Source organism: Protopterus annectens, chromosome 3.part1 (genome assembly GCF_019279795.1).
Source record: "Protopterus annectens isolate FY-2018-M chromosome 3.part1, PAN1.0, whole genome shotgun sequence".
NCBI lineage: Eukaryota > Metazoa > Chordata > Ceratodontiformes > Protopteridae > Protopterus > Protopterus annectens.
Window position 1 is genome coordinate 195653421 of NC_056732.1, and position 72089 is coordinate 195725509.

Consider the following 72089-nt stretch of genomic DNA (forward strand, 5'->3'; position numbering starts at 1 on the left):
AAGTTGGAGCTGAATGTATCAGCCAGGAGGTTTGCTATATCTTCTGACTCAGTATAGGTGACTCCATTTACAATGAGCTCTGCATACAATTGTGTATTGCCTTTGAGGTTGTGGACAAAGCTAAAGAATGCTTTATGGTTGTCCTTGGGCTGGGAGGCCAAACCTACCTTAAATTTGGCTTTGGTAGACTTTATTTGTCCTCTGAGTTATTTGTTTAGTATGATGAGAGTGGTTTTATCCTTCTGGGTGCTTTTGCCATGATTTTCTTCCTCCTGTTATGCAGCCTATTTATTTTGTGATTCCACCATGGTGGCTTGTTTTTTGAGTTAGTTCTGTACCTAAAATGTTGTTTTATATTCAGTCTTTAATCTTATTCCCAAATAAAATATATTTTTTAAGTAAACAAACTCTATGTTACTTAAATTTTTGTGGTTGTCTAATAAACCTAGAATTTCATTAGAATGGCATATGAAAAGCTGGGAAGAAAGGGGTATTAGTTTTCTTAATTTTGATTTGTATATAAAATCAGATCGTGTTCAAATTATAGCTCAGTGGTTAAATAATTCATGCAATTCTAAATGGAAATTAATACAAGAAAAAATATTACTAAGTAATAAATTATTAGTTGATCCACATGTGCAAATTGTATTTAATAAATGTTATTGGATTGTCAAAGATTACTGTATGAGCAGTGAAAATAATTATTTCTCTATACTACTGATTATTATATTTTATCAACATTTAGGAGATATTTAAATAATAATTATAAAATAAAAAACATTATTTTATTATTTCCCATAGCATTCACTATTGAGTGTTTAACAACTCTTAATTTTGGTAAAATGTTAGATTTTAAAGATAGTAGTTTAATATCTTGGCATCAGTTTATAAATGATAAAATATATTCAGCAGACTATTTATGAGCAAGATATAATTTTAGACAGAATGATTAGTTGAATTTGCAAAGTTATAAAGATTTTGTAAATGATAAAAGTGCCCTTAGATTCACTTGTGAAAAATGTCCCAAAATTCTTAGAATTTTTATTTAACATTAATAGTAATTTAACTAACAATATGTCCATATTTATAAAATATGTATGATGTTAAGAATGACTTGTTCCTTTGTATAAATAAAAATTTAGGATTACTCATCAAGAATCAATAATGAAGAGTTTTCTCATGTGAATAATACAGTAAACAAAACTTCATCTTCACTGTATTGGAAATTATTTACTTAGAAATATTGGCATAGAATTTTTATACTCCCTCATAATGATGCAGTAATAAAAAGTATCAAATGTTAATTGTTGGAAATGTGGTGGTAATACAGATGCAGATTGGTTACATATGGTGCTGGCGTATAAAATATTTCCATTTTTGAAGGAATTTAAAAGTTTTTCACAAGCGCTGTGGTCAGATAATTATATAATAATGACTTCATTCATTTTGTTTAGTGCTCCTTTTCCAGAAGTTATTCCAAGAACACAAGACTCTCTTTTATGGTCAATTTTAGCAATTGCAAGAAAAGTTATTACATTAAATTAGAAATGTAAAAATATCATATCATTCACATAATTTATACATTTAGCTAAAAGTGTATGCAAAAAAAGAATTGTTAACCATTAAGATGAGAACACAGAATATTACACATCAGTATATTTCCTGGAAACAATTGAGTGATTTACTTGAAAAATACTAATGACATATGCAATAATTTGTTAATTATAAAAACCTTAATATGGATAAATGTAAATAGTTTTTATTTGATGTATTTTAAAATTTGTTTGTTTCAGATTATTGTGATTGTTGAAAAATGTTGAATAAAAATGTTTAAAAAAAGGGTGGTATTTATAGTCCTGAGGTTAACATTTGGGTAGTGGTTATTTGCAAAAGGAGCTGTTATGCCTAATTTTAAGAGAAATGCTGTTGTGGCAAAAGCATAAAGTAGCTGATGTTAATCCTTAAGTATGTGTAAAGTACTACATTAATACATAAGTGCTGTTTAATCATGGAAGTTTATGGATATGAATGAGCACAACTATACGCAAGCATGTTTGAAGTCTTTAAGGCAAATGCATGCATTGCAGATTTTATTATTAACTTATAAAAAATAAAGTTTTTTTTTATATATTTTGCATAGGGACATCCTTATGTGGCACCCTGATGGTTTATTTAAAGAGAGGAAAGGGAAAATAAGAAAGACTGAAAAAGGGGAGACATAACAATAAGGGAAACACAGAAGGAAAAAAGGGTTGTGATGCAGGAGGTAGGACAGAAGCAGTACTATGTTTTTGCTGGGGTTAGACCTACAGTTTTTAAATATTATTTTATTTAAGAGGGTGGTTTGGGAAGGAAGTATATTAGAGGGTTAAGAAGAGAGGAAGGAGGAATTTGAAGAGGAATTGAGCTTGGGAGGAAAACATGGTTTATAGACCCCCAAATGTTTTCACTATCTGATGATGTTGCAGTGGAGGACCATGATGATGGGGTGGTAAGGGACTGTTGTGGAACAGCGAGTCATACCAACCAATGCAGTGAGTTCTGAACCCACTGAAGAGCATCTTGGACTGGCTGAAGGTGTATGTCTACTACCTGCTCCACCATATCCTCAACCAAGTCTGAAGGCCATGGTCTGTGTGGCTTGTCAGGCTGTCATGTACCAAGGCACCTAAATGATTGTTGCCACCACACCTGCTCTGTGAGGATGTCCCTGGCAAGCAGAGTGCAAATGCTCCATGACCTGAGAGTAAAGCAGTTTGGCTGCCCCTAATGGTTCTGGATCTGTAGAAAAATGAACAGATATTGGAGAAAAAAGAAAATTAAAAAGGACAAAGAAATGCATAATTAAAATAAGAAAAAGAGAGAGGGAGGGTAGAGAGATAAACAAGAAATGAAGGCAATACATTCACCCAGAATGTAATATATCAGTGCAATCCATATTAACAATTAATTTTTATATTGATTAAAACTTTATTCAAGTAAAAGAAAATTCTGGGAAATGGTTCTGGAAATATAAGAAACAGTAAATTTCTATCAAGTGGTAGTGGTTTCTACATTTACAGTCTACTAACACTAATAATATAGGAAAAAAACTCTTCTCACACTGTTGAAGGTTTTCTATGGATGGTCCCAGCTCATAACAACTTTTCACATTGTAAAACGCCCATATAAAAACCAATCAATATATCAAAACAACAAAACTGATTGATAGGTTAGATCATTAAACATGGTCTAACAATCAACAAATCAAACCAAGATGACACAGAAAGGGTAAAAAAGAATTAAAAGCTGCGTAAAAGGAGCCACATCAATGGTCCCAACCATGGCCACCTACCACATCACTAAAACGCCCACACTAGGACCAATCAACAGGAAGACAGACAGTTCTCACTATTTCAAAGGCAATATAATCTCCTAACCATTACAGCATATGTCAACATATCTCCATCTCTGATATCCTTCCCAAAGCATGCAATATGCATTAAGTAGCGATAACCCTTTTGCAAGTAATAGCTCACAACAAAATAAAAATAAAAATAAAACTAGCAAGAATGTTCCAATCATTATATCCTCCTGAGAGAAATACATCATTCATGGAAATGAAATAAAAACGAAATAAAAACATATATGTCTTAATATTTCTCATGTATGATGGTATTTCTTCTGTTTTTTAACACTGGTTTCAGTGGAACTATAGTGTTTAACCTAGGAGGGTGATTTGCTCTCATATTGGTTATCCAGCAAAGTTCACGAAGTTCAGTTCGATTCTGAACATCTCCTCCTCTGTTGGTCTGAGTGACAACTTTAATTACTTTAAACAGAAAACAATGAGTCATATTATTTTCTATATGCATGGCAAGTGCATTATTTGGTTCCTTTTGTCATATGTCTCTTAGATGACGTAATATACGGTCTTTAAAACACTAATCAGTCTTTCCTATATAGAAAGCATTACAGTGATGACAGGTAGCTAAATATACTAAATGCGTAGTAATGCAATTTGCATATACATCAAATTGATATTGTTAATTCATATGAGGGAGAGAAAATGTGTTGGAGCTGTCAATAAATGGACAAGCTTTGCATCTTTGGCATTTAAAAGTGCCCTTTCTATCAGAACTTATTGCTTGTGAGGTAAAGCCATCTTTATTACATAGGAGTCTTTTTATATTTTTCTTATTCTTGTATTGAAATTTTGGTTTGTCCCCTATCACCTTTTTTTTTTCATCCATTGTTAATATAGCCCAATGTTTTCTTACTACTTCGCAAATTTGTTTATTATCAGAACTATAAGTTGACAAACATTTCAGTTGGGTGAATGAATTGTTAGTAGCGGTGGCTTCCTGTGGTGGAGGAATGGTCTTTTTTGAAAAGTAGGGACGTCCTTTACCTTTTCTTATCTCCTCAATGTTTTGTTTGAGTAGAAGATTATTTTCAGGATATGATCTTTCCTTTAGATATTTCTGTATATTATGGTGTTCTTTAATGAATTCATCATCATTGGTACATAATCTTGAAGCTTTCAGAATCTGATTTTCATAGATGTTTTTGAAGATATGTCCTGGATGCATACTTTGTTTATGCAGGTAACGGTTCCTCCAGGTGTCTTTTCTATGAATTCCTATACTTATACCTTGCTTTGGATGTAGGTGTATCTTTACATCCAAGAAGTCAATCACTTCATTTGATGAATTTGCCTTAAACTCGAGGAAGTTGGTACTTTCATTAATATAGTCAATAAAGCTGTTCAGCACATCCATCTTTCCTTTCCATAAAATGAAGATGTCATCGACAAAATGACCATAGTAAAGTAGATGTGGAATCCATGTGCTATTCTCAACAAAGGTTTTGTTGTACTCCCATTCGTCTAACACCAAATTCGAGTAACTATTAGCACATGGGGTGCCCATTTGTACACCCCATGTCTGCAAATAGAAATCATTGCCATAAATAAAGACATTGTTTTCAAGAACTAATTCCAGTAGCATACATGTTGGTTCTGCTGCAATTCCATTCCTTTGTAGAAAGGATCTAATGGCAAATAAACCATATTCATTGGAAATTACGGTAAATAAACTAGTAATATCCATAGTTACTAGTAAAAGAGTTCTCAAATTCTGTCAAATGATTAATTTTCCCAAATAAATCACTTAAGAAATTGCCTGTGTCTTTCAAGACTGTCCACGCAAATGGTAATGTTTTTTTTAATTCATTCTCTACGAAAATAGAGAGAGCTTCCGTTATCCATTCTCTCCCTGAAACAATAGGTCATAGAGGTGGATTATGGAGGTCTTTGTGAATTTTAGGTACACCACTTATGTTGGGATATAGATGATTGGAGGTGTTGAAAAACTCCTATTGCTCCTGAGTAATACACCTTTCCATTAGTAATTCATATAAAAGACTACGAAAGAAATCAATTCTAGTCATGACTTCTCTTTTGTTTAGTTTTTTGTATGTTTGTTGGTCATCCAACATAGTTAGCATTTTATTCCTATACCATTCTGCTTCCATTATAACTATACAGCCTCCTTTGTCCGCTGTTTTATGACTAAATTATCCTTCTGTCTAAGCTGTCTTAGAGCTTCATTCTATTTGGCTGTCATATTATGGAAGGAACCTTTCTTCCAATTGGTGGAGTTCCTTATTTCAGAAATCTCTTCTTCACGTAGTCTTAAAAATAGCTCTACTAGTGGAGGATTAGGTGGAGTAAAAGTTCTGTGTTTCCTGAGTGGGTGTGGTCCACTGGTATTATCTTGACCAAAATACATTTTAGTGAGATATTTCTACAGAAAAGTCTGATATCTGTCATAAATTCATTGAGGTCAGAAGTCAATGATGGTATGAAACTTAAGCCTTTACTTAGTAGGGTCATTGCTTCACGACTCAATTCAGTCTGTGAGATGTTGACTACTAAGTTAGGTAAAGTCTCATTTATATCATAAATTTCTTGCGTTTCTGCTCTTGACTCTGTGTTCTCTGAGTCTTGTAGTTGTTTTGTTTCATAAAAACCGGTAGAGGCCAGTTCACTGGTGTATGCACTACTCCATCCCTTGGTCTTGTTGTTACCTTGGAGTCATTAGGATCAATAGATGGTGTATTATCAGATGGTATTTCATTAAGTGTAGAAATACTAGTATTAGCTTCTGCTGAATCATTGTTAGGAAGCATCACATCATTTCGTTCATGTAAATGATTTGATGACATTCTATCTGTGGGTAAATGAGTACCTTCATTGTAGTTTCCATTTGAATTTATATTTTATCCTTCTATAATGTCTCCATTTCTTGTCATAGGTATTTTATATCTTCCTCTGTTATTATTTTCTTCTCTAGTCCACTCAAAGATGTTACCATTTGCAAAATCTCGGTGGTCACGTGCTAATATTTTGATTTTTTGTTGTTTCAGTTTATTGTCATATATATTAAGATTGATCTGTAGTTGTTCAAGATCATTTATCTGTTCTTCTTTTAGTTCGAAACATTCAAGCTCTTCTTGTTTCTTAGAGATAATGGCTGAATTTTTATCTTCTTCAAGTTTAAAAAACTCAGTTATTAGTTTCATGTATCTCTGGCTTGTCTCGAGATTAATTGCTTGCCATTTGGTCAATAATTCAGGGTAGGTATTACCATATGAGGGCAGACATTTGATTCGCATCCCTCTGAGAACTATTTTGTGATGTAGGCAGGCTTCCAAATGAAATCGTTGCCATTGTAGGCTTTTTAGATGGAAGGCAACATTTTCAACATCTCGTAAGATGTTATAGAAGCTGGAGTCATTAGTAGGTATTGTTGTAAGAGATATAGCTTCCTTGTTTAAATTAATTCCAAGCAGAGGATTCGATGACCCACCTGACAAACCAGGCATAGTATAGGTTTTTATCTTATCTTTAACACTTAATTGAACATCAGCCGTGGACAGTGTGAGATGCAAGATCAACGATGAATCGAGAAAAAACTCTTCTCACACTGTTGAAGATTTACCAATGAGAAGTGAAGAACAACGAAGAAGAACCTCCGGTAAACCACCATGACAAAAATCCAATGCGGACAGCAAATAAGACAACAAAATTTATTGTGCTAAAACAAAAGTGAAAATAAGAAATAAGAATGTCTAAAATCCTTGCAATATAGTCCTTACAAATTGGATAAGCACTTTCGGCATCTAGCCTTCTTCAGATCGTAAATTTATGGACTAGTACTTACAGTTGTATAAAAAGCAATAGCCAGTGAAAATCATGACAGCAGAGAATAATTTGCAGCATAACCAATCTAAATTCTATATAAGTTCACTAGTTCACATTTTTCATTGGTTTTAATTTATCCATTCATCTTCTCGGAAAGGCTGTTTGTAACCTATCACATGAATTCAGAATGATTCTATGTCTGAAAAGTCTGGCACAAAAATTATGTTAAACAGCGGTTTTACTCCTTTCAAGCATTGGCTACAAGAGCCTATTGCACTTATCGAAATGCCCCTCTAATTGCCATAGCCTCCAGCTATTCAATAACCATGTGACAGGTTTTCAACAGCCTGTCAACTTCTTTAAAAAATAATAATCATAAGTATCATAGGTGTAATGCGCAAATCTCAGAATGGAGAGAATGGATAATGGAACCTCTCTCTATTTTGTAGAGAATGAATTAAAAAAAGCTTTACCATTTGCATGCACAGTCTTGAAAGACACTGGCAACTTCTTACTTAAAAAGAGAACAAAAGAGACATTTATATTTAAATAATATGAAATTAACGTGTTGACGAGCCTTAGAGAATTTGGCTCGCTTATACTATTACACTGATTAACTTGCTACAATTTTTTGTTATTTAGTTACTTTCCATTTTTGTTTATGAAAAGATGTGACAACAAATGTTAATTGAGTGTGTTTTTGCAGTTAGATCTATGCGGAACTTCCAACTATGTAAAAACAGCTATGTGATTATGTTTATGAAGCGCATGTGAGATTTGCACATTACACCTATGATGCTTATGATTATTATACTTTTTAAAGAAGTTGACAGGTTGTTGGAAACCTGTCACATGGTTATTGAATAGCTGGAGGCTATGGCAATTAGATGGGCATTTCGATAAGTGCAATAGGCTCTTGTAGCCAATGCAAGAAAGGAGTAAAACCACTGTTTAAAATAATTTTGGCGCCAGACTTTTCAGACATAGAATCATTCTGAATTCATGTGATAGGATACAAACAGCCTTTCCGAGAAGATGACTGGATAAATTAAAACCAATGAAAAATGTGAACTAGTGAACCTATATAGAATTTAGATTGGTTATGCTGCAAATTATTCTCTGCTGTCATGATTTTCATTGGCTATTGCTTTTTATAAAACTGTAAGTACTAGTCCATAAATTTTACAATCTGAAGAAAGCAAGATGCCGAAAGCGCTTATCCAATTTGTAAGGACTATATTGCAAGGATTTTAGACATTTTTATTTCTTATTTTCACTTTTGATTTAGCACAATAAATTTCATTGTCTTATATGCTGTCCGCATTGGATTTTTGTTGTGGTGGTTTATTGGAGGTTCTTCTTCGTAATACTAATAATATAGGTTAGCATAACATAAGAAATGGGAATACATTTGAAATTTCTGGCTGATATGAGCTGTGCTGCAAAAGTGTATTGAAAGCAATTGCTATCTTTGTGTATGAATTACTTCTGCATTTATATTTGCAAAATAAATTTTTTTGTGTCTTTCGGCTTTTCCCGGTTAGGGGTCGCCACAGCGGAACTCCGGTCCGCTAATGATTGGTAGTTGATTTTTACTTGCTGAGTTACCAGCCCTAACGCACAACCTTCAATGAAGGTACGCCCATTCACGCATGTCTCCACGCAGAAGACGCTCTAGCTGACTATCGAACCGGACGTCTTACTGTGAGGTTACAATGCTACCGCAGCACCACCACTGTGTAAAAAAACAGAAAAAATTATATTTGCAAAATAAATAAAAAACAGAAAAAATTAATTTATTACTTAAAATTTATTTTTTTAATCTTTTTTTTTTTTTTGCATACTCATGAATACCCTCAGTCTCCTTTAGCCTCCTGTTCTCCTGGGCTTTATTATAGGAAATGTCCTCTTCTGTTACAAAAAGAACATATAGAGATGGTTGTTTTAGCCATTTCAGATGTGTGTTTTATTTCTGACAGCAATGCACTGTAGTTATCCTTGCACATGCTTACTTCAGAACATATTTCTATTGTGTTTTGCTATATGCTGATCAGTATTTGTCTACAATAACAACTGAACTAGAAGAATGCATGACCTCCTTCCAACTGTTACATTTTTATATCTCTGTATAACTTGCTATTTGGGGGATGGGTACTTTCTGCAACCTGTTTATACAATTCCTTTGAAGTTTCTGCTTTCCACAATGTCTTACATACTCTCCTTGCAGATTTAAGTAATATATGAATTTGATCTAAGTGGCAAACTTTCACATTCCCCTCAAAGAAACATGCTGTACACAAGCTACAGACACACACATAACAATGTAACAACAGAAAGAAAGTTATGACATCCTAGTGCACCTTCTATTTACTTCATATTTACTTTTACAGACAAATGTACTTGACATATTTCATGGCAATGTGTGCTTTGATGATTTGCTGCTCAACAAATGCAACCATACATGGGGTTGAAGCAGAAATATTTACATACTTAATCAAACCAAGAATTTTTCAGTATCCTCTATGCTGCTCATTCCATTGCAACTTTAACCCCCCCTCCACCACCACTCCCAGCACTCTGAATAGGGTGTGGTAGCTAACTGAGCTCAGCCATCTTATATATGCAGTTGATATTTTGTAAGAAATTATTATCTTATACAATTATCATATTAATAAATAGCTTGTAGCCTACATAAACCAAATATTTTGTTTCTAAAAATCATCTGACTGCAATACAACTAATTACTTAGCTAATATTTATGCGGATTTATATAGCAATAGTTATTTTCCTTATATGTATAAATGCACACACACACACACACACACACACACACACACATATATATATGTATGTATATATATATATATATATATATATATATATATATATATATATATATATATGACAAAATATTTATATTTATAGTTGTATGCAACTTTACATTTGTCTTTTACAGAGAGATATATATGTATACTCACATATATTTCTTTAATAATCCATATATATTTGTATTTATACACAAAAGCATGTCAGCACATAAACATGCCATATTTCTATACAGATGCAATTCTGTTTACATATATGTTTCTGAACACTCATACCTTTGGATTATACATGTATGCACTTACATATACATTTATTCTTCAATTTACCTGCAGTTATGCAATATTTCTATACTATGTGTTTTAAGCCTATTTTTCATAACATTTAAAAAAATTACAAATTCTTACTATAGCTTTCTGCCTTTCTCATCATTACTTGGTCTACCCATTGAGCCAGCTGGTCAGACTCATGCTTCTGTAGGTCATTGTATGTGTAGGGACACAGAGGGTGAGAGCAGATGATCCTGCCAGGAATGACAGCTGCTCATACATCTCTTGCCAGATGTCAATGTTTTGCAGTCTGACCCACATACACATTTTCTTATCCTGGTATGAATACCTAAGAAAGAATGTTATAATTTTAGTCTCTTTGTCAGACAAGCTTGGGGCTCAGCCTCAAGGCTTAAAAGTGCTGCTGTCTTTTAAAGTGTTAATACCAGAAAGAAGAATGTAAGTATAAGACTGTGGTCGACATATGTAGTACCACACCCTCTGGGATGTGACAGCACCATAACCAAATCCATTTACCATGTAAGATATGGAACTGCTGTTATTGGCAAATTTGGTTTTACCAAATTGCTCTGTGACATAGATTTTTTAAAGGAATACATTCACACTTCATTTCCATTGTGAATAAAATTCGGTTATGAAATCTTTACTTTTTAAGTTGATTAGATCTGTTATTGTTCATATGCTTTATTGTTACCTTTGTTTGAACATTTTACAGTATAAAAAAAAAAAAAATTTTCTTCTCGAGTAAAGCACCTTGTGGATAACAGTTACTTCAGAAACCAAATACAGCACTTTAATTCATTAATACTGCAGAGCTAATTATGTAAATGTGTCAATTAGCTCTTCGTATATAAGATGTGATTCACATTGAATTTTATTGAGGTCTGAAGAAGCGTCTACACGACGTGAAAGCGCTTACCTTTGTTTATTGCATTTCTGAAACTAAATAAAAGATTGGATTTCTATTGGACTTGTTCACAGTTCGTGGTGCACCATTGGGATTTTGTATTTGATTTTACAGTATAGCTTTAGTATAAATCGTTTTTCATATTGATTTATTTTCTTTATAAATTATTCTTCCTGTGTGTGCCATTATGAATTTATATTAACTATTCAGTGATTTGAGATGATGAGGTGTGACAGAGTATGCAGAAAGAGAATGGATTATGCTTCATGAAGATGCAGACTCAACTGTACCTGACTCCATTTTCCTTTTTCTAATCATAAGAGCATTAGGGAATTGCTAGGGTTGTTTGCACATCCACGAAGACAGCTGAAGTCTACTGAGGTCTCTGCAACTCAGTCCAGTAAATTCATGACTACCCAAAGCCTGGTTACATGGGTTTGCTGATGCAATTCATACAGATAAGCACAACTAAGCCTAATTTGCATGCAACACACATAAATAACTGAATATATGCAAACAAGTTTAAAACTGCCATATTAACTTGTGACGAGACAAGATAGGTGACAAATGTATAGGAAAATATGAAATTAATCAGGTAACAAATAAATAGCAAAAATGTTAGAAATTATTAGAATGTAGCCCATACTGATATGAAACTAAGAAATAAAAAAAAACTTTTTGCAGAGCAAGTTATGAAGAAATAAAAATGTTAAGAAACAAAATAACTTCCAATAATACTAAAAGCAAGAAACACAAATGTATTTGTTGAGTAATCTCATCTCCAAGATGATGAGACTTTTTCAAAAGTATCTAACAATTAAACAGGAAATCAATTTATGTTCCATAATGCAATCACATATGTACAAGCAATCAAAAAGGAAATACAATTTAAAACAAAATATGATTTAAGCTTTTTAAAGTGTTAAATATTTCATATTTATAAATAACATTAACATGTTTCTGCCAAATTGTTCATTAGCAATACATAAAAAACTCCTGAACATTTCTTTTTAAAAATAATAAATTGAAAATGCTTTAAGTTTCAATGCTAGAAACAGTGATAGAGTTTCATTGATGCCTGGTTTCATGTCTGCATTTAAACAGAGCTGTCATATCGAATTCTTGTACTCCAAAAATCATTTCTAAGCACTAACTATCTTTATATACTCCATCAACAAAAAATGACACTTTTTAAAAACAGTAAAATTAACAGTGTGTTTAAACAACACATTGTCCAGGTTCTTGTTACAAATGTCATTGATGTATTCATAAATTCTGCTTTTCAACTTGTGTTCCATTTTGCCTACATAAAATGAGTCACATGAACTAATATAGCTACGTAGACTACAGCATTTGTGTTACAATTGCAATAACCTGTACAAGTGAGGGTGTGTCACTATCCCTGAAAGCTAATATTTGTAGTATCTAGGATAAATCTATATTTGAGAGCAAGAACATTGTCTAGGTTATTGTGACTGCAAAAGAAATCCAGTAGTGTACATTGCTTTATGTAGTTCTGTGACTCGTTTTATGTAGGCAAAATGGAGCACAAGTTGAAAACCAGAATTTAAGAATACAATACAATTTATGAATACATCAATGACATTTGTAACAAGCATTTGGACAATGAATTGTATAAACACACTATTAGTATATGTTTTTAAAAACTGGTAATTTTTTTTTGTTGACAGAGTTTATAACAATAGCGTTAGTGCCTGGAAATGTTTGAGTACAAGAAAATGATATGGCAGCCCCATTTAAATGCAGCCATGAAAGCAGGTATCAATGAAAATGTATCACTGTTTCCAGCACTGAAACTTACAGCATTGTTGATTCATTTGTTTTTTAAATGGGAATTTTTAAATTTTTTATGAACTTTAATGAACAGTTTAACAGAAACAGGTTAATGTTATTTATAAATAAGAAATATTTTAACACTTTAAAAGGGTTCTTATGATATTTTATCATATTTCATTTCAAACTGGATTTATTTTTTGATTTTTGATTGGTTCTACTTGTCATGTAATCATACTATGTAACATACATTAATTTCCTGGTTAACTGTTAGATAGTTTTTAAAAATTCTCATAATTTTCAAGATAAAATTACTCATCATGTAAATCTGTGTTTTTTTGTTTTTGGCATGTTCTGAACTTTATTTTTTTTTTTTTAGTGTTTTTATTTCTTCCTGACTTGGTCTGCAAAAATTTTCTATAGTTCTTAATTTTGTTTAGATTTCAGGATGAAAATATGCCTACACATGAAACACCATCATCTTGTGCTAATCAATCAACTTTGCAGAGAGATCTTACAATTTTGTTACAATTCAAGTCAGTATGTCAGCCAACCATATTCAAATTGTTATTTCCCAGAGAAATCCTCATTTGAAGAGGGTATACAAACAGTATCAGCTTCCCATAACATCAGTGGAGGAAACAAAACATCAGGTTTGGACATTTGTTCAACAGAATTGGGAGTACTCATATCATTTCATTGTATTTCTTTTGATTTATACATCAAAAAATTGTAGTCATGGTTTCAGTTTGAGAAAGTTAAGCAACCACATGGACTCACTTTTAATTATCAGTTAAAGCAATCTGAGAATAAACTTCTAAAATACAGATAATTACAGGTGGATAATTTGTTTTTTTAAAGTATAGCTGCTAAGAGAGTTCCTAAAGGGTTGTGGGTGAGTAAATTCCCAAATAGAGCAACACCAGATTCTAATCTATATAAAGAACTTGTCAAAGAGTTTGACAGGACCAGTATATAAATCATGAGAAATCTTGTTAAACATAACACTCTCATTATGGATAATTTGATGTAAATTGAAAAATTAAATAAATCAATAATCAAAGACTTATTTTTTTGGCAACAAAAATGCCTTTGATGACATCATCAAGAAAGGAGAAGGTACAAAACAACTGTGACATGATTTTGGAGAGGAAGGGTAAAAAATTGATAAGGGACACATTGGAATGGAAGGAAAAAAGTATACTTGTTACCAAATAAAAATAATAGAAGTAACAAGAACTTAAATGACATGTCTAGAGATGACGATTGTACCAATAATCAAACAGAAGAACATTATTATGAAACCAATAGATATGATGTGGATGACCTCCCCTTTTTTTAGAAACACCACTCCTGAGATGGTCCACAACAATACCCAAGCAGAAAATTTATCATCAGAACCAGAAGAATGATTAAAATCAGAGTTTCAATGTTTATCCAAGAAAAAGAGGCAACAATTACAGGAAGACTTGGTATTAAACTGCAATCCTTTAGAAACTATACAAGACAGAGACTTTTACTGTGTATAATTTCAGTCATTTTGTCATTAAACCTGAAATGATGCCTCTTAAACACCATTTCTCTTTTGTATCATTGTTTAAAGCAGACTTAGCACATATTTTATATGACTTAAAGATGTACATTTGTAAGTTAAATTTATTCTTGTGTTTTGGAGAGAAAGAAAGAACTGTAAGTATTTTTAAAATGAGTAGTCATTCCATCCTCCTTTAAATTTTATCTTGAATAATTTTGAGCACCGTTTTGAAGTTGATATTAGAAAATTATGTATTTCTAAGCATTCTATGAAGTTTTACAACTTGACCAAACAAGAAAAACAGTGTTGAAAGTAGTGGCTCAGGCCAGCGAAAGGGCGAGGATTGGTAATTATGAATGCTTTATATTATTTTATGAAGATGTGAGAGATGTTGCTGGATATTAATTTTTATGTTCCTGTTTCTTTAAATGAAATTAATATCAGTTACAAATCTATTCAGTTAATTTTGAATGATTTATTGTTGGAAGGGACTATATCATCTGTGGTCCAATATTTCTTTAGAGGTTCATTACCCAAAAATACCAGTAGTCTTTAGCATACCTAAAATTCATAAGAACACTGAAAATCCTCTTTTGAGGCCCATTGTTTCTGTCAGAGGTTCTGTTTCCAAACCTCCCACTGTGTTTGTTGATCAATTTCTTAAGAATATTCTAAATAATCAACCTCATATCTTAAAAAATCTCTTTTTACAGAAGATTTCAGTTGTTTGTTACAGTAACATTTTGTTAATTACAGCAGAAATTATAACATTTTAAACAGCTATCCCTCATAAGTTGAGAATTGAATGATTCCACAATATGGTTAAGTACATTAACTTTGACAGTAACCAAACCAGAGTCTTAGGATATTTTATGAAGTTTATTTTGAAAAAACAATTTTGTGCAGTTTGAGGAGAAACACTATAGGCAGCACACTGGAGTGGCTATGGGCGTGGTATGTGCTCTTTTTGATGTCAGTTTGGCTTTCCTATATGGGGAAGAAACTCATGTTTTACTAGGGAACATATGGAGCATATCATTTTGTACTTAAGGTACCAAAACAACTTCTTTATTTTGTGGACTAGAACTGAAGTACAATTTGAACGTTTTTCTATTTTTCAAGGATACCACTGAATTTTTATATTTTACTTATGAGTATTCAGATGAGAAAACACATTATTCAAACATTAGTATTTTTAAAGACAAGAACATACATAAATGCCATTGCACTGTTTGCAGGAAGCTGACTTTTTTAAAATATATATATGTATTTTTCTAGTTGCCACCCACTGCAACAAAAAAGGAATGCAGTTCAGGGACAGATGATTAGAGTTTCCAGACTAATATCCAGGAATGAGGACTTTGGTTTTGAACTAAAGTCAGTTGAAACAATGTCCCTTAACAGGGATCACCCTTCAGAATTATTTAAGAACATTACTTCTGAAATTGTTAGTAACAGGAACACTATGTTCAGACCTATTTTATATAACAAGTTTCAATAAACAACTACATAAAAATGTCAATAGGATGTTTATTACTTCCTTTTCTACAGAATTTTTAGCAATCCAAGGTTATCAGTAATAATAACTAGGACAGATGCAAGACTCAGGAATTGAAAAGTAGATTGGGAGACACCCCAAAATTGTATATAGCAGGGGTTGAAATGTTAAACACTGTATTGAAATAACTCAGCAATATCATATTGAGGGAATGCATAAATATGGTTCTTGTTCTCAATGTAGATTTGCTCTAGATACTACAAATATTAGTATTCAAGGATATCAGTGCATTGTTTGTCCAGGTTATTGTGATTGCAACACAAATGCAATAGTGTACATTACTTTATGTAGTTCTTTTGACTCATTTTATGTAGTCAAAATAGAATGCAAGTTGAAAAGCAGAATATATGAACACAAAGGCATTCATAAGAACATGCACAGCATTGTATAAAAACAGTGTTAGCTGCACTATTTTTTAAAAAATTGGAATGTGTTTTTTGTTGTTGGCATAGTATACAAAGATTGAATTAGTGCCTGTAAATGTTTATTGGAGTACAAGGAATCGATATGGCAGCTCCATTTAAAATGCAGCTGTAAAACCAGTCATCAAAGAAACTTTATCATTTTCCAGCATAGAAACTTAGAACATTTTTAATTCATTATTTTTTTTTTAATAGGATTTTTAGGAGGTGTTTTTTATGTATTTCTAATGAACAATTTAGCATAAATATATTAATGTTATTTATAAATATGAAATATTTTAACACTTTAGAAAAGTCTCTTATGACAGTTCATCATATTTCATTTTAAACTAAAGTTCCTGTTTGATTGTTTCAGTTTGTCATTTATTTATTTTGCATTTGTTTATGTGGAAAGTCTGACTGCACACAGGTCCTTTTTCAGTGGAGGCCCAGGGAGAAAAGCTCCAAGCGTAACAAATGCATACAATACAGAAACAAATATAGCCACATGAGAAGCAAATACATACAAAGTGACTTCAAACATAATAAGTAGAGCAACAGTAATTTACATAAAAATGGTTGTTTACATTTAGTGGATATATCCAAATGATTATGTACAGTTAAAGTGAAACTACAGTTGGTGATAGATCATGCTAGTAGGGTAAGAGTAATGATGATAGAATGAAAAGGATGAATAGGCTATCCAGGAGAGTTGCAGGTGCAGAGCCCGGTGTTAATAAGGTGCATTTTTAGAAGTTTTTAAATTGAAGTGTTGAGGAGTTAGTTACTAGTGAGTTAGGTAGATTATTCTGGTATTTGGAGATATAGTTGGAAAAAAGTGATTCACCTACTGAATTATTAGCTTTGGTGGTGTGTAGAAGTAGCATGTTACTGGAGCGAAGGGGTCATGAGGAGGAATGCTGCTGAATGATATCTTTGAGCACAGAGTTTTTTTCTGATTGACAGAGTATTTAATGGGCAAAGGTAAGTTGATTAAAGAGAAGAAGTTGATGGAGTTCAAGCCACTTGAGCTGCTTAAGTGATGAGCAGTAATGTGACTTGTATGAGGCATTAGTGGCAAACATGGAGATTTTATTGTAACAGGCTTTGAGTTTGGCTAGATCTGTCTTGTGGAGGTTGGTTAAGATTGGAGAGGTGTACAGGAGAGTTGAGAGGAGGTGGGTTCTACCAATGGTGGCTTTTGTGTTATTTGTCAGAAATCTGTTGTTTCTATATAGGAGACCTAGTTTTTGTGAACTTTCTTAATGGATTGGGCAATATAAATATCAAATTTCAGGTTATTGTCAATTTCCACTCCAAGTAATTTGGTATGGTTTGTTGGGGTGATAATAGTTTTATTTTTAGAGAGGAGGCTGAAGGTTGTGGATGGGGAGGTGTATCTGGTTATGTAGAAGAGAAGAGGTTTTATTTTGTTGGGATTTAGGATAAGTTGGAAGCTAGTGAACCAGGATTCAGCAGATAAGAAGGAATCTTGTGTAATAGTATGGAGGTCTTTGAGGGAGGAAGCTGAGCAAATCAGGGTAGTGTCATCAGCGTACTGAACCACTGAGGCCTGGGTTGTAGCCAAGTGGAGATATTAAAAAGAGAAAAAAGAATAGGAACAAGGATGGAGCCTTGGGGAACCTCTAAGGTGACAGGGTGAAGGGGTAAAAGATCTTCTTGCCAGCAGACAGCCTGTTGACATTCTGCTAGGTAACTATGGAACCAGATGATAGTGAGGTGACTGAGGCTAAGGGAGGAGAGGAAATAGATGTGTTTGGAGTGGTTGACCATGTCAAAGGCCTTGGACAGGTCCAGGAATATGGATGATACAAACTGACAATTGTTTCTATGCTGGTTAACTGTGTTAGTAAATGAGAGTAGGGCTGTGGTGGTGCTGTGAGAGGGGTGAAAACCATGTTGAGTATTAGATAAGAGCTTGTGTGTAAGGAGATTGTCCATACATTGGGTGTGTATGACCCTTTTCAGAATTTTTGAGAGAGGGGATAGAATTGCAATTGGGTAATAGTGTGTTAGTTCAGTGGAGTTACCTCCTTTGTATAAGGGTAAGATGTGGGAGATTTTCCAGATGGTGGGGACGTAAGCTTTAGATAATGACCTGTTTATAAGTATGGATACAGGGTATGTAATTGCTACTGCTGCAAATTGCAGGAAGTCAGCATGGAGATTGTTAGCAGCTAAGGTAGTGGGCTTAAGTTTATTTGGTAGGTTTTTGATGGCAGTAGAGACTGGGTTTAGTGTAAACTGGTTGTTGCTTTTGGGAGGGTGTAAACTGTTGTGGTTTGGGGTAGGAGGGGGTGGTTAGGGCTGGCCTGGGTCATTGCAAGTTGTTGAATTGATTCTGTGAAGTAAGCATTAAATTGAGTTGCTAAGTTCATGGAGTTGTTGGCTGTTGTTGGGGTGGGAGTGGTTGTTTTTCCAGGATGCAATATATTGTTAACTGCTGGCCAGACTTTTTGAGGGTTATTTTGATGTTTATTCTGTATGTTGTAATAGCAGTTGTTTTGTCTAATTTTTTTTTGCTTTTTTTTTTTTTTTTTTTTTTTTTGCTTTATTTCAGAGTTCTAGGAAGGTTTGTTTAGTTATATGGGATTTGGTTTTACGATATTGTTCTCAGGCTTTATCTCTTTTCTGAGTAGGGATCTGGAGTCTTTACTTAGTTAGGGTGTGTGTTTTGATTTCACCCTAATGGTTCTGGGGGGCATGATAATTGAGTATGTTTAGGAAGGTGGAGTTAAAGGAGAGAATAGCTTCTTCTAGAGGCAGGTACTTGAGAGGTTCCCAATTGCAGCTTTATAGGGCAGAGATAAACCTGTTGGATCAAAGCTTTTTTTGTTTCTGATTAGATGGATGGAGAGCTGGCAGTTTTGATGAATGCGGTTTCTTAGGAGAAAGGTTGAGTTGTGGTCACTAAGGCAGTCAGGGAGGCAGCCTGATGGGGATGAGAGACTGGGATTGCTAAGCAAAATCCAATCGCGAGGATGGGTTGACCCTTAGACGTTTTATCAGTCCTAGTGGGAGGTATAATGAGTTGGATAAAGCCGTAAAGGTTTATATGGGATGTAGGATTTGTAGGATTTGGAGAGAAACTAACCTATGAACCTATGAGAGAAACAAAGGAGCCAATCAATATTAAAGTCTCCCATTAGTATAGTTTCTTGTGTGAAAGATATAGAGGTCGATTGTAGTATACTTTCAAGTATGGCAATATTGTTGCCTGGTGAAATATATCCAGCTATGATATTTAGGTGTTTTTTGGGGTTAACTGTTAACTTAGCAAATATTAATTCTGAATTATCAAATTCAGGTATGGAGAGGTCCAGAAGGTCTAGTATAAGGTGATATTTGAATAGGACTACAACACCCCCTCCTTTTTTGCTTTTTCTAATTTTAGGTAGGATGCTATAACTGGGGGCAGTAATTTCATTGCTACTAATACCTAGTTTAAGCCATGTTCCTGTTAGTGTTACAATGTCGGAGGAGTAAAGGGATAGTAGGGCATGTAGGTCATCGACATTGTTTGGTATGCTTCTTACATTCATATTAAGGATAAGAAGGGAGGATTTGCATCTATGGTGGCGTATATCAAGTGTTGATGGTGAAGGGCTGGCTAGTGAACTACATTTTGGTATGGGACCAGGATTAGGGTGAATGTCTCCTGAGCACATTAAATGCATAAATATGTGTAAAAGGAGTTGGAGAGTTTCTGTTGAAGTTTTGAATATTTCAGAGCTACTGGTGATGTGGGATGATGTGGAAGGACTTGGATTGTGTGATAGTCTATATATGTGTTGTGGAACAGGGCTGAGGCTATAGTGTGGTGTTATGAACAACTTGGGTAGTGGAATGGGGTGGTTTTCCAGGGAGAGGGGAGTAGTGGATAGTAAGTGAGCGTCATAAGTGGAGATAGAGTGTAGGAGTATAAGTGTTAAGCTAGCAGTGATACGGAAGAGTGTTGTATTAAAATGCTTCATTTTGAGGTTGAGATGGTGTGTGAGGTTGCAGTAGGTAGGGAATAATAATATGAATAGTAAAAGTATTAGGGAGAGATATATGTTACATAAATGCAAGTGGGTGCTTTGGTAGGGTTTTTTGGGGAGTATTGTTTGTTGTGTACTTCTACCTGACTGGAGAGGTGGAGAGGAGAAGATGAAGTGAGGGGAGGGACTAATGTAGTGGGGTGTGGAATTGGTTCCTGTGATATTGTAGGATTGAGTGGTGGGTGGTGGGTGTGGTTATGCTTAAGTATAAATTTAGGTGAAGTAGGGGTGGGTGCAAATTGGGGGTAGGGTAAGGGAGTGGAGTGAGCTCGAGCAGTGATTATATTATGCAACATAAATTGAATTTCTGGTTAATTGTTAGATAATTTTGAACACGTCTCATCATTTTTGAGACAAAAGCACTCAGCAAATTTTTGGAGAGATTTTTTTGTTTCTTCACAGTTCATATTGATAGATAATCATGTTTACTAGGAAAATTGTGTCTATTGCTGATCTGATGGTCAGTTGCAGATGATTCATATAAATACTGATGAAATGTGTTTTATTTATGAATGTGATTTCCTGACAGCAGCACTGGAAATGTATATGGAAGCAATCATAATGATTATGTAAAAGATATACTCTGAAGTGACTGTTGTCTGATGTACTGTATTTTCAACAAAGTATTTTTGTGTCAAGATACATGCTTCTTTACTGGGGGATTTTTGTCATTCTTGAGTGAAAAATCGACAGTATGACTAAAGGAACATGTTAGTGGTAGGATACAAGTCTGTCAGCAGAGTACTTGCAACAGTAATACTAATGTGTCAGTGATGCTGTACAGATTACAACAATAACATATTATCTTGTTGGATTGGGAGTTTGCATGTGTATATGAATATGGGTGTTGTGTCACTAAACCTGGTCTTATACTCACATCTTTGATTTATTTGCAATGAAAGCAGCTTTCACTGTTCTGTTGTTTGGCTGATGAGTGGGTCAAAAGTTTCAGTATATGACTTTGGCATGTTGTTTTAGGTAAATGAATAATGGATCCAGGAAGACCAGTTTTCACCATATCAGAACTGCATCCTCAAGGAAGCTTTTAGGACATCCAGAAAATGCCATTTTTGGAAAAGTGAAACCCAAACAAGCTGAGAAGGCAAAGGCCAGGAACCTAGGGGTAATATAAATGCTGTTGGTGGAAGGAACTGTAGATTAATAAAGTAAAAGAAGAGGGCCAATAATATGGTTGTATGTGCCACAGCAAGAACAATGCAGAATGTGATTGCCTGTAGCAGTACTGGGGCACCTCAAAACATTTATGACATTAAAACCTGATCAGGAGTACCTTCTCTCTATTCATGAGAATAACTGTGACACAGATTACTATGGCACTGGCACAATCAGAGGTGGTGTGGACACTAGCTATTCCCCACATCAGCAGCATCAACATATATCTGCTCAGGAAGAATGGTTTGACAACAGTAACAAATTTATTTATTTATTAACATGTGCTTTCCTGGAAAGTCTAACTGGGCAGAGGTGCTCTTTTTCAGTGGATGCCCATGGAGAAAAGCTCAAAGGTAACAAATTTAATGCAATCAATATTTACAAGAACACGTTTTATAATGCAAGTTCAGTAAATACATATCATAGTAGTCAGTATAATAAAATTTGTATTGATACTCACAAACATTAATATACAAGCCTTGTATTGAGAATTTATAGACAGAAGAGTGTTATATACGATAGGCAGGAGTAATTTAAGAAATACATTAGTGTGATGTATCAAAAGGTATAAGTACGTTTAAGTGTTAAAAGAGAAGGAGAGATGGAATGGTAATTTTGTTGTGCTAATTAGAAGCAGGTATAGTAATTTATGTACTGCAATAAACTGAAGTATTAGAAGGGATAAGCACTTTAAGTAATTTAGATTGGTATATAGAGAACTGAATGTTGAAATGGAATAATTATGTATAGCAGATGACAATTACAGGTAAACCCTCCACTTCTGCACATAATAACATTGGACGGAGTGTGCATGGTATGTGTCCTCCACACCACCTTACACAGCATACAGTTGTATACACCAGTACCTGAGAAATAATGTAGTCAATTAATTCATTACTGAATAAGCATCAGAAACAAATAGTTCCCCTATACCAATAAATTTAGAGGACATCAGCAGCAAAATGGCTGATAATAATGATAACATAATTATATTTATAAGACAACCTGAGGAAAGTGGCACACAGTCCCCAAGTTTCATGGTAACGTCTCACAACCCACAACATGCTAGTAAATCTGCAGGAAGTGACACCACATTTGGAAGTCAAGTGCACTACAGGTTGTACAGGAAAAAACAAATGCACCTTTAATGTAAAAAAAGAGGTGGCAAGAAAATTCTTGGTGAATTTAGGTTTTTAATAATAACTGAGTCTAAGTACCTCTCCAAATCAACAGGAACACCTTTTGAATGATGACAGAAATTCAGAGGTAACAGTGCACACAGTGGCACCTTTACAAATGGGTGCATGGTGCATGCATATGTCAGCCGTACCCCAGAAAAGAAGTAAAGGATTTGCTTCCCAGCAGCAAATGTTCCATGACACTGCCATGGAAAGTCAGCTACAAATGGTCAGAGTCCTCCAGGGTGTACTTGAAGATCACTACATGGAAATAGGAGGAGGTAGGAATAATGCTATGATCACATTGATCTGTAGCATAGTGGCATATTTACATGCCAGCCTCCATTCATACACAAGCAAGGACTTAAAAAACTCAAACAAGATACAATTTTGGAAGTGACAGAGGACAGATTACTGTCTGGACACATGGATGCATATCACATCACACTATAAGTGCTTCTCAGGGAGGTAATGGAATCAAGTAGGTCATGATATTGCACAAAGTCACCATCCAGCTCGCATATCAGCCTCTCCTCTGGAGCACATGCACCTTCACCTACCCTGTCTTTATGTGACACATTTTACCTTGACCTACTGTGATTCAGGTACCTACAATTTGAGTTCTATACACGGATATCATTGTTTAACTTGAAAAGAAATGAGTTACTATAAAAAAAGAAAAAGAAAAAAGTACAGCAGAATACGTGAGTACAGAATGTAACCGAGTATTAAGACACTTTGCATCTGCATGCATTTCATTTAAATAAAGTCAGTACTTACAATTAAAGGAAATATCTGGAAAGAAAGCTATGCATCATACCATTCAAAATTCACTTATTTACACCTTTAATGGCCTATCTATTATCAAGAGTTTCAATTCAGCAATTTTAAAGCTGACAATTAGCCAGAGCAGGGCCAGCCTTGATAATTGCAGGGCCCAAATTCGAGCTATTTTGGTAGAGTCCCTCCCCTGGACACCCACCTACCACTCTTACCCTCCATCCATACCAGTTTCCTGGACAGAATTTCAGATTAGGTATCAGGAATATATGGTACTGATGTGTACTGAAAATAAAAAATAATATTTATTGACTTATGTTTGTCTTTTCCAGCTGTTTCACAAGCCTCAAGGGCAACAGTAAGGATGACATGCATGGATAATTTAGAGTGGGCACTAAACATCATATTTTGTCAGGTGGGAGGACATCAGAATGTTTTTCAGAAACCTAGGTGGACATATGAAAAACATGCAAACCCCACATTTTTTCAGCTTTCTGCAATCGACTTCACCCAAATACACCTCCACAACCCAGTTCACCTATATCTAAAGTTTCTACTTATCCCCGACCCCCCATTTTGCATGTGACTGTGAAACTGTGATATCCCTGCAGTACATTTATGAGTCAAACTGTTTCTGTTTTCAACTTTCAGTCAAGTGACTATTTTCTGTTCACTTCTACCTCCCACCATTCAGAGCACAACCTCATGTTTCATTTCTCTGGGATTACTTTGCTCTTATCTTTGACTCCAGCAATACTATTGGGTTGATAACATTCTGTCACAAGTCTTAGTGATCATGAGTTACTTCACATCACAGTATCTTTTTTTCTCTGTTATCCTTACTGGTGTTTCTTCTCATACTGTCTGAACTATTTAATGGTTATTTTTTAAAACTGTATTTATTAGCAACTACGCATAACCCCATGACAGCAAGAGAAGCAAAAGAAAACAAAGCATTTCTCTATTAGTCATCAAACTAAACCAGTACTTATTATCTTCCATGGCAGTAACTGGAGTGGTAACCATAACCAGATTGTTAATCCGACAAGTTTGGGGTTGACAACCCTGTTCAGCACTCAGCAACAGTAACTGACCAATATGGGAGTGTGGAAATCTAACACTGTGAAACGTAAAAGAAGCATAAGGTTATTAACAATAATAATAATAATAATAATAATAGACTAGCCAATAGTGCAAGATGTGGCAGGAAATGTCTGATCCACTACTAACTTAACTGCTATGGAGAAAGACTACCAAAAGGAAAATGCTATAAACATTGGTGTAGTGTTTCTCAGGCAAATCCTTGAGCTACATAAGACATAGTGACTCTCATGGCCTCGTGTGAGGCGCTACTGGGCCATATAGGTCCTATTGGCCTAAGGCCACCCCTGACTCAGAACATAAAACAAAATATAGAACACCATTAAGAGAAACACTTCTTAAAAAATTATGTGAGTATCCTGTCAAGAAAACTATCACTGTTGGGCACTTCACCCTCAGCACTGTACAAGTAATGATTTATGTCTCTGAGGACACAGGTTGTGTATTACAGACTGAAATAATCTGGTGTGCAGTATGTTAAGAGAGAGAACAGAATCATTTTGAAAATGTAATATTTAAAACTAAGGAAACACTGCATGATACATAAAGGCATATGATATAATTTTCCATTCAAGTACAAGGACTGCTCTCATGTTAAATACTGAAATAACACTTTTTGTTAAATGTATCACTTCAGGATATTTAGTATGTGCATTCCTTAAGTACACCAACTAAGCATAATTTATTCCGCAAAACAGTTAAATGTGATTATCCCTTATATGATGCCTTACAACATCACTGAGCAGATGTCATTGAGCACTCAGGCATGACTTTTACAAATAATAATATTAGTATCTGTTCTGAAAAAAATATTTGAAGATAAGAGGAACCATCTGATGAGCAGTGACAGTAGACCATGCACCACACAGCACAGCCCTCACATATCACTGCATGCATCAGTTATACTCTATGTGTTTTCTACAAGAAAGGAAACACTAACCCAAATTATATGATCCATAATTCTGGATTAGACACTATCTCTTTATATATGCAGCTGTATGCCATGCATGAGCCTGTCTCATGGGGTCATTACCACAACTGCCAGCTGGTCATCATTACTCGTAGTACTAGCAGAACTGGAAGTTGCAGTGACAGCATGGGCTTCTTCACCATCAGAATGGCATACAATCATGTTATACAACATGCAACATGCATTAAACATCATGCATGCAGTAGATGGATCATATTGAAGAGCACCCCCAGATCATCCAGGCACCGAAATCTACTCTTCAACATGCCAAAGACTTTCTCCATGACAATATAGGTCTGTGGCACAGCTGTACTAAAATTGTGTTCTGCAGCTCCACTTGGATTTCTCAGTGGTGTCATGAGCCATGGCTCCAGTGGATATCCAGCATCACCTGAAAAGAAAAAAAAGAGAAAAAGGGGGAAGACAAAACCAAGAAAAAATGCATGCATTGTACTATAAATAACTACTTATAGATAAATATATCAATATAGATATATGTGTGTGTGTGTGTGTGTGTGTGTGTGTGTGTGTGTGTGTGTGTGTGTGTGTGTGTGTGTTTATATATATATATATATATATATGTGTGTGTGTGTGTGTGTATAGATGTATGTATATATACAAAGACACACACACACACACACACATATATATATATATATATATATATATATATATATATATATATATATATATATATATATATATAAAATGTATGTATAGGTTGATAGGTTTCATAGGTAAGTACAAACCTAGCTGCCCTTGCGGCCATTTAAACCTAGCCAGTTTCACTTTTTGTGCTGGAATTAACCTATCCTGTTTGGTTAGAAATTGGCCTTCCCCATCCCATGGCCGATAATAACTGGGATCATACCATACATAATTTGAGGTGACTCATGCATGGGATAAAATTTTCAGGGGCTGCCTCTGTCCATTAGTAGTACAGGGGGCAGTCCTATAGTAAATTTTCTGTTTCCCAACCATAGATCCAAGTTGTGCTTGAATATCGACAGGGATGAACTTGGTTTTATATGGATGAAGAGTCTGTTCCAGAGCAGTGGTATCCTCTGTGAGATAAACCTGTTCCTCTAAATCATTCTGTTGATGTTGTAGAAGTGGTTTAGATTCCTAGACTGAGTATTTCTGATGCCATTTGACTTGTTGATATACAGCAAATCCATCAGTATTGGGTAGGAGGATGCACTGTATTCTAGACACAGGCCACCTCTAAACAGTCTGTAGGATATCGAGTATAGTCACATGGCTTTGAGTTGGCCCATGTAGGACATGTTGTTTAGGCCTTGTATCCTTTTAGTAAGATAAATATGTGGGTATTTCAGTTGTTGTTATGTGTCTGGACATATACATGCTATAGGGGGTATTATATTCAATGAGTAGCCTAATGAGGCCCGAGTAAAGTGGGACAGTAACATCCCTAGATCTACACAAATTCCCTTTGTTTATAAGCTGTACAAGATAGGTGGACTTTCTTACAACAACAGACACATGTTGGTCAAAAGTTTTTCACTGTCCACATAAGTTCCCAAATCCTGAACTGGGTCTACTCTTAGGGGCATGTTCTCAATGTGATATTTCCCTGGAGTAGATGACTTCCCAAAGGATCCAATAATGCATTTTTGGCATTTAGTTTCAGTTTATGATTTTGGCACCAGTTATTTATTTGGGACAAACCTTCCTGCAGGATGGTTTAGTCATTTGGGGATTCAATAACTGCTCTTAGCTTGCAGTCATCTGCACATGTAGTCAGCCAGGGGATTCAATGACTGCTCCTAGCTTGCAGTCATCTGCACATGTAGTCAGCCGGAACTCTTGAGTATTGACTTTTACTTCAAAAATATAGATGCCAGACAGGAGAGGTCCTAGCACAGAACCCTGAGAGACTCCACTGGTGACTGGTCTCTTTATGGAGGTGACTTCCCCTATTTTGATTTCCTGCATCCTATCTGTGAGCCAGATGGATATCCAGTGGGTGACAAAGGGGTTTATTTCTGGTTTATTTAGCTTTTCTACTATGCCTAAGTGGGGAATTGTGTCAAAAGATTTGGCTAGGTTGAGGTATTCTGTGTGTACTGTTTTGCCTTCATCCATTGCTTTGGTGACCTTTTCAATACAAATCCAGCAGGTTGCCTATGCATGACCTCCACTTGACAAATCCAAACTGAGATGGGTCCTGTGTTTTGAGGTTCCCTATGTCCTGATTGATTAGTTTCATGATAAGTTCATGGGTTTGCATATGAGGCCGGTCAGACTTATGGCTCTGTAACTGCCTGGATCTATTGAAGGTCCTCCATTATGGAGAGGAATGAGTGTAGCTGTTATTCATTCACCTGGTACAAAAACTGAATAAAGGCTGAGACTGAACAGTGTTGTTAGGGGTGTGGCTAAATCATGCTTTATGCTATTTAAGATACATCCAGTGATATTGTCAGAACCCATTGATGCAGTATGTTTAGCATTTGATAGCACTTTTAGGACTTGGTCTGGTGTGATAATTGGTGGCGAGTCACTTTCAGGTATATATTGAGGGGCAAACAGAGGGGAGGGAAGGGTAAAGTTCAGGGACGGCCCATGCTATTGGACTGCCAGACTGCAGCCCCCTCAACTTTAAAATAAAGAAATAAAAAGAAATAAATAGAAAAAAAAAATGTTTTAAAATCGCGGACTTCATGCATGCGCACTAGTCCGGACCAGGGGCGGCTCGTCCTATCGGACTGCATCCCTCCCACCTAGACAAAAACAAAAAAATCTGTTAAACTTAAACACAAAATTCACAAGCCATGATCCTGACTGCCTTACCAGCAGTCCGGATAAGGACAAACAGGTACCCAGCAATCATTGCTGTGAGATACCAAGATTCTGTGCGGTGACGACCGCACCACACAGAGGAGCTCCAGACTGCTTCAGCCGCAGTCAGAGCCAATGAGAGGACTGAGCTGCTCTTGCAGGACTTGTGAGACAGTGCGCGGGCTTCAGTCAGGAGCAAAGGTGTGTGTGTGCTGAAGGAGCTGATCACTGACTTGGGCTGGTGAGTACCGGGTGGCTGATCTTCTGGGCTGAAGGAGCTGATCGCAAAAGGTGTGTGTGGATTGCTTTACATCTTCTGGGCTGAAGGAGCTGATCGCAAAGGGTATGGGTGGATTGCTTCATGTGTGCTGAAGGAGCTGATCGCTTACTTGGGCTGGTGAGTAACGGGTCGCTTCACTGGTGTTCTCATTTGGGCTGATGAGTACCGGGTCGTGTTTGGACTGAAGGGGCTGGTGAGTACCGGGTCGCTGATCGCTTTGCTGGTGTTCTCATTTGGGCTGAAGGAGCTGATCGCTGGTGTTCTTGTGGTCGCTGATCTAGTTGTTCACTTTGGCTGGTAGGAGTGTGTGAAGGAGCGTTTGGGCTGGTAGGAGGTGGTCGCTGATTGTGTGTGTGTGAAGGAGCATTTGGGCTGGTAGGAGGTGGTCGCTGATTGTGTGTGTGTGTGAAGGAGCATTTGGGCTGGTAGGAGATGGTGTGTGTGAAGGAGAATTTGGGCTGGTAGGAGGTGGTGTGCGTGAAGGAGCATTTACCAGCCCACTGAAAGAAAGTAAATCCCCTAAAAATGCATACATAATGAACATTTTGTACCTGATAGCAAGTTGGGCTTGTAAAGCAGTTGGCAATGGCATTTGGATTTTAAAATTATAATAGCCTTAGCTAGATGTGTGATAATACATGTTCACTGTTAGCCCCAGAGAGATTTGTTTCTCCCAGAAAAGCAGTATGCTTATGTCAGAGATTTGTATTCAGAAATGTGGTTACTATAGCTACATTTTGGCATCATGTCACTAGCGACTTTAATAAGATAGGGTCCCTAGATATTTTGCATGATGAAAATGACATATTTATACTTGTGCATCTATAATATGTTCTAAGCTTCACATATGCTGACATAAGGAGGTGGTGTGTGTGTAATGCCCCAGTTACTATATACTGGTGGCTAGAGAGGACAAATGGTGGTGGGTAGAGATACCCAGGCTTGAACCCTGTACCTTGTATGCAGGTGTTAAGGACCTGAATTCCCTACCCACCATCATTTATAAAAAAAATGCAGATTTTTGCCTCATATTTGATCTAATCTGTTCCTCATAATATCTGTGGTTTCTAAATGTTGCAATGCTTGATATTTGATGGTGCAGTGGTAGCATTGTTGCCTCACAGCTGCAGGTTCTCAGGTTTGATTCTTTGCTGGGGTGCCTTCTGTGTGGGGTCTGCATCTTCTCCCTGTGTTTGTGTGGGTTTGCTTTTGTGTCCTCCTATGTTACTTACAAAAACATGCCTGCATCATGTCTTCCTGGGCCTCTGATGAAAATTGTTTTTTTGTTCCAAGTCAGATTGTCCTGATTAACAAATGTTAAATAAAATTGACAGGCATTTGAATTTCAGACTTCAGGTTTCTGAATGTTTAATTCCTTACATATTTGATGGTACAGTGGTAGCATTGTTGCCTCACAGCTATAGGTTTTCTGATTTGATTCTTGGCTGGGGTGCCTTCTGTGTGGAGTCTGCATCTCATCCCTGTGTTTGTGTGGATTTGCTCTGGAGTCCTGCCATTTTACAAAGACATGTGTCTGCAGTATTTCTCCTTGGGCCTCTGCTGAAAATTGTTTTTGTTCCATCAGAAGTAAAATTCACAGGCATTTGAATTTCAGACTTCATATTCTTCAGAAAATACATAGTAACACAACCTTTTATTCTAGCAATTTTGTAAGTTTATAAGATGAATATTTGAAATTTGTCCTTATTTTTGGGACTGTATTACCCCATTATTGGCTTTGTCCAGTTTTTTTGTGCTAAGGTTGACAACTATAGCAAGAACTGAATTCACTGAATATGTCTGAGGGCTGTATTCCCTCATTCCTGGGTTTGTCCAGGTGTTTTGTGCTAAGAGGTTGACAGCTATGGTGAGAACTGAATTCATTAAATGATAGCCATTTAAGTTTCAGTCTTCCTCTCTTTCACAAAGCAGCTGATTTGGCGTAGTGGTATGTTGCTCTGACTGTTTTGCACAGGGGCCTTGGCAGTAAAATGTATGGTGGTAACACAGCATTTTATTCTAGCAACTTTCCAATATTATACAAGCAATGTGTCCCTGTTTTTTGGCCTTTTGACCCCCCCCCCAATAAATTTGGCTTTTTCCAGATTTCTTGTGCTGCGAAGTTGAGATGCTGTTGAGTATTGAGTAGATTTTACAAGGAGCTGTGAGCTGCAGGGGAAGAGAAGTTTAGTGCTGCTTATGCTAAGTCAGCTTGCATTGTTAATAGCACAACAGGTTGTGTACTTGCTTTTGATGCAGAAGGTTGTTGGTTCTACTCCCACAAGGGGTGAATGCTGCCATACTGAAAAAGTTAAGATGCTAACTATGAGCCTGTTATCAGTCTTCCATCCATTTCCTATTGCAATATGACTAGCTTATTTTTAATGTAATATAGGCAATTTATTCCTCGGGCATCAGACACTTTAATTTTTCGATGAAACTATGAAATATAAAGGTGTTTGCTAGCAGCAACCTCTTCATTAGTTACAGATTTATTTAATGCGGAATTATTTAGATGACTTTTTAATTCAGAGATTGTGCATATTTACTGATAATGGTGGACTGTAGAATTGTGCATATTTACTGATAATGGTGGAATGTAGAAGTTTGAGTAGACTTTTATGATGGAAATGTTCTGAACTGGGCAGTTTTGTCATTATTGGTGCATGCGTTTTGTTTCATTGTTTACTGGAAAAATGTTCAAAACAATAGGAAGGTGTATCAAAGAGCACATGTATGTTTCATATGCAAGGGGCCTATGATTTGAAAATAGCCCAGAATTAATCTTTATCTGCCACTGGTAAAATGTATTTTCTTTGAATGTGGGTTTCAATGCTGTTTCAATGAATGTAAGTTTCAAGGGCAGAGAAGTTTTAATGCTAAGTTTGTTTAGCAGATGTCTTAGTGTTTGTGCTGTAAAATGCAAAATAAAACTTTCAAATGAAGTTCAAATCATCATAGAAGTAAATCAGTATGCACATTAGTGTTTATGGTAAATGGAGTGAAATAGCCAAGTAATGGATCATTGGAATGGCTGCAGTGGGAGGCGCCATTCGACCATGATTTTGTGAGGGGGAAGGGTGGCAATCTTAGCCCCAGCTGAACTACACCTCCCAACTGTCCAGATTTTCAAAGAATGAATAGATATTTGCTTCTTATTTTTGGTTTGTTCCTCATAAAATTAGTGGTTTTCTGGCAAATCATTTAGGAATGAATTCACTAAATAATGACACACTGAGTTTCAGACTTCATAACCTTCAGAAAAATGCATGCTAAAATAAGACCTGTTGTTCTATCAACTGTCTCAGTTTATACAAGAGCAATTTTTAGTACTGTTTATATGTTCCCCCAATATATTTGGCCTTGTCCAGATTTATTGCATTAACAGGTTGAGAGGTACATGCAAATAAATTACTTTATAGAATTAGGCATAGCCAAACCTCTCAACTGTCCCTGATTTTGGCTCAAAATGTTGCTCTTCCCCTAATAATCCCTCTGCAAAATAGCAATTTTGGAAGAAAACATGGAGGGTTTACAATTAAGAAATAACTGTAATAATCAGAGTTATAGATTACTTTTATTTCAGAAATGCATGTAGATTCTTTTATTTTGTCAGCTGCTCAAGTTAGCAGTACTCATATTAAAGTGTCCCTTCTTTGACAGGTTCCCAGCTGTGTTGTGTGGCTATTTTATATTTTTACATCACATTTTTGGTCCATTTTTCATAAAATTGTGTTTTTTTGACAAATTAGTGACAAATCATTAAAGACTGAAGTTAGAAAATAATGGCAGACATTTGAATTTCAGATTTCATACCATTCAGAAAATTCATACTAATGCAAGACCTATTCTATTATAATCTTTCTAAGTTTATAAGAGCAATATTTTAAAAATTGTCCTTATTTTTGGGCCTTTGTCCCACTTCTTTGTATGGCTTTGTCCAGATTTCTTGCTCTGAGGTTGAGAGGTATGACAAATGTGTCAGGGTCATCACAGTCAGCCAGAGACATTTCAAATTGTGACATAATTGTTGCACCCCACTCCCCCATGCAGTGACTCTGGATGTGTCGAACCCAGGCAAGGAGTAGTTATGCAGTGTAAATGTGCGAGTATCCCCCCCATCCAAGGTAGACACAAGTACTAGAGTGGCTTTTCATCTGTCCTTGATTTTTGCAGAATGGTCTGGTTTCTGTCATATTTTTTGTACTGTTGATTTATGCTTATTACTCAAAGTGCCTGTTGCTCTGTGTTTAAGTAGCAATACTTTAATGACCATCAGGTAAGCTTGGCTGAGATTGTAAGATGCAAGTAAGCTTCCTTTAATAAGCATACTGTTAAAGAATTGCCAACATTGAAAGCCTTTCTGTTGTTGCCATGTAGAGAATACTTAACTAGATAATGTATAAGCATTGGGTATTGAAATGCATATGCCAGTATTTGTAATAAAGGACAGGATTACATTATTTTAAGAAGCTAATTACACTTGGAGACTTCCAGTCATCTCTGCAGGCTTTACCCGTAAACTAAACAGAATGCCAATCGTGTGGACCATAACCTATACAGTAATCCTTTTAAGCAATGTATCTTGAGCTTATTTCTTGTTTGCTTTTCATTTTTTACTTTGATCATGTTTTCCCCATGAAACAAGTAGATAGTTGTCAGGCAGCAGGTCTTTTTTGGATAAGGAACATTTTTACAAGTGGGGGCATCAGACATTTCTACTTTCAGCATATTACTTGGTACTTTAATAAAGCTGAATATAAATTATAATTAGAACTGCAGTTCAAGAAGTGGTTTGAGTAGAGTGCTGCTTGTTTTTCTTATACTTGATTTTGACTGGCATTCCAGTAATGTATTTAAAGAGTAATTTATTTTTCATGCCTCACAACCTTTTTGTTTCCATCTAGATATTAAGTAAGCTGTCATGCAGCCAATGCATTAAAATATTTTTTTTTCTTCTACACTTCATTTTGTCTTGATTGGACTCGCATAATGACGATTTGGCACACAGAATAGCGTATTTAATTAAAGTTACAGTTTTTGTGGTTTTGAGCATAGCCCCTCCCCTTTCTAGATGGCCACACCCATTCCCATTGACCCCTCCCATTCAGCTGTCCCCTGCAGCCCCCCTTTGATTTGAAGTCACCAGCTGCCACTGGTAAAGTTAGAGTTAAATTTATCATCCAGTAGGTTCACAGTATTTTCAGCCTCAGTGTAGGTAACATAATTGACAATCAGTTCAGCACATTGCTGCATTGTGCTTTTGAGATTACAAACATAATTAAAAATGTATTTTGATTGTCTTTGGCTTGGGTAGCTATTTTAGCCTGAAGCTTGACACTGATGGATTTTATTAATTTCCTGAGTTGTTAAGTTTATTTTAGTAAGAAGGTATCTAACATTCTGGGAATACTCTTATTTTCCTTTTATTATAAAGTTTATTGATATTAGGGTGCCACCGTGTGGATTTGTTTCTGGAGTTTGCCTGTGCTTGTTCCTATGGGGTACAGGGGCATCTATGCAGCTGCTTACATGCTGGTATAGTGTGCTGGTGTAAGTTTCTTCATTATCACTTGAGTTAACTGGTGGGGATTTGAAGCTGCCAATGTATCACTTAGGAGTAGGTAGTTTGCCTTAAAGAAATTCGTAAAGGTACCTTGGGTGGAAGGGTCTTCTGGTTTCAGTTTTTATTTTGAAGGAGTCTGCTTTATAGTCAAACCTAACAAATGATGAAGGTATACAAGAGATGGTGCAAGATCCCTCCATATTAATGAGGACAAGATCCGAGATGTTTTTGCCCCTGCTGGGTACTCTGACTTATTGTTCCAGGGCATTTGTATTGACAAAGTCCAGGCATTTCTGTGCTTGAATACTAGTGGTGGTGTAGGTTTCCCAGTCTATAGATGGAGAGTTTAGATCACCTAAGAAATTGGTATTAGGTTTAATACTGAGTGATTCCAGTTCCTGTAGACAGGCACTGTGGCTTTCTTTTGTCATACAGGGGGTTCTAATGCTAACTAGTATAAGGTACAGGACCTTTCTGATGGTTATTTGGACATGAAGAAGCTCTAGTGAATTATGCTGCTTTACTAGCCTTGACGTGAGTGTCTTCTGATTGTAGATTAAGACACCTCTATCCTTTTCCCCTCCTGCACGGTAGCTGTTCTAAACATGTGGAAGGCGTTATAACCCTGCAGAGCTAGATTGTTCTCCAATATTTTAAACCATGTCTCAGTTACTACTCAGATGTCAGTGACGTCCAGGGTGAAAAGGGCTTGTAGGGAGTGTAATTTCTTGTTTAGTCTCCTAGCATTGATCAGTAAAACCTTCATATTTTCCTTTCCTTGCTCTGTTATGTTGGTAGGTTTATCAGGTCGGGATTGGCTAAAAAAGGCACTATGGGGTGCACAATGCTATTGCAATAATCAAAACCCTAGATGGGATAAATGCAGGCCATCCCTGGAGAAGCAGCCTGGTATATTGATCATATCCTCCCAAGTTGAAAAATATTGGACCACCTTTGAATGAGATCAAAACTAAGCCAATTATTGAAGTCAATTATTTTTTGCTCACATTGTGGCATCATCCAAAGAAAAAGCATAATGCTACTCAATGCTGGCTCGATGCTATATTATAATATAATATATTATATATATTGTATCTTATATGCTTTTGTTTTTATTTTTTTCCACTTACCAACATGATGACCACTGGGCATCCTGCCATGCAGGAGGAGGCAGTAGCGTGAGCAAATGTGCCAGATATGGGAATCATGTGTACTGCCAGGATGCTGGACAGAGACACTGGTGATGCACCCCCATGCATCGAGCAATACCTTGTAGTTGATGGAATGGTAGACATTCTTATTGCCCCAATAGACCAGATGGGGACCTAATTCCATGGGTACAGTCTATCACACAGAGCACCTCTGGGAAATGTGCCACCCCATAAAAAGCATATATATAGTCTGGGGACCATCCTGAAATGACACCAGGAAATAGATGTACTGATTCACATATGTCAAGAGAACATTAAGGGACTTCTGAAGTATCCTTGAGGCAGAAGCTTGAAAGCTATTCAATGAGTCCCCAGTTGGCCTCTGGAAGGTCAATATGGCAAGTGTAGTGAGGGCTATATATGCCTTAGTATCCCTGTCTACTCTGAATCTGTCAAGGATTTCTTGAATATTAAAATTATAATGTGTTATTCTCTGCTTATATCTCTACCTTTTTGGCCGGTAAGCACCACTGTGAGCCTGTGGTTTTGGCTTCACCAAGACAAGCACCTCACACCAGGAATTAGTAAGGCTAGAAGCAAGGGAAAGCATCTTCATGGATTGCAAAGTAGATAAAAAAAGGCACAATTCTGCCTTTTATACCCCATCTTCAAGAGCACAGAGAAGCAGAAAATGATGGCTATAAACTGAAAACAGGTGGTCAAAGAACTTATTAGCATACAAGGTCATTATTAGTTAATTTGCATACATTTATTTGAGGCCATTGCACATTAGCATAAGTAGTCTCTATGAATCATGCCTTTGCTGCACAAATGAGCAAACAACACAGATGGTGTAACAACTATGAATACCACCCTATGGATAATCTGTTCACTACCATTTATATATTTTACAATACCACCACTTCTTTTTAGGACCTTTTAGTTCAACACAGAGCTGCTAACATCTAATATAATGTAAAAAAATAGATGTCAAGAAAATTCTTGGTGAATTTAGGTTTTTAATATTGTCTGACTCTAAGTAGTCCGGCATCAGTGTTTGGCTACAGAATTCCAATCAGCCTAGTCCCAGAACCTAATATCCTCATAACTAAGAAGCCCACAATCCTCTACCTCTTTCCAAGTTCACAAGACATTGGAAGACTTCAGACAGAGACAAACCAGTTTTTACTGTCACCAGATGAGACAGCTTTTCACAAAGCATGCTTATGTTATCTTGCTAACACCTTTGGCTTTACCACAAAACTATGTTACTCTGCTAGCAAATTTTACAATTATTCAAGTTCTGTTTATTCAGGGAATCATTTTGTTAAACCACCTGCATTTGTCTTGAGATTGCACAATTTCAAAGTATGTTATATTAAGCGAGAGAGTATACTTAGCAAAACACCTCTTTTCTCCTGGCAGATCTTGATAAAACAATCCCTTAAGTAAACATGACTGAAATTAACATAACATGTCTAGATCAATTACTTTCCATTTCTTCATATAAATATTCCTCCCAAATTATTTTCTTTTTCTAGCAACTACTTGTGCTAATAAATGTATCATTTTGCTGAACCTGCACTAAGCAAGTGTTATATTACTATTTTTTTTCACTTTGTCAGAATATTTTAATTAGACATTTTCCTTGTATATTGTAAACATGTCAGTTTCTGTGGCTCAACAGGTAATTCCTTTGAATCTGGAAAACCAGACAGCGGGTTGTATTCCCATAGCAGGAGCTTATTTACATTCCCAAAACTAATACTGCAGTATACCATAAGAAGGGGTCTGCACTTCTGAGGTGTCATTCTTTGAATGAGACATTAAACTGAAGTTCCATATGCCTGAGTTGTTGGTAGCAGTGGTGCTTGTAAAAGATCCTATGGCACTTGCTGAAAAAGAGTAGAGTTTTTAATTTGAAGGGCTGGCCATCCAGCAGTATAAACCTTGGCTCGGGATGATTGTCACTATTGAAGTGACACACTGACCCCATGTGCAAAATGGGAAAAGGGGTTGAGGATGGCATGGATTGATGGATTTAATTTGAAAATATAAACTATAAAACAATCGTATGGCAGTGCAGCTATACATCAACATATTATTCCTCCTGGTTGTCAGTTAGAGAACTTGTTAGTGCAAATTGTATTATACAATAACTCTACATACATTGCAGACCACAGTTTCCAGATAATACAAATAAGGACATTAATGCCACTCTCCCTAAAACTGGACTTTGCATAAATAATATAAAGATCAATATTAATAACATCTAACAGCAACTGAAAAGTAATTTCAGCCCACACTTCCAGAATTTTGGGACATGCTAGAAAAATGCAGTTCAAAATCACAAGATGATTTTTTGATGGGCTAGCCACCAAACAATTATAATGTTTATTGCCCTGCTGAATCCTAATCAGCAGTTTCTAAATAGCTCTTTGGATACACAAAGAAAATAAGGTCCACACATCCTCCATATAAAAAGCTGTCACAACCTGCTTATACCAAGCCTTCCTAATCAAGTCCTGCCCTGGAAAATCCATATACTGTTTCTGAACCTTCTTAGTAAATTCCTTCATATCCTCAGCATACTTCTCAGCCTCTTAGTACAAGAAATCTGGACAAGGCCTGACAAAATGGGGGGGCAAAGGCCCAAAATAGGGACATATTTTAAATATTGCTCTTATAAACTTAGAAAATTACTAAAGTAACAGGGCTTGTTTTAATATACATTTTCTGAAGGATTTGAAGTCTGAAACTCAATTGTATGTCATTATTTAGTGACTTAAATCCTCAGATCCCAGTCATTTGCCAGAAAACAACAAATTATATGAGGAACAGACCAAAAATATGAGCCAAAAATCTGGACATTCTGTGAAAATCTGTGCAGTTGAGAGGTATGCAGTCAATCTAACAACACTTTATCTTTTTGTATATTCCCATATATCTAACATATAACTGTGTAGTCACCTCAGAAAACCCCCTGACAAGATTAGTTTCTGATTAGTGGAGAAGATGAATCCAATGACTGGGTCATCAAACAATGTTATCCCCATTAGACTGTATGAAATACTTAACTCATAGAAGTACATAACTGCTTTAATATAAGACAATATTAAGAAAGCCCTAACAATAACATATTTAACCAATAAAATTAAGAAGGAACCTTTCTTCCTGAACTTAGATACCTGTTAAGCTTTTGAATTTGCTAGCTTTGTCTACCACTTTGTTACTTTAATGTCTACAGGCTTTCTTGAAAATGCAGAGTATCCAAAATCTATATTACAAATCCAACATGCATGTTGGAAAAAAAGTTAATTCAGAGCACAAAAACAAAAGTAATGAGCCCCTGTAACAATGGAAACTGAACGGCTGAAAAAAATCGACTTACATATTCCAAGTCCAAGATAGCCATTTCCCAGAATATTCTCTTTTCTCTGAGGTATGGCAATCTCAGAAATGCTATATGTAAGTGTGGGGGGTTGGGAGCTTGACTCCCACATCAGGGGGTGCAGGGGGGCTTACCTCTTACAAAAACGCAGTTTAAAGGAGAATATTAGTGTTTAAGATGCACTCTTCTCTTTTTGGCACATTAACACTCTGCATTTCGAGTACCACTATTTCATTAGGGAGCCCCCAGGCACTTTGTTTTAAAGTTAGAACCAGTAGTAAACCAGATTAGGCTCCATGAATGTACCTAGCCTTTTCAATCTCATCGACTAAGCAAAGATGGGGAATCATTATTTGCTGATGACCCTATTATTCTATCCTCCTTTTACATTAATGAGAAACACCATGGTATGATTTCTAGTATTTAATATATCAACTTACTGTTACGCCCCAAAATTAACCTGAGTAAGTCACATGAGGTAGGTATTAACTTTTAGCCTGTTGTTAAAGACACTTAGACTTATACTTTGGTCTATTACATTTATAACTAATTACACTTGGGGTATGTCTAACACACTAAAGCCATAAAAAGGTTCTTACCATAGCTTCCGAGAACTTGTAAGAACAGTAAGAACAAGCTTTAGATGAAATTTCCAAACTCATCTTCTTCATGTATGTCTACAGTGATAAGTCACCAACAGCGTAATTGCTTCCATTCATTCTGATATGAGTGTATTAGTAATTGGTGATTTAGTTCTTAGAAATATCGACACACACTCACCAGGCTGGACAAAGATAGGGTTACTGTCAGCTAGCTGTCAGGTGCCAGAATTAAAAAAATTACGGGACCCCTCAGGACCTTTTCCTGAGACAAGTATGACTACGACATGGTTGTAGTCCATGTGGGAGTGAATGACCTGGGGAGCAAAACCATAAGGGGCATACATAGAGACATGTTAGAACTCATTAGGCATGTGATAGATCCAGGTACAACAATGGTTCTCAGTGGAATAAGAAGACAGGTTTAAAAAGAAGATAATTGGCTTTAACAATTAGTTTAATAGCTGGTATCATCTCAGGGGGATACAGAATATACCAGCCTAGGATGAGCTGATAGTCCTAACTGTTTTGTAAAGGATGGCTTCTACCTCTTGTTCAAGGCCCTTGGTGCTCCATAGTGCCTTTTTTAAATAGAGTCCATCTAATGGTCATTCCAACCTAACAAATTCTTCAAGCCCTAAATGGGAAAATATTACGTTGGCTCATCTCAATGCCAGGAGTCCAAGTAACAAATTGTCCAGTCTTGACATTGCCCATCATCTGGCACATGTATGTGTTGTTACAGAAACTTGGCTTAAATGTAGCAAAAGCATTCCCTCCATACCTGGGTCTTTTACTTACTATGCCTTCAGGCCTGGTGGAAACCATAATGGTGCTGCCTTTTTTAATGACTACATCTCATTGCTTCAGTTTGTCATTGCCAGGAAGAGCTACCAGCTTCTAGAATGCTACAGAACCCCCTCAATGTAACTACATGATAATGTTAGATTCCTGGAAGTTTTCAAATAAATTCCTATAAAACTGCATAATTCCAGCTGACTTCACCTTTCCAGCTATAGACTAGAGCACACTATACCTCTAATGTAGAGTATGCCTAAAGATTTCTGGATTTGATTAATAGGAATTTACTGGCCCAAATAATTAGCGAGCCCGCTAGAGGCCAAAATATTCTGCAGCTGGTCCTTACTCATATTGCCTATATCTGTTCCACTACCCTACCCTCTCCTTTTCCTCTTAAGTAGGTCCATAAATTTATGTATCTGCTCTCAAAGCCACCACCACCATTTGTAACAACACATCCATATTTAAGGACTTTATATGCTAAAACCTCTAAATTTACCCAAGACATCACTGCCATTGACACTGGTACAACAGCCAACTTCACTAAGAATGTTATGTCCACTGAGACAAATGTGTAGATTTAATAGTCCAGCTGTAGCCAATACCGTGGGCAATATAAAAACAAACCAACATAAACAAATCTTATAGCAAGAGGAAAAAACCTTAAACTGTACAATGATATGAGAACTCACTAGAATGATGATAGTTTAAAAAATACTGTCGAGAAAATGAAAAGTACAAAAAGGACCAGTAAAGCAACCTGTGAATGGAGATTAACTTCTGAAACAAAGGATAAGTACAAATCCTTCTTTAGCTATGTTAGAAAACTAAAGAGTAACACTCATCATTAGTCTGAGCTTCTACATAATGGAACACCCCACTCTGACCCAAATGGCATTAACAATTTATCAATAAACAAGTTCTCTGCAAACTTCACCTACAAGATATCACTTTTCCCAAAGTCTCTTACCTTCTATTATTGCTAAAGAACATGTTTGTAAGGTGTTATCTAAAACCAAAAACACTTCATCCACAGGTTGTGATAACATACTTAGCTGCATATTAAACACTGTCCAGCAGGATCTCCATGAACCTCTCCTTAAAATGTTTAACCTAGGCCTAGTCATGGTCAATGTACCCAAAGCCTAGTGTACTGCTGTCATGATGCTCCTCGACAAGGGTGGGCCTACCACTGTTCCTGGGATTGTGTGACAGATGTTTCTTCAGATGGTGCTAACATAACCAGTGGAGTCCCCCAAGGGATCTGTGCTTGCTCTCTCCTGTTTGCCATCTCATTCACACACATATATTTATATTTATGCATTTTTAGTTTTGGTAACACTCATTGATCATAGAGCAGCTATAGCTGATCTACAGCCATTACAGTGCGTTTGCTTCACTCTAGGCTTCTTTCGTTCACATTTGGATATCTCCCTGTCTTACTCCTTTTCAACTCTGTCTGTGCTTAGTAAACAGCTAGCAAGAACACCAGTCTTCTGTATAATCAGTTTATGGTGATGGCAAACACAACAGTACTGACATTTTACCTCTGTTTAGTGCAGTTATGGCATTGACACACTATTGTAATAACTGTTGTATTTCCCTATAAACAGCTCCACAATCCAGTGACACAGACAGAATACTTTAGTCTCATATGGCAGCTCATGATGGGATGAAGAAAATGGTGTCGGTGGTGAGTGTGTTGCCTCAATGGTTACTGAAATTTGGTAAGCTGCTTATACATTTCAGTTGTAATATTTACTGTGCTTATTATGACTTACTTCCGCGGTGGTGTAGCCGTAGCGTTGTTGCCTCACAACAAGAGGTTCTCCCGTTTGATTCTCGGCTTGGGTTGGGAGTGCCTTATGTGTGGAGTCTACATGTCCTCCCTGTGGTTGAGTGGGAGTTCAAAAGACATGCGTTGAATGGGCGTGCCTTCGTTGAAGGTTGGGCATCGGGCTGGCAACTCGACACCATAAAAACCAACTGCCAATCATTAGTGGACCGGAGTTCCGCTGTGGCGACCCCTAACCAGGAAAAGCCAAAAGACAAACAACAACAACTGTGTTTATTGTGACTTATAGTATACAGTTTAAAGCCTACAATCAAATGAATGCAACCGCTGTTAAGATTACTTTGTACTGAATGGTTTGTCACTTACAGTTTTCTAGTAACTGTTATGGTTCTAGAAACGTTAACTTTTGTTTGAACTGTGAGGCTATAATGCACGTTTGTAAAAGGCTCAGACTACACCCATTGGAAGTTATAGCACATACTTTTTTTTTTTACTGATCAGTTGAATTAACATGGAGTGGTACTCTGGGAACTGATTTTCTGTCAGAGTGAAAACAGGATTTCTACATCCACTTTAAAGGGTTACTTTAAGCTAAGCGTTCCTGTATAAAAGCAGATTTTTACATTTGTTGTAAAAATACTTGCAAAACAGTTTAGTTTAACTATGAAAGTGTTATTCATTTTGCTGAACTGTAAAATAGCTCATGTTGTACACATTGTTTCGAACTTCACAACAGCAGGTGGAGAAAACAAAGGTTCTTCTTTACTGGAATAGTAGCCAACCCATACATTTTGTTTCCAGCTGCTACTAGTCACAGCTCAAGGGGCCCTCATAAACTGTTTGCTTCTACCTCATAACTGCAGTGAGAGGAAATAAGCAATGGCATATCAGTCTGCATTTCACTGAGTGATTCCTTGATTTTGCTAAGCAGGTTTGCAAGACAGCACCACAGCTATTATTTTTCTCCGTGCAGACATTTGAGCTCATTAAACTACTGTGCTTTATCAAAGTATATTCATACACTGTCTTGGAAATACAGGCAGTCAGAATAAAAAAAAATATTAAAAATAAACAGTCTTTCATAAAAGATTGTGTGTCTGCAACCCAGTGGCCCAATAGCACCAGCCAGCACTAGAGGTTAACTTCTAAAGCATAGGCTGTCCTTACAATGTTGTATCAACCCTGAAAAGACAGCATGGTCTAGGGGCTTCTAGCTTTTAATTATATACATTTACTAATACTGAATCCATTTTCTATGCATTGATTCAACTTTTACTGTTAGCTGAAAATCATCACATGCAGCAATTACAAAGTACTTACACTCTAGCAACAATTTGTAGAATACTTCTAAAAGTGAAACTTAACTGCACTCTTGTTACTTCTCATATAGCAACCAAATATAAATGTTCCTTCAAACTACAGATACTTATTATTACAATATTTTAAGGGACTAATAAAAACCACTCCCTCGTTTAAAACCTGAATATAGGTTGTATTTCCTATAGATAAAACTGTGGGATTTTTGCCTGCTTTGCAATATAAAGTAATATCACAGATGAAGATGAATGAACAGATTTTCTTTGCTGTCTCTTTAGAGGGGGTTGGTCCTATAAATACTGAAAAGGTCACACAAGACTAACTACATGAAACACACTGACTGAACCACTAGCAGTTAAAACACATTGGTGGGTATTCAGAAACAATTAAAACACTATGTTAATAGAAAAGAAAAACATGGTAAACTGTGAAATACATGTCAGGAACAGTACAGAAACAAGCACAATGTGATTGTGCTAGCATGAAAAATAGCATTGGTATGCACTGCATGCAAATGAATGCACAATGACAGCTCTATTCAGTAGCATACCGCCTGCTCAGAGGTGATCTCTGCCTGACGTACAAGGCCATGTCCAATCAGGATCTGATGGACATGCTCCACCTCAAAAAATCCAAATCCATCAGGACCATGAGAGCTAAAGACTTAAACCTCGGCACAAGTATGAATAGGACATGCTGGAGGGATAGATTCATAACCCAGAGGCTTCCCATGCTTTGGAACAGGATCCCAGTTCTTATTAGGCAGAGCCCCTCACGGACTCTCTTCAAGAGAAATCTTGATGAGTGGATGGGAGATTCACATCTGTGTCACTGCTAGACAGGGGCACAGTAAAATTATATAAGAGGACCTTCATTGTGTCACTACTAGACAGAGGCACAGTATTCTAGATTTATTCTGTACATTTTTGTACCATTTCATGGGGTGGCAAAAGCCACATCACTATGGCTAGGCTTACAAATGCCCCAGGGCAGATAGCCTAGTACTATACTATGAAACTATTAAAGTGAGTGTCAACATGCTAATGAAATTACTGTGCATGCAAATGAAGACAGCTAGCATAGTAGCATAATTCAAAAATGTCAAAAATTTTCCAATGAGCTGCAGTGATCAGCTTTTATGTACGCACGTTTATCCATAAAAGGTTTATCACATATGCTAAGATGCTTGAGGTACCACACTAGCCAGTCACCATGTCTTAATGGCCACTTTGGAATCCAGTGTCTTCAGTGGGCACTGTTATCATCTGCATCACAGAAAGATCCATCAGCAGCTATGCCATCAACTCCCTGACTGGGGCATAGTTGACCACTACCATATGGACAGAGATATCACATGAGAGCTGGCTGACTGGTGTCATCATCATATGGGATCAAGGGGGATTTGTGGAATGCCTATCATAACAAGCACAAAGGTTTGGATAGTATTAATTATTCTTGTTACAGTGACTATTCATTGTCTGCCTGGGGATATGCTAGACGTTTTGCTGACCTCAACCTTGTTAATCCTTTACCAGTTCCTAGATATGCTGATGCATGTGGACAAGCAGATGTGGACTCCAATACACAACAGAAGGGAGAACCACCACAATATAGACATTCCAAAATATATCCATTTTCCCAGAGATCGTGAGGTCCACTGACTTCATGCACATTGCCATCAAGGCCCCAGTTGGTCAATTTGGCATCTGGTATTTCAATCACAAGAGTTTTCACCTCATCATGGGTGATGATCAATGCACAAGCTATTTTGTAAAACATGTCTGTGCACCATCCAGGCAGTTTCCATGAGCCTCACATCTGGCGCATGTGCAACATATGCCAACATTTCATGCAGGGGAACTTTACACAAGGTCATCCAGTCTGTAGATCCACATACTGCAAACCTTTGCATCCATAATGGTCTGAACTCATGAATATAGGAACTAGAGCACTCACACTGGTGTTTGTTGTTGTGTTGTAAATGATGCTGCACATGAATTGGGTTATGGTTGACCCCATCTGCATCCCCCAAACAGAAATAAGGATAGTATACAGCACCATATTTGTGGAGACAAAAGATATCCTAGAATGTGTGTTTGGAGTTCTGATTTATGCTGCCTTGATACATCTGGGAGCGTACTACAGTACAATCGTGAGGAGTGCAGCAAGATATCTGCAGCATGATCCATGATATACAACATGGTGCTATGTAAATATAGCTACAGCAAGGGGGGGCTATAACTCTGTCTGACATTGTTGAGCCAGAAGTGGAAAGTGATCTTAATGATGAGTGGAACAAAAATATGTCTGCAGTAGGTCCCAATGTGAAGCAGAGGCAGGAACAATGTCAATGCACTGTCAACTGGTTCACAAATATAGGTCATGACACCACAAAGATAAAGCAAAAAGGATGCATGCATGTACATACACTGGCTATGCACTACAGTGCATGGACTGGCTGCCCATTGCTTTAAACATTATACACACATGAATTACAGAGGTGGGCAGGCTATGGTCATCATCATCATCATCATCATCATTTGCGCATATAGGGATGCAGTGACACTAGGCAACAATGAAATAATAATAATAATAATGGCAAAAATAAGTAGAAAGGTCATTGATGGCACCTGCAATAAGTCTGCACATGGTGGGGGGAATGCCAGGGATCATGTCTTTCAGTATTAATGCAAAGCTTCCAGGGGTGTAGCACTGGCAAGGTCTACCAACCTTTACAGAGTCAGATTTAGATGCATGTTCTTCAGGAAGGCTGTAGAGTATTGGCCATGTCTGCAGGAATGTCACTGCAGCCCTGCTAAATGATTGTGGCAGGTAGACAATTACCATTACACCCTGCTCTCCCAGGAGGATGTGTTATTTTGGGAACACCTACTGGGACATGTTTCTCCTTAGAATTCCATGACCATCAATAGAATGTGAAGAGGAGTGTTACAAGACTGGAGCTGGACAAATGTCCACTTGAGCATCCATGACTGTAGGTGAAGACAATGATGGATCAAGAAAAGTGTTATTAATGTCTGTGCCACAGTGAGGAGTGGTGGGCATGGCGAAACCAGCTATCCTTGCAAAGCATGTGTGCTCCACATTTTCTGCCATATCTGGTCCCTTAAGGTCTGGTCTGCATTATGCTATTCCAACTTCTCCTGTTTTGGGTGCATAGGACCTATAGCAGAACTTCAATCCCTTGTGTACTGAAATTTTCTGTATGCCACCATTCCTTTGGTGTCACAAAAGCTCCAATACAGTTGTGAGAGCACACTTGGATCAATGTGTGTATACAGGAATGTTCATATCGGACAAAACCTGCCACTTCACTGCCTCTACCACCCCTGTGATGGGTGCAACTTTCTGCAATGCTATGACATAACTGTTGTAACACTATGGTGTTACATGTGGAAATATGATCTGCATAAACTGCCCCTTGCTGCAGTGCCTACAAAATAGTGTTTGCCTGTGAACATCAGACACAGTATTCTCTTCAGTGTGGGTATACAACATAGCCTTCCTGTTCTATCCTGGGATCCCTACCTCCCAAAATATGGGTCAGGTCCCATGCCTGATTACCATAGTTTGTCCAGCTGTTCTCTCAGAGGACCACAACCTGTCATGCTTGGACGAGACATAGATGGATATTCCCACCACCACCATGGAAACAGCAGCTGTTCTGCCTGAACCCTGTGGCCTTACTGGCTGGAAGACAACCCCAGCATTGAAACATGCCCTGCATGTTCTATGCTCCTACTGTTTGTCCATTTGCCTGCAATACAGCTGGCTATTATCCTTGCCAGCATCAATAGGTGTATTAATATACAGCAATATCTATGGTGTAATTACTGTGATTGGCAGCTATGCACCCCGGAGTTGTCCCTGCAATGTCTTGGACATTACCAGAAGTCCTTTCTAATATCAATTTCCTAACATGTCATTTTTCACCTCTATAGTCTGATTGCTGTAATGTATTAGTGTCTGTAATGCAGTTTTGCACAGTATGATGAACCCCTATTTATCACGTTATTAAAGGGGCTCATAATATAGCAATTATGCTAATGAGCTGATTTATTTCAATCATGATATAACCAAGCAATGTTCTTTGAAATGCATTAGTAGCCCTATTCTGTGCTATGAGGCCTGGTTCTCCTCATGCATAAGGACACTGACCAAATAAGGTGTACAAGGCTATGTAGTTAAGTCAACTACAACACATCTGCAGTATGGTAATGGCTGCAGTCTATGAGCTACACAGCTGCTTGTTGTTGATGTCATCAGGCATGTAGGTCACAAACAGTATACATTCCTGTACAGCCTGGCCATACAGCTGTTGCCCTGCTCTGCACTACTAACCACATGCATCATGCTACTGTGCTGCTGCCATCAGTGAGTATCATGTGGTTTATGTGGCATCTAGTGTTATACTCCACCTACCATTTTTGCTCTAGATCTTCACGTGGCTCATGGATATGGCCTCTGTGGGATCGGATGTACAGCAGGGCTCCTGCATGGTGTAACTGTGAGACAAAGATTTTTCTGTACCTGTTGCATATATACCACAGGAACTGCCTGCAGAGAAGCAGCTATGAGGTTTGCCTATATAGTTTCATAGGTTCATAGTTATATACTAGGCTAACAACCATCCTTTATAAGCCTAGCCATGCAATCCAACCCAACTGTGTCCATGTATCATGGATGTTTATTATGAGGAGATATGTTAGAGGGTTTCTAGATGTTATTTGAGGGGAAGTATGTTAGCTTGGGCATTGCTGTCTGATGCCAGGGCATTGGCTTGCGAAGGTGGTATGGGATTCAATGGACAACACCTGCTGTGATTAGCAGTACTGGCACAAATGTAGTGATCTGAAGAGTTATCACACAGACCTTCTCCACCAATGAGTAGAATATGATAGGGAGAGACAATCTCAGTGCTGCAGTGAAGGTTCATTTTGCTGACTCATCCTGCAATATATGGACTGATTCTGCTCTTCATGATTATGCTTTTTTGTTTGTTTTGTTTTTCACACTTGACCAATGGGGGAGACAAGCCAGACTGTCCAGGCAGTAGGCAAGTGTAGTGTATTACTGTCCTTATCCTGATTACCAGTGCACTGACCAATTGTGCATTCTATTTTGAAAACTAACCATTGCATACTTCTCAGCTTTTAGGACTGGTATGGTTTTACATGCATTTCTAACTGTGCTAATGTCCTTTATTGTGCCTGTTATTCTTGACGTTGCCATGTGTATGACAACTGTACTGCTCCTCAATTGACCACTGCAGTTGGGCTGTTTTATTCTTTTGTAATAATGCAAAATGTATTGCTACTTGCCTGTTACGATTGTGATTACATTACATGGTTCTTCATTGCCCTTGTAAGACTGCCATTTTCTCATGCATTTGTATTTGTTCTAATGTCCATCACTGTGCCAGTTATTCCTGAAACTACATGCATATGACAGCTGCTCTGAGCATGTGCAGCACTGCAGTCAGACTTTTAGTTTTCTGTTTGGATTATTACAACAGTAATTACATGTCCATTACCTATTCATATTGTAAGCTTTAGGCATGTTATTTGTGGTACTATGACATCCTATGACACACATTCCTGCATTTGCTACACTGTGTATTACAACTCCACATGCCCATACTTTCCACAGCAATGATCTTTAATTTGCTCAGTTTGATTATTTCCTACTTGCTTCTTTATCTGTTGCACTCACACACGGGTGTGCCCGCACACACACATGCTCACCCAACACTGGGTAATATCCATATTGTATTTCACTGTAGTTACACTTCAAACATCTAAAACTCATAACATCTAAATTCAAAACATCGAGACTACAACATCTAAAACCCAAAACATCTAAAACTCATAACATCGAATTTCATAACATCGAAAATGTATAATATGGAATAGTGCATCATGAAACATGTAAATATTATAGTTTAATCTGTTATTCTTCTGGTATCAGTATGAGATGTTGTAGTTTTTATTTATATAGTTAATATTTATATAGTGTAGGAATTAGAAAATTAACTTTTTTCCCACTTTATTGCAATCTCAGAGTTGGTATATTTAATTTACTGGGGGGCAGAGCTCCCAACATGGGGGGTGCAGGGGGGTTTGCCCCCCTGCATAATAAAAAGTGTCATTTTTATGTGATTTGTAGTCTTCAGTGTTGTGATGCAAAGTTTCGATGTTATGAAATTTGATGTTATAAGTTTTAGATGATTTGTTTTTTAGATGTGGTCGCAATGTTTTGAATTTAGATGTTATGAGTTTTAGATGTTTTGAAGTGTAACTGTCACTGTACTACACACTAGTGACAGGACTGCAACCATTCATATCCACAGTGGAATACCCTGTCCTATAGCAAGTGTTCTCCTGCCATTTATATACCTCCAATACCCTTGGAGTCCCCAAGGGATCTATTCTGGGTCCTTTTTTGTTTTCCATTTCTATCAATGACCTCCATTTGGCCATTCCAAATGCTAATTGCATTCAATACGCAGATGACTCTACTTTAATCTGCTCAGCCACCTCCCAACCAGTATTGCAGACACTAACCCAAAATACCTTTAATATAGTCGAAAACTGACTTTCTGAGCATTGACTAATTTTAAATCCAAACAAAACTAAGCTCCTACTTTTATCTCCCACCCAAAGATCCTCTGTTTTACCCTTCTCTATAAAATCAAATAATAGTGCTACAATATCTCTCGATGTGTGCACAAAACGTCTTGGAGTTTTGGTTGATAACAGTCTCAAATTTGATAAGTTTGTCAACCAAACTATTAAAACCATTCAAAAAAACTTGGTACAATACATAGGATTAAACATTTTCTTAACCTACCTGCTAGAATAGCCATAGCCCATTCTCATCTACTCTCTACCCTTTTCTATGCCTCCCCTTTACTTACCAACTTAAACAAATGTGATCTTAATAAACTCTCCACCTGTTATAACCACATAGCTAGATTTGCCACTGGTATGCCTTACAGAACACATCACTGTAAGCACCTAAGCTGTCTGGGCTGGCTAGAGTTGCCCAACCTATTAAAGTACAACCAGCTAATAATGGCTCACAAAGTACTTAACCAACCAGACAATATTCCTGCTCTTAAAAATATTATCTACCCCCACTGTAACTTTAGACCACTTCGCTCATCTAATAGACTGGTAGTCCAAACTGTTAAATCCAAAAACATTGCGGGTGACTCTCTGTTTGCCAATTCTGTTGGTAATATTTGGAACTCACTGCCTGATGACATCACTCCAGAGTCCTTACTAACACAATTTAAGAAAAGTCTCAAGCAGTATCTTAATAAACATTGGCTATGCTCCTGTTCTAAACCTGACTCAATTTTTGGTAATACCTGTGTATTTATATTATGTGATGTGCTTTTATTAAGTATGCTATATCTCAATTATTTGACTGTATAACTCAAATGTCTCTACTGAGCTTGTAAACTTTAATTTTATATTTTTGTTATGCTTATTCTTGTAACTACCTTTGGAGCTTTTCTCCCCGGGCCTCTGTTGAAAATGGACATGTATCCAGTCAGACTTCCCTGGTCAACAAATGTAAAATAAATTAACAAAATAAATAAAAATAAATGATATAACCCTTGCTCTGTTGACTGTTTTTTTCCCTCCTCCCAGTGTCTGTTTCTATAAAGTGTTGCACATCATACTGACCATTACTGCTTGTGTTTTGTTCTTTTTCTCTGCCATAATCCTCTTATCATTATGTTTCTTATCTTGTTTCTCTCCATCTATGTTCTTTTTTTTTTTTTTTTTTGCAGCATCTGTCATAGACCAGGAAATGATTTCAAAGCAGCTGCTGTGCCCCACAGTGACCACTGTATCAAGTATTGTGGTCACCAACAGTCTTCAGTCCAGCGTCTCTGCTTAGTGATGAAGGTCATTTTGTGGAATGTAACCTGAAGGCTTCACAAGTGCTTCCTGGTGCTGCTTCTCCAGTGGGCAGCTGTAGGCTTCTCACTGGGGAGTGTCACAAAGAGACCCTCCTGGGTCACCTGGGTGGGAGGTGCAGCAACTTGATAACAGTATTAGCAACATGTAATATACCTTCATGTGAGTAGTGAAGTTACAAAGCCACCCAGCCCTAACAAATGGGCCACCTACTATGTCAGCCATGGAAGTGAATGACTTCTCATTATGGCCCTCGATGAAATGGCATGGCAGTCTGTCCTCACTCCACCCTATCATCCATCATAGTGTTCCCCTTCCTTATGGATCACTCACATAAGTAAGCCAATTTCTTGTCCAACCCTACCTAACATAATTTGCTCAATCTCTATCTGCCTGCTTCTCTCCATTATAGCCCACCTTTTATATCAGCAGCTCCCTGTCTGTCTTTATCTGTGTTAAATCTTTGTGTGTCTCCTCTGCCTTGTACCCACAATTTCACCATGCCTCAGTCCCTTCTACTCTTTTTTTGTTATTTAAAAAGGGCACCTGTTCCACAAAAAATGTCCTCCTTTCCCCAACTCCACACCAATGTTCCCTTCCCTCATTCTTTCTGCATGCCCTTCCTTCTTTTTGGCTCTCCTATCACTCCATTTCCTTCCAGTTTATAAAATAAAACCAGTTTATACATTGATGTTTAGCCTTTGCATGCTCTGTCAGCTATGCCCCTGTAGTACATCTGCAGAACTTTGATGTGCATGTGAACTCACATCGTGTCAATCATGCAATCTGCAAGCTAATGGCCCCAGGTCACATGAGCTGTTGTAGCACAGACTACTCACTCGTGCAGTGTCATTTTCATGACTGTGCAGCTTTATTTTGCACTATTATTCCTCACAGTTCTGGTATCTGTTGTCACTTATGCATACCTAATCACGACTGGGCCACATCATGCAATTTGACAATACTATTTATCACAATATAGGTGTGTTATCATTCTTACTAAATACGCTCCTTTGTCATTAATAAATTTAAACTCCATCCAACTCAACTCATAGAACTGTATACTGGATTTTAAATTAGGGTTATCACTGGTTCAAAAGTGAACTTACTTTTCATTCATTTACAGCCTACATAGAAAAAACATGCTCCATAGAAGTACATGGCAGATACAAATAATGAGAATTCCAGAATTTAGATATTATCCACCAAATATTTGCTCCTTACAGCTACTCATCTGACCAGCTACTCATCTGACCATGCTGCTCTACTGTGCGCTGTCCTTTGGATGAGACGTAAAGCATAGGCACCATCTGGTTGACATGATGATAACTCAGGTGGATGTAAAAGATTCCACAGTACTTACTGAAAAAAAAGAATGGTGGAAGTTTCCAGGTGCCCTGGTCAATATGAATAATACCTGAGTTTTACTTGAAAAGAAGGCTAGTTGCACTGGTTTGGGGATGAAAAAGCCTTTAAAAGTGTTACACAGAACTTAATATCAAATCAGCTCTCTAAAACATACCTGAGATCCCACCTAAGTTGTTCTGGATGTTCATAAGCAACAACAGCCAAGTGTAAACATGTATTTTCTTTGTATATCCCAGAACAATACTAGATTACATAATAACAGTTTTGTCAAGCACAATGGCCTGAAAGTATTACATTTCCAAAATCTCTTATTCTTTTAATATCTTTATACCTCACAGCTATAGGTAAATATCACAGAATATTGCAGATCATGCTGTCAGCAGCTCAAAAATGAACAGGTTCAAGTCCACCGAAGCTGGTTAGTTCTGAATAATAAAATATGCAATATTGGCATTCATTTTGTTTAAAATAGAGGGTAGGCTGCTGAAATTTTATACTGAACTACAGTGTTAAAGCTTTTATAATACAGTTATTTTGGTCAGTGACATTGCCTTTTTCCGTTTTTTTATATGTTCATGTAACACAAAAATATGGACTCAACTGAATATCTTCTTTGGCACAGTAACACAGGACTGCAATACAATCTTTTTTTATTTTTCTTACATTCTTCTGCTTCATGATTAAGCAATAAAATCCGGAAAGGAAAAATCTGGATTTGGAAGAAAAAGAATACTGGAAAAATAAACACAAAGGAACAGCTGGGTTTATTAACATACTATTATGTACAAATGTCTTTCTAAATCATTTTGCATGCAGAAAAAAGACAGCTCTATTACTCAGAGAAAAGACATGGACATAATGACAGGACTATACATCCAATTACGAATAAGGTATGACCAGGGGTTATGATAAGGTTCTACTTAATCAACCACTGGGGTTGTTGAGTGGCACAAGGAATAGTCAAATGTCAATCTGCCCCAGGGTTTAATTGTGTATTAACATATCCTTGGGGAAAACCTTATTGCTAATATAATTGGGTTTGTATTCAGTTTCTGATTTTTAAGCATATTGTTTAATAATTTTAATAAATCCCAGACATTGTTATAAACTAGTTCCTAAACAGGAATCTTAATAATTGATATGTCTATTTGACTGACAGGACATGTATAGATGATGTGTGTGTGTGTGTGTGTGTGTGTGTGTGTGTGTGTGTGTGTGTGTGTGTGTAGATCTCTCGCTCTCTCCTTCTCTCTCTCTCTCTATATATATATATCTACATATATATATATATATATATATATATATATACACACACACACACACACACACACACACACACACACACACACACACACACACACACACACACGTATATTTCTCCTTGTTTGCTTGCTGAGCATGTAGTGACTGCTTTCTTTCTTGAATATATTTTATTGATTTGTTTGCCAAGGCAAGGCTTTCATTTCTTGATTTGCACATTGCTAACAATCACCCCCAAGCTCCAACACTTTTAAAACAGGCAGCTTTGGTCTACTTGCTGATGCCTGTATTCACTATTGTGACCTCTTGAAATGCTTCAAACTGTTACCAGTATGTACATGATAGACCAACCCTACTACTTAAAACATTGTTTTTCAAAATTATCAAGCAAGGCAAGTGTTCTTCTGTTAAATAAAAACTGCTCATTAGGGAGCAAAATTACTCTTTTAGAGACAATCATGATGATTCAGCCACCATGATTTGACCTCACTTCAAAACTACTACTGGGGAAAGAACATAAAGTTGGACCTCAACATGGAATCACCTACCATAAGAGGTCAGGAGGTAACAACTCTACTTTCAAGAGTAAATTAAAGGGGCACATAATCAAGCAGTGACCTGTACATGCTTTCAGGAAAATTGTTCATTTTGTTTAACAGTTTCCAACAGTACCTTATTTAATTCAACTGCCCTTAGATGTTCATAGTTATACGAATACATGTGAAGAAATGCATACATATGTTTCTGTTTTCATTGTGTAATATGTTGTTTTTTTTATAATATCATTTCAAGACTGTCCCCAGATTCTATAAACTCCATGCAGGTTCTGTACAGAGCCTACACGGAGTGATATTGCATATGTGATACTACTCATCACATGGCATTGCACCATGAATATTAATGAAGCGTGGCATGCGCAAGCAAGGTTTCATGGCTCACAGCAGTGTTGCTGGCCACAAAACCTGTAATATGAATGCAGATTGTATCTTCAAACATGTTAGTGCAAGAAATCTGGAGAAAGACTAAAATAATGGAGGGACAAAGGCCCAAAAATAGGGACAGATTTACCATATTGTCCCTGTAAATGTAAGAAAGTAGGTAGATTAATGGGATTTGTGTTCGCACGCATGTTCTGAAGGATATGAAGTACGAAGCTGGAATGTATGTCATTATGTATTGACTTCAATCTTCAGTGATTTTCCAGAAAACCACACAGCTTACAAGGAACAGCCCATAAATATGATGCAAACATCTGGACATTCTGCAAAATTCTGGACAGTGGGAGGTATGATGCAGATACCACTTCCATGTAAGGTTGCTGGCTATGAAAGCAAATTGTAACAGATGCATTCAATTAATACTATTGGTCATTGTACAAACACTGTAAGCGGAGTTGTGCTGCGATTAACAGTGAGAATTTTACAATAAATACTATCATAGGGCATATCATGTCACTAATCATGTGGCATCAAGTGTTAAGTGTAAATGTGGAGTGCAGATGGTCTGGGGTTCTAGTGCAGGGTATGCAAATTTTGTTTTACTGTTGTGAAATTGCAGACCCTTCTTGTGGCAATAGCTGTAAGTGTAGGAGAACTGTAGAAATGGTCCATTTGACTAGCACATTTACACAAATTCCAATATACCAAATAATCTTGAAATTAGAGTGCTTGCCACTGTTGCCCATCACTTAACATCACTCAAACATGCTGCCTGGCAGTGTGCACTCTTGCCTACCATGTTTGTGTGATGGTAAGTGATGAGCAACATTTTCAAATGTTGCAAAACCAAAATTTGCACCCTTCCAGTAAGAGCGCGACATGCAATGGGCAGCAAAATATAGGATACAAAATGCAATTGTCGGGAAATGCTCATTTTATATTGAGCTTGAGCTGTGGTAGACATGTCTGGTGTTGCTGGTGAGGAAGTGCGCTTTTGGGTGCAGTGGTGGGGTGTTCAGGAGTCCAAAGTCTTTATTGGACAACTAGTTAAGAACCATAGGCTCCAGTAGCTGCAGTGGGACTATTCAGGCTCAGAAAAAAGTCTGAAGCCTGGAATAGTATTGCCAGGGCTTTGACCAGTGCTACAGGTATCCCCTGCACTGGTGAGTATTGCAGACATCATTTTAATGACCTCCAGATGAGGAAGCAGAGTACCCTTGACCACTGGATTGGGGAATTTAGTACAGGGAAAATCCCACAGATGTGTAAGTATCATTTTCAGTGAGTAATTCTAAGAGTTAAAAGCTGAATATAGTCAAGACTGGTATTCATAATGGTGTTCTGTTGTGTTTTTTCCACAGCTGCCGTGGACCGAATCATGAATGTCAGCTCCCACGCTGCATGTTTGTTAAGGATGTGAGAAGCATGTGGTATGTATGCATCAGAATAATATTGTTCTAAATAATGATTTAATAATAATAATAATTTTTATAGTAATTTAATAGCATTAAAAGTTAAGGACCACTTAGCTGGTATTTAATACAGTTGTAACAAATTGAGCATGCATATCTCAACTGTAAAAGAAAATATGCGTGCTTTAGTCTGTAGCACAAAGCAACAGTTCCATATTCTCAAGTAACAGTGAGCATGCATCTCTAAACTGTAAAAGGAAAGTATGCATGCAGTAGTCTGTATGACAAAATAACAGTACAGGAGTAGAGCGTAGTTAGTGGTTGTGGGTTCAAAAACCATACTTCCCAAATATACAATACTGTTAGGTTTTCATCATTATTGCAATGCAACTTCAGACCTCTATACCAGTGGCATGAATGGCCTTCTGTAAACTGTGATCAGTATAATTGGAATACGTATATGTGCAATATATGCACTCATCATGGATTGGTGGCTGCAATCTGTGCTATAGTGTGGCTCTGCTATGAACTGGGTAGTCTTAAAAGTAATGAAGAAATTTGTTATGAGTTTGTAGTGTTAAAAGTAAATGTAACAGAATAGAGTCAAATAATTGTATCAATACTTTGTATGTTACATATGAACTTACTAATGTTCTTTTTTTTCTCTCACCACAACCCTTATCTTCTCTCTTTTTTTTTTTTTAATTTTTAAATTTTTTTCCAACAGCACAGTGGGGTAGGCCTGTCCCATGGGATCCTCGTACCCCCCCAATCCACTGGCTACAGCATCACTGTCCAGCATGTCTGGCACTCAACTTTGTAGCACCCCCCTCTGCTGCCCCTGCACTACTTGGCCCCTCAGGTAGTCCTGCCCTGAAGGATAGGTCTGTGGCTCCCTCCAGGAGCAGTCATCGAGGTGGTGACTTTATCACCCAAGAGAAACTGACAGAGATGGTGCATAGGATTGTGTGCCACACTGTGGGTGCATGCATACACCGGATGGAGCACCTGCTCTCCATCCTCATGCAGAATACACATAGGAGATGCAGATGTTGGGAACTGCAGCCAGTGGTGCAGTGAGGTGATACTGATGACAGTCCACTGGGTGAGGACTAGATTCTCACTGACAACCAGCTTAATGTGCACAGGACCTGGATTTCCAGCTCCTTCCCAACCATGGTGTTCACCCACCTGTTGTGTCCTTCACCATCCCTGCCTCTTGTCTTGTTTGTCTTGTCTGTCTGTAATTGCTTCCTCACCTACAAAAACTGCCTCACCAAGACATTCCTACATCCCTTCTCTAACATTCCCCTCTCTCTCTCCCCCTCTAAAAAAAAAAATGGGCACCTGTTCCACAAAATAAAAAAAAATCATCCCTTAACATTTTGCATACATGTCATCATGACACACCTGATTTGGTCCATTGGTTATATAACATGATTGTGTTGTGGTCACCCCTCTCTCTGGAGGTTACAGTCCAAATTCAGCTAATATTTTGCATACATGATCATGTTTTGTTGTTGAAATGGATAGCTATGTTTCTTTTCTACATCCTTCGTGCACATTCCCTCTCTCCTTTCACTTTGTTTTCCCCCTGCTTGCTCCCCATCTCACCACTTTTCTGTCTTCCCCATTTCTTTTCTTTAAAGAATTATTGCGTGATGGTGCTCATCGAGCACCAATGCAAAGCAATGGTAAACAGCATCAATGTAAGTAGATGTATTTAAAGTATCATACACACTTGTAAAATTACTAATTACATCCAAATTCAAACCAAGTACCATCTGCCTCCAAAAACAATGCATTAACACATGCTACCACAGAGTCAGTTAGGTAGTAGATGTGTTTTATACAATCAATAGTAACGGACACAGTTTAGCAAGGAGTTCTGTTTGTACTCCTCATGGTTGCTCCCTATATCACCATTGTCATATCTTCCCCATTAATTTTGAATGAAACAGCATTACGCAATCCCCAGTAATGTTTTATAAAGCATTATTGCAAGATACTCATTTAGTTTTATAAAGTATTAGTTCGTGATGCATAAGCCACACTACTACAAAGGTAGCTCAATGTATTAGCTACAGCTGTATTCAAAACCAGTACTATCTGACCCCAAAAATGAACTTATCAGTGCATTAAGTGAATTAATACCTGCAGCCAGAGATTTGGTTAAGTAGCAGGTGTATACAACAGCAGTTAAGTCTTCCATTTGCTATTCAGTCTCTAAAATACACCTGCTAATCAACTGAGTCTGTAGCACCATCTGTTAATGCAATGGTCCATTCATTTTTGTGTTCAGATAGTACTGAGTTTAAATCCAGGTGAATGTACAAGTTTTAAATACTTTTACATCTAAATCCAAATTCAGAAGTGAGATAGTTGGAATGGAGTCTCTAAAATATGGCTAGATGGTACTGGTTTCCAATACAATGGTATATAATATTTACAACTGCTTTTTAATGTAGCCGTCCGTGCATTAGTGAGCAATGAGCACCGCTGCACAATTAAGCTTTAAAGAAAAAAAATGGGAAAGATAGGAAAGTGGTGAAATGAGGAGCAAACAGGGGGAAGAAGAAAGTGCAGGATGGCAGGAATGTGCAGGAGGGATGTAGGACAGAACCATAGCTATACATTTCTTCTACAGGAAAAACATTTCAGATGTGCAGAATATTAGCTGAATTCGCAGTGTCACCCCAGAGAGGGTGACCACAACACAATCATGTTATATAGCCAATTGGACCAAACTAAATGTGTGAAGACAACATGTGTGCAAAATGGAGAGCTATGTATGAGATGATTTTTTTTTTTTTTTTTGTGAGACAGATAACCATTTTTTTTTCCTTTTTTTTGAGAGAGAGAAGAATGTTGGGGAAGAAATGTAGAAATGTCTGGGTGAGGTAAGTTGGATAGATGAGGAAGAAATTGCAGACAGACAAGACAAATAAGACAAGAGACAAGGACAGTGAATGACACAAGAGGTGGGTGAACACCAGGTTAGAGGACATGGTGGGGACATCGCTAGTCATCACCCACTGGACTGTCATCACTGTCACCTCACTGTGCCGATGGCTGCAGTGCCTGATGTTTGCATCTCCTTGTGTTATTCAATACAATGATAAAGAGCAGTGTCTGCATCCGGTGTAGGCATGCATCAACTGTGTGGTGCACAGTCCTACGCAACAACCCTGAAAGTTCATCACGGGTGATAACATCACCACCTTTGCCACTTCTTCCAGAGGGAAATACTGGCCTATCCTGTGGGGCAGAACTACCGAAGGGGCCAGGTAGTGCAGGGGTAGCAGAGGGGGTACTACAAGGTTGCGTACTAGACATGCTGGGCAGGGGTGTTGTAGCTAGTGGAGTGGGGGCAGGAGGATCCTGTGGGACAGGCCTACCCTGCTGTGCTGTGGGAAAAAAATAAAAATAAAAAAAAGGGGAAGATAAAGGTTGGTGAGGAAAAAAAACAAGGGAGGACATTAGCAACTTCATATGTGACATACAATGCATTGATACAATTATTTGACTCTATTATGTCACCTTTGCTTTTAAGACTACCAGCTCCTAATAAATACATTTTTTACTGTTAACACTACCCAGCTGTTGACAGATGCACACTATATGACAAATTGCAGCAAGCAATCTTGATGTGTGCATATATTGCACGTATGCATGTTCCAATTATACTGATTACAATTTACAACAGGCCATTGGTGCCACTGTTTTAGAGCTCTTATGTTACATTGCAATATTGATGAAAACGTAACAGTATTGCATATTTGGGAAGTGTGTTTTTTTTGAACCCACAACCTCTGTCTACTTGCTAATAATGAACTATTGTTTTGGCCTCCAGACTAATGCATGCATACTTTCCTGTTACAATAGAGAGATGAATGCTCAATTTTCTGTAACTGTGTAATAAGCCAATAAAGATGTCTTTACTTTTAATGCTAAAATGTCAGCACTGTTTGAATGCATACACACCACGTGCTTCTCACATGCATGCCAATCTAGCAGATTGGGTTTGCGCATTCAGTCCTTGGTCTATGATGGCTGCAGAAAAAACAAAACAGAACAGAATACCATTATGAATACCAATCCTGACTATATCCAGCTTTAACTCTTATAAGTAGTCTCTGTAAGTAATGCTTACACATCTGTGGGGTACCCCCAGTCCTATATTTCTCAACCCAATGGTCAAGGATATCTCTCTTCCTAATCAGGAGGTCCCTGTAGTGATTTCTACATTGCTCATCAGTGCAGGGGATACCAGTAGCACTGGCCAGAGCCCAGACAAGACTATTCCATGCCTCTGATTTATAATTTGAGCCACAGTAGTCCCTCTGCAAAAGCCTGGTCCCATGGTTCATTTACTAAGAGTTCAACAACCACTTTCATCTCCTGGACACCTCATATTGGAGCATGGAATCTCAAAGTCTCTCCACAAATAACTGCTACACCTACCACTGAGCAAGACCAATGCAGAATGATGTTTTCATACCAATTGCAGGTATTGTGCTTACTAAGAGTGTGTATGTTTTGGTTTTGCAACATTTGAAAGTGTTGCACACTGCTTATCATCATGCAAACACGGTGCTCGACAGTGCGAACTGCTGGTCAATGTGTTTGCATGATGGCCGATAGTATTCATTGAATGCATATGGTTTATGTTTGTAGCTGTCTGGGATCTGTCTGCTACCTGGTGGTCCATTTTTCCACTTTGTGCACTGTCGCTCTATGTGCAAATGAGATGAGCATAACCAAAGCCATTTGTGCTAAGTGGCACATTGCACAAACAGTGCCTCCCCCTCAAAAAAAAATTAAAATGAGAAAGAGTTGAAATGAGGAAAATCAATTTATGACATACAATGAAGTAATTCCTCACACAACCAAGTGCAACTGAATGAACACTGATATCAAGGCATAATTTGTTATTTGTAAATGCATTATATTTAATATATTTGGATGTAGTGCACTTAATGATCACATAACCCGTTATGATTATTCCTTGCAAATATACAGTTCTGCCTTACCTTTCTGTGTTTCTTGGTCATTCTTCAGTTATCTGACCAGTACTCAGAGACATGCAGTGTGAAAGCCTGTCTATATAATTTACCTTAAACTGTGTGAGTCTATTAATTGGGAATACTATGTTATGCAGTTGCCATCAAATGAAGGGTAGGTTGCATGACACAAAGAAACATAGACTGCTCTTTTGGGGGTGCAAAGGTGAGTTCCTGTTATGACAAATGCAAGGCTATACTGTTCTTTCAAGGGGGATGGACCCAGGCTGAGCTACTACTATGGCACAAACAAGGATATGTTGCTTTTGTTACTCTCCTTGTTTTGAATCCTGCCTGTTTGATCTTGTGAGGGTTGTAAAGTCAAAAACTGAAATGTGTCTCATTACTTTCTAACTTTTCTCTGTTACGATTTCCCATTACAAACATATGGTGCTAAACTGGGGGCATGCATTGACCATCAGTACTTTGGAAAGGTAGCAATGTCTGAATCTTTGATGCCTGAGAACTACTTGCTAATGGACACATACAAGTCAAATAACCCTCTGCTGTCACATGTGACATTAATTTCTGTACAAATCTCCCACCTTTTACTTGCTTACTGTATCAAGTGATGAAATACAAAGACATGCCATAATATTATTATACAATACAGTACATGTTTAAGACTAACCTTGCAAGTGCAGCAGTTGCCACCGTGTTAGTTCAGGGCTGACTGTGATGCAAACAGTACACAGACAATATATGGGGAGGTAAAGCCTCTGGCTATAAGTTGAGGCTGACAGAGGTTGCAGAGCTCCTGTATTGTGTCCCTGTCCACCCTGTAGCTTTCTACAATGTCCATGTTGTATATGTTGCCAGAAGTTAAATGTGGCCTGAAAACTCTTCTCTGTCTCAGAATAGGCCTATTGGCAGCAGCAGCAGCAGCATTACCTGTGGCCTGTAGTACATATAAATGGAGTTAAGCAGCAGCAGATCCTACCATTCTGTCTGTGTAGACTTTCTGTGCCTGTACTCCACCCACTTTTAAAATCCACAGGAAAAAACAGCATGGAGTCTACATGGTTCCTTTATAACTTGTTAAATAGCTCTACCAGACTGATTGATTAGTATGCAATTCAGCTGCTTATGCTGTAATTAGCATCTCTGAAACACAGGCTAAGACAGATACAATCCATTAATAATCTACTCCATTACAAAAAGGCAAATGTGTAGCTATGCAAACTGATGGTGAGGACACTTGCTACATGTTTGTAGGACTTCACAAAAGCAAATTTGTTCCAAAGATATCTTTACAGAGGAGTATTGAACTCCAGGAGGTATGCTCCCATTTTATTACCTACATAATGCATATGTTAGAATATATTAATGAATAACATGAAGCAAAGGCTTTTACACTTTTATCTGTATGCATTAGTTAGAGGTGTACTGATGGCATGGCCATGTTTGTCAAGCCATTTCAGAGGTACACATGGCTGACAATACATGAAAATAGAAAGGTGTGTGACATGTACAAATGTTTTAGGTACAGGTCCTTTGAAATCACGTTTAGCATTTCAAAGATGTTTTATTAACAAAATGGTTAATGTGCCTGTTCTTTTGTGGGTGGGGGCAAAGAAAGGTTACTGTTATGTCACAAACTAGAATGGACTGTTCTTTTGGGGGAGCACAGATGAGTTACTGCTATGGTACATACAAGGATATGTTGCTCTTGCCACTCTCCTTGTTTTGCATCCTGCCTGTTGTAAGTATTTCACATCTGTAGAGAGTTTTATGTTTTTCCAGTGGGTACTACTGGCTGCCTATCTTTACTAATTTTATCTGGAAACAGTTACTTTGTAGTTATTTGATACTTATGTGTATTATCATTCTTTTGTCTTTTAAGACACAAACAATGTCACTGAGCCATAGACTCCCCTTCACTGAAGCTGATAACGATATTGCTGTTGACAGTCTCTGTCAGGATGAGGCATTTCTGCTGGGAAGGGGTCAGCCCAATATACAAGAAAGACTATGAGTATGGTAGCAGATTGTTGCCAATATCAATTCTATTGGTGGCCACAGCTGGACATATGAACAGGTGTGCCACAGGGCCACTGACATGATCACCTCTGCAGCTGCTGTTGCCTGAGCCCAAAGGGTAACCGAGGTAGAACCTGCTACAGAACTACCTATTACCCCCATTGAAGAATTCCTGATGAATATCCAACATGAGAGCTCACAGCAGAGTGGACCACAGCATGCCATTTATATGGGCACCACTCCCTTTAAGTCCCAGGAGGAGCTTCCAGGTAGGCTTTCTTAGAGGACCAGTTGAATACTATTGTATAGTAAAACAATTGAAATAAAAGTTACTTCTGTGTACCATGTCTTTTTTGGTGGGGGGACTGAAGATTGCTACAGTGATAAGCTCAGTTTGCAGTTTTCAACCACATTGTTGTAGAACATGTCCTCTTGGGAGTAGGTCAGCCACAACATCTACTGATAGCCAATGTGGCCATGCCTGATCACACTCCTGTAGTGGCAGTACTTCTGCTGTTCCATCGGTGAGTGTGCTATGCACACCCAGACATGACAGGCCATGGGGTCATGGTCCTGGGCATTCTCATGAAGAGGTTATATTCAGCAGACATCAGCCACATTCAGGTAGCAGCACTACATCTGATCTTTGGCATGGAGGTGCCAGTGCAACACCTGGCAGAGCCAGGTCTCATGGTCAGGGGCAACAATGATGAACTGCCAATTCTACCATGCACAGCTCACACCTGTCCAACATATCAAGATGTAGAGCCAGCACTGAGCTTGGCTGTGTTCATGCAGACTCTCACACACTTTCATATGGAGGACCCCTACAGACATACACAGACAACAGTTACATGGTTCAGCCTGCCTGGTTCCCTTTCTTACTCACACAAACTCACTGATCTTTTGTATCAGCCTAGGCCTCCTGCCCCCCCCCCCCAACACCCTGTGCAAGTGATGATAACTGTGCCCATATCACTGTTTTCTCTCTTTTGGTTTCAGGGATACAAAAGTTTTGTGTCTGATGCATAGCTACATCAGTGCCTAGTATATCTGCATTTTTGTTATTGAACTGATAATTCTACCTGTCACTTATATTTGCCTTGCCAAATTATACAGTGGATAGCATCATCATGTCAGTACTTTGTAGTATATTCTCTTGTAAGGGTTGTGAAATAAAGAACTACAGTGTGTCTCATTACTTTCTAATGTTTTTCTGCAATATTTTCCAGTACAGACATATGGTGCACATCATAAGACACGCCATCACATTCAGATCTCAGGATTGTATGACAGCACTGTAGTCAAACTCATCAGAACAGTAATATAATATAATGCCCTCTTTTGCATGAACCTCACCAGAAACATGTAGCAGCTGGACAGACCACAGAGCTTTCTCATCAAGATAACACAGGGCTTACTAACCATGCCATGATGTATGTGGATAGATTAAAAGACATGTCACTGTGATCTGCCTGGTATTGTATTACATTGTAACTGTTATTCTAAGCCTCTTAGTTTTGGTTTAAGCACTTGGGCTTCAGGCCATTTGTTTTACATTAAGGTTTGCATTCTGCATCTTGTGGAAGGAGAGGGTAGCTTCTGCCCTTCTGAGCTGGAAATTGTTGGTTGAAGGCTTATTGTGCCTGTTGTTCTAAGTGTTTTTGTTCTGTTTTAGGCACTTGGGCTCCAAACCACACATCCCCATCCCCACCAGACATACCCCAAAGCATGCTTGTCACCAGTCCTCTACCTAGTATCTCCAAAGAGTAGGTGATAACCACCCTCTCCATGACTAAAAACACAGCCTCTAAGGGACTGGATGACATCCCAGGCTGCCTACTAAATGGTCTAAAACAGGGCCTAGCGTAATCACTTGGTACTCTCTTCAACCACAGTCTAAGTACTGGGTTTGTCCCAACAGAGTATAAAACAGCAACAGTAATTCCCTTGCACAAAAGTGGTCTATCAGCCGACCCTGGAACTATAGACCCATAAGCCTAAGCAGCTTTATCTGCAAGGCCATGGAGAAAATCATCATGGACCTTATCAACAAATACATAGGTGACCTTCAAACTCTTGACCCAACCCAGTTTGGGTTCATTAAGGGTAGGTCATGCTTATTAAACTGGTGGACTTTTTCAAAAATGTCACCAAAGCCCTAGATAAAGGCAAAACAGTACATACAGCCTATCTTGACTTAACCAAGGCGTTTGACATAATCCCCTACTTAGGCATCATTCAGAAACTCACACAGCTGGAAATTAACCCATATATCCCTAGATGGCTAGCCATCTGGCTCATCAGCAGAATGGAAACAGTCAAAGTCGGGGATTCCACCTCTACCAGCAGATCGGTTATCACTGGTGTACTACAAGGATCTGTGCAGGGTCCCCTACTGCTTGGAATATATTTCTCAGAAGTCCAGGGGAAACTAGATGTCCTGTGGCTTACCATGTTCACCACTGACTGCAAACTGGGTGCAATCACTGAGTCCCCCAATAATGTTGATATACTACAAAAAAAGGGTTATGCAGACAAATGATTGGTGTCAAAGCCACAGACTTAAACTAAGTGCAATAAATGCATTATCATCTCTTTTGGCAAAGGGGAAGTCCCTGCAAATTACAATATTAACTGTACCCTCTTAGCTCAAATGCTGTGTTGACAGATTTGGGAACACAAGTTGACAGTAACCTTTAGTTCAATCCCCATGCATCCACAGAGGTAAGGAAGGCCTTCTATGGCACACATTTCATAAGTAAGGGCATCACATCCAGAGCTAAGGAAGTTATAACTCCCCTGTACTCATCCATCATCAGATCACTAATCGAGTGCAATACTCCCTTCTGTATGTACCTCACCAGACACATGCATCAGCTAGAGAGACCTCAGTCATTTCTCACCAAGACAATTCAGGGCCTTCAACACATGACCTACAGGGATAGACTAAAGGCCCTGTCACTGTATTCTGTACCTTATAGGCTGCTGAGAGGTGACTTGTGCCTGGCCCTCAGAGTAGTCTCAGACCCAGCCCTAATGGAAATGTTGCTCATCCACAAGTCACATGGGACAAGATTTACTCACTCTAGGGATCTTAACCTAGCTAGTAACATTAACAGGACATGCTGGAGAGAAAGATATGTCTCCCAGAGATTGCCACTCTTCTGGAACAAACTCCCAATTCACATAAAACAGAGCTCTTCAATGACCATATTTAAGGATAACTTAGACAATTGGATGGGAAACCATAAATTTACCCCAGGGGTGTCACCCATGTTCCTTTTGGATAAGGGCAGTCGGTACTGATCATAGACTCATGATGCAAATATAGACCATATAACTTGGTCAATAAGAGAGCAAGTGTATAACATGGCTTATAAAGACCCTTGGGCCAATAGCCTAGTAACCTCCTATGAACCTATGAACCTAAGGTGACATCTGCCTTGGTTTCAGGCCAGTGTCGGATCATGCCCTGGTGGGATGACTGCATATGCAATAATCTGATATAGCCGATGACATCAGCATTGTCTGTTGAGCATATGGTGATAACAGTGTCCCACATGTTGGTGTAAAAAGCTCTCTGTAATGTCAAGTAACAGCTCACACACACACACACACACACACACACACACACACACACACACACACACACACACACACACACACACACACACACACCAAGTTGACTGCAATGAGTACAGGACCCCTACCTAAGTGCACAGACTGCTGAACACAGTACTCTACGCAAGAGCCATGGCACAAATCTTACTTTTACATTGTTGCAGGTTATATTATATAAACTACAGGCTAATACACTCAAGTGTACTAGCTTTTGATAGCATTTAATCGAAAAGCAAAGCATTTATTGTGTTTTCTGTTCTGTCTGTGAAAAAAACTTGAAAAAAAAACAAAAAAAAATATTCTTGTTCTCCTAACTTTCCTGGCTAGTTTGTTCCAGTGATCAGATTTTGCTGATCCCTGGGCTTTGTCTTGGTTCCTGTACTTCTCCATTTTCTTTGTTTGGTCAGGGGGAAGTTTCTTTACTCACCAGTGGGAGTGGTGAGTACTGAGCTGCCTGTTTGTCCTCAGAGGAGTGGTTTAAGACAGTAACTTGTAGTTCAGTGGCCATTTTGGGTAATTTCCTGCCTTTTCCAGCCCCTACTATAAAGCACGCTTTGGCAGGCTATTTTGGCTGTAGAGAACTCAGCACAGCTCCTCGTGGTATCCAGCAGAATTCCTAGAGCAGCAGAGGACAGAAAAAGCAACTTTCCAGATTTTAAGTATTTTTTCTTGCATTTTTTGACCATTTGTGTTATTCGACGACTGTTTCTGTCTATTTTATAGTGGTATTACCTGTTTTTTCCTGTTTTTATAAGCTTTAATTGTTGGTTGCACTTCTTAATTTAAGTTTGCTTAAAAGTTAAACTACAGGCTAATACACTCAAGTGTACTAGCTTTTGATAGCATTTAATCGAAAAGCAAAGCATTTATTGTGTTTTCTGTTCTGTCTGTGAAAAAAACTTGAAAAAAAACAAAAAAATATTCTTGTTCTCATAACTTTCCTGGCTAGTTTGTTCCAGTGATCAGATTTTGCTGATCCCTGGGCTTTGTCTTGGTTCCTGTACTTCTCCATTTTCTTTGTTTGGTCAGGGGGAAGTTTCTTTACTCACCAGTGGGAGTGGGAAGTACTGAGCTGCCTGTTTGTCCTCAGAGGAGTGGTTTAAGACAGCAACTTGTAGTTCAGTGGCCATTTTGGGTCATTTCCTGCCTTTTCCAGCCCCCTGCTAAAAGCATGCTTTGGCGGGCTTTTCTGGCTGTAGAGAACTCAGCACAGCTCCTCGTGGTATCCAGCAGGGTTCATAGAGCAGCAGAGACAGAAAAAGCAACTTTCCAGATTTTAAGTATTTTCCTTGCATTTTTTGACCATTTGTGTCATTCAACGACTGTTTCTGTCTATTTTATAGTGGTATTACCTGTTTTTCCTGTTTTTATAAGCTTTAATTGTTGGTTGCACTTCTTAGTTTAAGTTTGCTTAAAAGTTAAACTACAGGCTAATACACTCAAGTGTACTAGCTTTTGATAGCATTTAATCGAAAAGCAAAGCATTTATTGTGTTTTCTGTTCTGTCTGTGAAAAAAACTTGAAAAAAAGCAAACAAATATTCTTGTTCTCCTAACTTTCCTGGCTAGTTTGTTCCAGTGATCAGATTTTGCTGATCCCTGGGCTTTGTCTTGGTTGCTGTACTTCTCCATTTTCTTTGTTTGGTCAGGGGGAAGTTTCTTTACTCACCAGTGGGAGTGGGGAGTACTGAGCTGCCTGTTTGTCCTCAGAGGAGTGGTTTAAGACAGTAACTTGTAGTTCAGTGGCCATTTTGGGTAATTTCCTGCCTTTTCCAGCCCCTTGCTATAAAGCACGCTTTAGCGTGGAGTTGCCACTAGAGCAGCATCGGGCAGTGCCGGTTTAACAAGGTTAAACTTTTTCTGGCTCCATAAAGTCTGTTCTTCATTTTTTCCCTTAGAACTGCTCTACTAGTAACCTAAACAGTATATCCCTTGACTAAAAAGCGCAGCACTTGTTCCTAAAAGTTTTTTTTTTTTTCCTCAAAAAAAAAAAAAAAGCTCAGCACTTGTCACTTCTATATTATACAAAGTCCCTCACTTGCAAACCCCCAGGAGTACCCACTTCCTTACTAAGTCCTCTCTTATTCAGTCTCATACCAAACTTCTTAATTTTTCTAGCATGTCGAAGGGCCAGATGCTGGCGTCCTCTCCTGCCCAGTTGGTGAATCTGGGAATATTGAGGCAATGTTACAATTGCCTCATGTGCACAGACAACCCTCTCCTCCTCCCACATAACACAAATACTTGCGAGAGATGCAGCTATTTAGCCAAACTGGAGGCTGAGCTCTCTCAACTCAGGACTGGCAAGACCAGACAGGAGGAGAAGGCAACTACACACACCACAAAACCAGTCTCACATAATGCTACCACACCACTGAATCAAACACATAAACACACAAAGACATACTCGGAGGCTCTGAGTAAAAATTTACCTAAACAGCAGAGGCCTCCAAAGCAGACACCCAAACAACTGCTACCTCAAGTCACCCCACAAGCAACACATAAACCACAAAATCAGTGTGCAAAGCAGTCACAGCCCTTAAGGCCAAATACAACACCAAACATACTTGTCATAGGTGACTCCATAGTCAGACACACTGACGTCCCACTCACCAGGCTGAACAAGGAGAGGGTCACAGTAAGCTACCTATCGGGCGCTAGAATCCGCCACATAACACAAGCACTCGGGTCACTCCACGGCAAGTGCAAATATGACACAGTCATTGTCCATGCTGGTGTGAACGACCTGAGACGTACCTCCCTGGACTACATGAAAAGAGACATAGAGGAGCTCTCTGATTATGTAGCCCAGGCAGGTATGACCCTGACCCTGAGCAGTATCCTTCCTTCACCAAGAATGATGCCACAATATAGAGACAAGATGATCAGCTTTAACAATTGGCTTAATGTCTGGTGTCATTCAAAGGGGATCCAGTGTCTGTCTGCCTGGGATGACATGCTTGACAAGCCACACTGCTTCACAAGGGACGGCTTGCACCTGTCACCCCTGGGATTCCGGATATTGGCTAAGGCTCTTGCCACCTCCATAGTGCCTTTTTTAGGCAAGGCTCAAATTCTAAACCTACCACCCTAGAAAACAAAAATGGGAAGAAACTGAGGGTAATGCTGCTCAATGCCAGAAATCTAAATCTCAAAATGCACGCACTCGAGGCCCTTCTCAGTATGGAGAACATCGATGTCTGTGCTGTAACTGAAACCTGGTTCAAGGCTCCTGAGAGCACCCTGGCACTATTAGGTTTTACCTCATATCATACATTCCGGCCCCAAAACCAGGACCACACCACAAAAGGAGAGGGTGTATCCATATTCATAAAGGATACCCACACCTCCAGGTTGGTGTCAACGCACGAAGCTTCGGAAACCATCCAGGTGCAACTAACCATAGGCAAAACTGCTCTACAAATTGTAGCATGCTACAGGCCACCCTCTCAAACTCAGGAACCCCACACAGCCTTCCTGAAGACACTGGAGGGTATAAATGTATCTCCAAACACCATCATATTGGGTGAATTCAACTAACCAAATATAGACTGGGAACATTACTCAAGCCCTAACTTTCTAGCCCAACGGTTCCTGGAGTTCATAAATTCAAATGCCATGGAACAGCTAGTCACTGTTCCCACGAGAGGAGAAAATATACTAGATCCCATTATCACAAACATGGGGACAAAATGCTCCACACTGGAAGTATATCCCTCATTGGTGAGATCTGATCATAAACTAATCTCACTGGAAATCCACATCCCGCCCCACCCCAAACAAAAAAGACCACAGTGAAGAATGTCTCTAAAGCAAACTTCACACTACTCAAGACTGGTGTGGTATCCTTCAAGGCCCCTGAGCCAGTGGAAACCACAACCCAAGCTGCAGAAGCCCTTACAAATGCCTTCTATGAACACCTCCAGGACTGCATGGATCAGGCAATCCCAAATAAAACCAAGACTCTTTCCACAAAGAGCAAACGTCCAGTCTGGTGGACCCCAGCCATTAACAAACTTTACAATAAGAGGAGAAAGCTATTAGATGATAGAACAAAATCCATAAAAGGGAAGTCACCCCTGATCATTATTAGTAAAAAATACGAGCACTCATAAAATCAACTAAGGCCAATTTTGAGAGAAAAATTGCCATGGATTCAAAGGACAATCATAAGGCCTTTTTCAGCTATGTTAGGAACCTGGGTGGAAACTCCCAGATATGCTCAGAATTAGTCCAAAATTATACAAAAATCACTGAACCCACAGACATTGCCAACATACTGGCAGACAGGTTCAGTGCAAACTTCACCCCTCTCTCCCCCCCTAAAGGAGAGATAACTATCCCAGCAGAGTGTAGCCTCCCAGACATCTCAAATGCACAGGTGAAAGCTGCTCTCTCTAAAGCTAAAACACAGCATCAATGGGACCGGATGGTGTCCCCGGCTGTGTGCTACACGAGCTAAATGAGGAATTAAACCCGCACATAAGGCAGCTGTTTAATCTCAGCCTTACTACAGGATACATGCCCAAGGAGTGACGTACGGCAACTGTGGTCCCACTCCACAAAGGCGGTGCCTCTACGGACCCTGGTAATTACCGCCCCATAAGCTTAACAAGTCTAGTCTGCAAAGCTATGGAGAGGATCATAATGGAGCTCATAAACAAAGATATAGGGGACTTGCAGACATTGGACCCGACCCAGTTTGGCTTAGTCAAGGGCAGATCATGCCTTTTGAACTTGGTCGACTTCTTCAAAACAGTCACCAAGGCCATTGATGAGGGAAAGGCAGTCCATACAGCCTACCTTGACCTTGCAAAGCTTTGACACAATACCCCACTGGTATTGTAGAAAAACTTACCAGCTTAAATGTAAACCCATATGTCACAAGATGGGTTGCAAACTGGCTTAAGGACAGAACCCACAGGGTTAGAGTTGCTGGCGCTATGTCAGACTCCAAGCCGGTCACAAGTGGTGTCCCACAGGGCTCGGTCCTTGGCCCCTATTGTCCGGCATCTACTTCACAGAAGTACAGACC